We start from the raw sequence: 72,089 nt of genomic DNA on the forward strand, positions 1-72,089 counted from the left end.
ATTTCTGATTCTCACTGTTCTTATGTGGCACATTTTCGTGCCGACCTTTATTGGCTCTGTGCCTGAAGTCAACAATGCTCCTCTATTGACCGCACTCCAGGCGTGGGCAGTGGATACCACTGCCCCTGCTCCGATGGATGCTTTTTCACTGTTAACATGTGGATATGCCTGCTTGGGGATTGATGGGCATGGGGAAAGTTTTTTTATTATTATTATTTTTTTTTTTTTTTAATAGACATTAAATAACAGAGATAAAGAGGAAGACAGACACAGGGTTTCTTAGAGTGATGAGGAGCTCTCGATACACACGATCCTGGCAGCTGTTAAGCAGAGTGCTATGAGATGTCTTATTCTAACGTTAACTATCTAATTAACTAACCCTTCATTACCCCTTAAATGAGTTTCATAACCGCCCCACCCTCTATCGCAGGCTCGTCCCCAAGTCTCACCTCATGCTGGGGGAAGGACATAATGAAAATGACTTCACTGACAACTATTCTGCCCTACTGTTATCTTGAAACATTGTGTTTTGCTGTCTTGTTCCTTTCTTATCTACCATGATCCTACATTCTCATACATATCCTTTCCGATGCACAATACTTCACATTTCTATCAAAAGTGGCTCTGAGGGTGAGCATTCACTTACAAAGGAACACGATACAATAAATGAGTCACTGGAGGAGGGGGTCACAATTGTTCATGAAGGCAGTAGTTCAAGGCCGCATGCACCTCAGTCCATGGCTGCATTGCAATAAAATACGGGGTTATTGGCCGTGGGGCATGGTTAAAAAAAACATTTCAGAGACCATGGCAGCATAGTTTATTATGGTAGACGGGCAATGGTGATGTGCTGCGCAGGTAGGCAGCAGAAATGTTAATGGCTGGCTGCAGATAGCAGCGGTCTTTATAATGGGGGAAGGCAAGCTCTAAATCTACCACTTCACTGGCAGGAAGCGATGGTACACCAAGAAACTCAAAGGGCTGACGTGGTGGATCCAACACGTGTCTCACTGTTAGTGTGACTGAGCGAGACACCTATTCCTATTTAACAATTTGGGACTCAACCCATACAATGCCAATTACTCTGTTAGTAACCTAGTCTGTCGTGTACAATGTAACCTAGTCTGTAACCTTGGACCTCAGCCTACAAGGGGTCTGTGTTCCTGCAGTCATTTTCTGTGACTGACGGTCATTGGTTGGCATATTTTTGTAACAGCCAGTCATTCAGATTTCCCTGAGGCCGTAATGCCTAAGCTGCTTGATAGGGGTCACTGATGGCACTCAGAGGAATTGTGCCAAGAAGGTGTATACAATAAGGTTTTCACCCATATCTGTCTGTGAGCAGGACATCTCAAAAGGTTATGGATGGATTCAGACAAAACTTGGTGGACAGGTTGAGTGTGTGACAACTATCTGTGAGCAGGATATTTCAAAGTTATGGATAGATTCGGATGAAATTTGGTGTGCAATAAGGATGAATTAGTTAGGTTTTGGTAAGGATTTGGATAATATAATTTTTTAAGTGATTCTTCAGAAAGATAAATAATGCCAAATAATAATGTTTATTGTCCACAGATAAATAACGGAAAATTGCAGTCAAACAAGGCTCAATTAAAACAATATATAACATTTCAAAAATGTGAATGGATTCGGACAAAACTTTGTGGATGATTGGGATTGTTGACAAGAACAAGCTGATTAGATTTGGGTGAAGGTCCAGATGCAGATCCAGCCTATCGGTGGAATACAAAACGTAAACTGTTCAGCCTGGAAGTCAATTCAGTAATTCTTCAAAATTCAGCTAATTGGTTTTAATTGGGTGACTTGTCGGATCGGTGACTTTCCTCCTCACTTTTCGTGCTCTGGTGGGATTTGGAATGAGTGGAGAGGGTGTGGAAAGTGTGCTGATGTGGAATTTGAAGGAAAGTACCAAATTTTAGATGTTGAGTGTGTGAGGAGTTTGTTGTGGAAAGTTTGGAGAACAGTACTTCCTACTGGAGGGAATCTTCAGTTCGTGGTCGACAAGGTAGAGGGATTAGAAGATTTAGAATGGAGGTGCAAGGCTTTTGTTCAGTTGGGAATGGCAAATTGATAGTGGGAATCAGTAGCTGGGATTGCAAATGTGGAGTTTGTGGGCTGGGAGTGTGGCCCGAAAGTTGACAGTGGGGGTTATTGAACGCTGTGAACCTTGTGACCTTATGAGAGATGCCAGGAGGGCGTGCTAGTTTGGAGTTGAGAAAACCCGCAGTATGTGAATGCCATGCGGACACAATTAGTTTGGGAGCACCCACGTCTCGGGTGCTCCAGATCCCAGAGAAAGATAGAGAGCCAAGCATGCAGACCTGAGTTGGGGCCATACTGCCCAGCCAGCTGATTCTGCTGAATCACAGAGATGGAGGATTTGAGAATTCCATTCCCAAATTCATAGGATGTTGCGAGCATGCTGCCCAATGAGGTAAATTGGTTGAGAACCACAGCAGTGGGTGGGGTTAAAAGTAATTTTACAAAAATGTATTGTTGCCATCCTCTCCTCAAAGTAATTGGCATTTAGTGGGGCAGATAACAGCAATTTTTGAGAGGAATCGTGCAAATGATGATACAAGCATCAAATTTGGCACATTTGTTCTCCAGGGGATTCTAATCAAATCTGCCTGATTGGCCATTTGAAAATCCACATTTTTTAAAATTTGGATTTTCAAATGGCCAATCGGGCAGATTTGATCAGAAAGCCCTGCAGAACAGAAATGCCAAATTTGATGCTTGTATCATAATTTGCACGATTTTTCTATTATCTACTACACTATACATCTCAAAAAGTTGTGGACGAGTTATGACAAAACAGGTGCATGAGTTGAATAGGTGACAAGAACAAGCGGATTAGATTTTGGTTCGGATCCAGCCCATCAGTGGGATACAAATCATAAACTGTTCCTCCTGGCAGGGGTATGCGCTCTACCGAGTGCCCTTCTAGTTTTTGATTACCTTCACCACCAAAGATTGATGGAGTTTATGTTTTCACATCGGTTTTTTGTCTGTAAGCAGGATATCTCAAGAAGTTATTGACGCAATCGGCTGAAACATTGTGGACAGGTTGGGTGTGTGACAAGAATGAATTGATTCGATTTTGGTGTGGATCCATATCTGGAACCAGAAACTCGAACTCCTTGAGCGATCGAGCCAAAACCGATATGTAGCATGATATTCCAAAAAGTTGTGGACGGATTCTGGCAAAACTTGGATAAGTTGGGTCGGTGATAAGAAGAAGCAGATTATAATTTGGTTCAGTTCCGGTGCAGATCCGGCCTATTAGTGGTATACAAAACTTAAACTGTTCAGCCTGGCAGAGGTATATGCGCACCACTGAGTGCTATTCTAGTTACTTCCATCACCAAAGGTGGACGGCCGGTGAACAGAGGTTATGTTTTCACCCCTGTATGTTTGTCTGTCTGCAAGAAAGATATCTCAAAAAGTTATTGACAGATTTGGACGAAACTTTGTGGACAGGGTGGGTGTGTGAGAAGGACGAATTGATTAAAGTTTGGTGAAGATCTTGATCCAAATCCGAAATTTTTTTTTTCATCCGTATGACAAATTACAGCTCACAGATCTAAGTCCAAATTGAATGGCCAAGCCACAGCACTGTCTGCTGTTGAGCGGATTGCCCCAAATCCTTCATCAAATTTCTTTAGGTGACACTCATTGAACAATGTGATGAATAGTCTGATCTGGGTGACCAGTCACATGCTGGGTTGTCTTTGAAATTCCATTTGTGGAGGTGGTGTGATGTTCTTGCACGGAGAGTACTGATCCTGTTGAGTGCAGATCAGTTTCCAAGTGAGGAAGTAACTCAAAGGATCTTATCTCGATCACTCACCAGTTCTCTTTTTTTTTTTGAGCAATGTTGTTGTCTGTCCAGATTGCACCACTTCTCCTTTGTGTTAAACCCCCAATCACTGAAAACATCAGCAGAGCCTCAGAAAGGTTTGCATGACTTGAGTCGCACATTTGGTAGATTGTGCAGGTCTTCATGGATTAGAAGCTCTGGGTTGGCTTTGATGCAGTCAAACTCAGCATTCTTACCTTCTGGCACACATCATGGGGTGGGATGTGAGACAGGACTGGGAGCCACTGCACAGGTGTTGATGTCGGTGTACCACTGATTATCCACATCAGTGTTTTTAGGATAGTGTCCAAATATTTTGGGTGGCTGCTCTCTGCCCAACCAGAAGAACAGTATTCTGTTGAAGTTAAAACAAGAGCAAGGCTTGCAATGTGAAGAGTGCACGCACTTGATACCCGGCTTGTGCCCTCGAGATGTTTACCTCTGTCTTGATCTTTTCTGTGACCCGTTTAAGTTTTCATGGAATGAGATTCTGTGATCAAGGATGACTGTAAGGTATTTGGGGAATGGTTCCTCCTTGACTGGTTTGCTACAAAAGGTAACCTGTAGTTTGCTGTTAACCAGTTGGTTGCTGAGATGTAAAGCGGTAACTGTAGTCTTCGTTGGGTTTGGGTGGAGGTGCCAGTAAATGATGTATTGCTCCATTACCTTCAAGTCCTGGGATAAGGTTACTGCTGAGATCTTCAAGGTTGATTGCTTGGGTAGCAAGGGTAAGATCATCTGCATAGGCAAACTTTCTGGAGGTGGTACGAGTACAATGCATGTCGCTCACATAAATGTTGAAGAGGATTAGAGCTAAGACAGACCCTTGAGGGAGAAAATCATTCAAAGTCCTTATGGAGCTTGTTTGCTCTCTGAGTGAAACCCTATATCTTTGATTGCTTGGCATCCAAGAAAGGGCATGCATCGTGGCTTGGCACTGGAAAAATCTGGAAGCTTTCAGCATAACACCGTGGTCACCACATACGCTGATGAAAAGTCAATTAGTGCAACACCCGCCTTGAACACATTGGTAGCCAATCTCAATGTGGGTGGAAATGCAAATACTTGATCAACACAACTTCTTACAGGTCTGAAGCCAGCTTGTTCCTTGGGAAGGTTGGGTTCCACTAGTGGAGAAAGCCTAGCCAGACGGATATGCTCAAACAACTTGTGTGTCGTACATAGCAGAGACATGGGCCGACAGCGAGATGGATCAGCAGCAGGTTTCCCTGGCTAAAGGATGGCAATGACTTTAGCCTCTCTCCAGCTTGGTGGTATGACTCCAGTTGCATGGATGTCAGTGAAAAGAGAAGCCAGCCAACCACATCCATGAGGTCCCAAGTTCTTCAAAAATTCAGGGCAGATGCAATCAATTCCTGCTGCTTTCCTTGCTTTGGTGGAGGAAAGGCTAGTGTCAATGTCAGCCCTGGTGTAGGGGGAAGGAGATGATGCAGGGATGTAGGAGGAGATGATGAAATATTATTGGAGAGTTCCTCACAGACTTCATGGTGAGCCTCCTCACTTGAGGAAACTTTAGAGTTGAGGAGCAGATTAGAAGCAACATGATTGGCCGATACTTTGGGAGGTTGATGTTGAGCAGGTGAGACAGCTCCAGTATGCCTTAGTAGGTTCCTTGCCATTGTACTTGAAGGAGTGAAATTAAGCTGCTCAAGTCTCCTGCCACCTGTGTTGTCTGGACATGTCCAGAGATCCCAAGAGCTCGGAAGCAACGTTTGGATCCCCAGAAGCTTCATACTGGAGGAGTTGGTCAGTTTCTGGCAACCAATATGGCATGCAGCATTTGCGAAAACCACGTGGGATGTTGTTACCTCCGCCATCAAAGTGGTCGGAGGGTATGTTTTCACTCCTGTGTATCTGTCTGTCTGTCTGTGAGCAGGATATCTCAAAAAGTTATGTACAGATTCTGACGAAATTTGGTAGACAAGTTGGGTGTGTGACATTGACAAATTGATTCATTTTTGGTGATGATCCAGATCTGAGAATTTTAAAGTGATTCTTCACCATTGAGATAGGCCAAAACGATATAGAGCACAATATCTCAAAAAGATATGGATCGATTCAGACGAAACTTCGTCGACAGGTTGGGTATCTGACAATTACACATTTATTCGATTTTGGTGAGGATCCGGACCCAGATTTGGATACGAGAACTTTTAAATTTTTACCTCCATCACCAAAGGTAGACAGAGCTCATATTTGCACCAGTTGGTTATCTCCATTTGTGGGATTCAAAAGGTGGAAGGAAGTTCTCCCACAGCTCAAAAGGATGTCCCACAACTCGCAGCTTTTCCGGTAAAGGATCATTATTCGTGAACCAAATCGTCTGGAATCTTTCTCCTTGACAGTTAGTCCCCCGTGCTTCATGCGCAGAATACGCTTTGCAGTGGAGGATGATTTCCTTCTCCTCTAAGCTCCAGCTCTGTTAATTTAATCTTCTCCAATTCGTCTGTAACCTCGTCGTGTAACCTTACCAATGCCAATTACTTCTGTAACCGAGTCGTGTAACCTTACCAATGAGTGTAGTAGATCGTATAAAAATGATGCAAGCATCAAATTTGGCATTTCTGTTCTGCAGGGCTTTCTGATCAAATCTGCCCAATTGGGCATCTGAAAATACAAATTTTTCAAATGGCCAATCAGTCAGATTTGATTGGAATCCCCTGGAGAACAAATGTGCCAAATTTGATGCTTGTATCATAATTTGCATGATTCCTCTCAAATCTTGCTGTTTTCTGCCCCACTAGTAGTGATATGTTGAGTTTTTTTTTTGGCCTTATCTCTCAATTTTACAAATTAGGCCTGTGTTGACCTTAAAAATTAATTGGTAGTTGAATTCAGTGACTCGACATGAAAATGCTCTTCAAATTTCATGTCAATCGGATGAAAATTGAGGATTTCAGAAAAATTGGCCTTTGTTGACCTTTTCGCCTATGGTGACCACAAAAATAATAGGTGGTTGAATACAGTGACCTGACATGTAAATCATTTCAAATTTCAAGTCGATCAGATGAAAATTGAGGATTTTCGAAAATTTCAAAATTTGGCCTATTTTGGATTGACCTTATGCCCTATGTTGACGTTTTGACCGATGAGAAGCTCAAAAGTAATAGACGATTGAATTCAGCGACGTGATATGCAAATCCTATTAAAATTTCAAGTCAATCGGATTAAATTTCATGATTTTAGAAAATTTGGCTCAAATTGGCCCATTGGTCTCTGAAGACCTTTTCGGTCGACCAAATATTACAAAACTTCAATGCGGGACCGTTGCAGGGTCGGTGGCATTAATCTCCAAAAAATTTCAGAATGATCGGTTTAGCGGTTTGGGCTGGAGGTGAGCGCATGGACAAACAAGCAGACAAATGAAATTTCTCGTTGAGCAAGGAATTGCCGGAATAACTTTGTCATATCTCAATGATCTCTGAAAAAACATAAACCTGGAAATCAATTTGGTTCTTATAAGTCGATTGTGAAGCCTGGTGTTGGCTCAGTGGTTAGGGTGTTGGCTTGGGATCCGAGGGTCCTGAATTCAAGCCCCGTTGGACCGCTGAATTAATACACCAGGAGGTTGACTCAGCCTGTCATCCTTCCGAGGTTGGCGAAATGAGTACCAGTGTACTGGTAAGGGGGACACTGCATCAGCAGCAGAGCCGTGTCCCAACCAATGATGCAACCAGCAGCCACAGGCTGCACTAGACAGAGGGAGAGTCGATAGTGCTACTGTTTAATGAGTTATAGCACTCGGTTTGGTCATGATCAAAACTTGGAAGTCAATCGGACTTGAAATGGCTATTTAATCGCAATTTGAAAGTTTTGACCTGACCCCCCTGACATTCAACCCCCGACCGCTAAGAAGGATGTTGGTGTGACACCCCAATGAGACATATGGTTGGATGCAGAATTGGAAGTTGCACATTTTGGATTTGGTTTGAAGTCGATACGACCATTTTATCGGACGTTATTGCGAAAATAAGAATTTCGTTTTTTTGGTGACCTTGACCTTTGACCTAGATTCACCAAAAACGACAAGTGTCTAAGTTGGACCATGGCCGACGTCTGTACCCAGTTTGGTCATGATCGCTGAAACGGTGTGGCTGCTACAGGGTAAACAGACAGACAGACAGACAGAATGACCCACACAACCGACCAACATAATTGCCAAAATCTGAAGGATTCCAGCAATTAACAAATGCACAAACAAATGGAGGCGATCAATGTACTTGTCAAAAAATGCTTTTTTTTTGCCAAGTCACAAACGGACCTAAATGCAATACCCTCTCTGAATCCTTCCCTGAGGGTAAATATCATTATATATATATATATATATATATATATATATATATATATATATATATATATATATATATATATATATATATATATATATATATATATATATGTATGTATGTATATAGTTTTTGCCCCAATCTCTCAATGGTTACGAATCACTTTTTTAAAAAATTAAATAATTCTCGCATCCAGATCCGGATCATCAGCAAAATCGAATCAATTCGTCCTCGTCACACATCCAACCTGTCCACGAAATTTCAACCGAATCCGTGCCCAACTTTTTGAGATATCCTGTACACGAACAAACAGAAAAGGATGAAAACATAACCTCCTTCACCTTTGGTGGCGGAGGTAACAAATGGAGGGATGTTAAGGGGAACAAACCAGACAGAAGCCTTTTCGGGTGGTTTGCATCTTTCTATACCCAATCCTGGCAGCTGCTCAGCAGGGAGTTACGAGACGTCTTATTCCAACAACGTTAACTTATGAAATAACTATCTCATTCACATCTTCATTACCCACCAAGTAATTTTTGTAACAATATCTTCCCTCCTTTTTCAGTCTTCTGTAATTGCCCCCCCCCCCTTTCCCATCCAATTATCTCATCTCAATTCTCCTTGCAGATCTTTAACAATCTTCTGGTTATATGAGGCAGGTGATGCATTGGATTGAAAATGTATCCAACGTGCCACGTCTTGTGACAACAAAAGTGATTGAAGCCATCACCACTTCGTCTCCAAGGTGAGTTGGTACCATCAGATGTAAATGTTGACCTCTTCAGCATGCCCATTCTAGACTTGTATCACTTGAGAATTGAAGCTGCATTTGGTTGATAATTGCTAATGCGGTTACCCTTAGGAATAACTAGGCTCGTGTGAAGGAGGCGGGATCGAACTGTTTGTTGCTGAGCGACCAGTCTTATTAAACACTCGAGTTTATTCACAGCCAACACCATAGTAACGCCAGCTGGACGTGTTGAGTTGGAGTGTGTGGAGCGGTTGGACAATCTTCGTCGGACCTTGCTCTGAGTCGGATTCTGGCCACAGCACATTTTAGAAACGGTAACAGGTGAGGTCTTTGCTTCTCATGTCTCGTCGCTTCACGGTCGTTTTGTTTTTGATCTTGACCCGTTGGGATTGTCACCGTCAGGATGAGATCGTGGTTTGATCAGGTTGTTATTGAGGTTGTTGTGGAAGGTTTTAAAAAATGATTTCTTGGATTTATGTGTTACATTGTCACCTGATCTCACCTGCTTTTATGCGTCATTGTTTCACTTGGTCTTATCTGGTTTTCTACTTCATGGTCTGACCTCGTTTTATGTGTCACAGTCGCAACTTGTCTCACTCGGAATCATGCATGACAACCTCACTTGGTTTGATCTGGTTATTTAAACCACAATCCCACCTGGCTATATACATCACAATCTCACCTGGCTATATACATCACAATCTCACCTGGCTATAAACATCACAATCTCACCTGGCTATACACATCACAATCTCACCTGGCTATACACATCACAATCCCACCTGGCAAGATGCAACATAATCTCATCTGGCTGTACGCACCAAACCCTATCTGGCTGTACGCACCAAACCCTATCTGGCTGTACGCACCAAACCCTATCTGGCTGTACGCACCAAACCCTATCTGGCTGTACGCACCAAACCCTATCTGGCTGTACGCACCAAACCCTATCTGGCTGTACGCACCAAACCCTATCTGGCTGTACGCACCAAACCCTATCTGGCTGTACGCACCAAACCCTATCTGGCTGTACGCACCAAACCCTATCTGGCTGTACGCACCAAACCCTATCTGGCTGTACGCACCAAACCCTATCTGGCTGTACGCACCAAACCCTATCTGGCTGTACGCACCAAACCCTATCTGGCTGTACGCACCAAACCCTATCTGGCTGTACGCACCAAACCCTATCTGGCTGTACGCACCAAACCCTATCTGGCTGTACGCACCAAACCCTATCTGGCTGTACGCACCAAACCCTATCTGGCTGTACGCACCAAACCCTATCTGGCTGTACGCACCAAACCCTATCTGGCTGTACGCACCAAACCCTATCTGGCTGTACGCACCAAACCCTATCTGGCTGTACGCACCAAACCCTATCTGGCTGTACGCACCAAACCCTATCTGGCTGTACGCACCAAACCCTATCTGGCTGTACGCACCAAACCCTATCTGGCTGTACGCACCAAACCCTATCTGGCTGTACGCACCAAACCCTATCTGGCTGTACGCACCAAACCCTATCTGGCTGTACGCACCAAACCCTATCTGGCTGTACGCACCAAACCCTATCTGGCTGTACGCACCAAACCCTATCTGGCTGTACGCACCAAACGCTATCTGGCTGTACGCACCAAACGCTATCTGGCTGTACGCACCAAACGCTATCTGGCTGTACGCACCAAACGCTATCTGGCTGTACGCACCAAACGCTATCTGGCTGTACGCACCAAACGCTATCTGGCTGTACGCACCAAACGCTATCTGGCTGTACGCACCAAACGCTATCTGGCTGTACGCACCAAACGCTATCTGGCTGTACGCACCAAACGCTATCTGGCTGTACGCACCAAACGCTATCTGGCTGTACGCACCAAACGCTATCTGGCTGTACGCACCAAACGCTATCTGGCTGTACGCACCAAACGCTATCTGGCTGTACGCACACCCCAATCTAATTTGGCTTTATGCATTGGGTCTCGAACGTGTAGTCACTCCACACGCCATCTGGTTAAGCCAATAATCTGCTCGTGTGATGCACTTTGCAAGCTTCGCAGCCTTCTGGGTGTTTGGCTTCAGAAATACAAACGTCAAAATCACTGGAATATTTATATATATATAATGGAGTTAGATGTAGTTAGATATTGATTTAGATATAGATATATATTACGATTTGTTATTTACCTTCAAGACGGGGGAAATATACACCCTGGGGGGGGGGGGGGATTGAGTTTAAGGGGAATTCAGAGCGAAGTGGTGTTGTAGCATGTGCAGTGCCTAAAAGATATGCCATGTAATCCCACCACAAACCACTATATTTCGATCACATCTCATCTCATCATAATGGTCTATTCCCCACTTCGCCGCCATGGTCCAGTGCACCAACATCAGGAAGTCCGCCAACTTTGACCTTTCTCGTTTGCTGTGTCAGCATCTGCAGCTTCGATCCGGCAGAATTTACGTGAAATCTCATCTTGCTGGACATTGCCTGTATTTTCGTACTTGAAGTCCTCCACCTCCTCCATTTTATTAGTGGCAATGGTCCATACTTAATAATTTTGAGTGTGAACAATTGCAATGTTGGCAAAGAGCTATTGATGGTAAGATTGCATATTCGTCCTTTCCAGCATTGCTTGTAATCTCCGTCCGTAGGTGACCTTTTTATTGGCGTACGTCATTACGAGGACGAAGTATCGGCAGTGAGAGATAAGCTGCGGCTCCGTCCTTGTTTGCTGCAGGAATAGAAAAAACAATTAATCTCCGTATTCAGATAAAGTGGGACGTCCATGCGTTCAAGATCACCAGGATCACTGCTCACCTGCCCTCATTTGTTCCTCTTTATTCCCACCTGTGGAATCAACTTTCACATTCTCTTCATTCAAATTCTTCCCTACAGGTCTTCAAGACTGCTGTTCATCACCTTCGCAGATCATCCCCAATCCAAAGCCATGATCTTTTCTACCCTCGTAGACCCCCCCTCTCAAAAAACCCCCCTTCTCCATCCAAATTTCCAGTTTTCCCTCCTAAGAGTTTCCTTCTTTATCTATCTTGTCCACCCCATGCACCCTCTCCTGCCCTCCGTTCCTCCCCACACCCATTGTTTGCCCAAGTCTCCCTCTATCTTGATCTTCATCTCCGCTCTCCATGATTCCCCCCTCTCTCCACTGTTCCTTTGTTCCTGTTGCGTCCTGTTGCGTCCTGATGCGTTCAGTGTACCAACTCTTCCACGAGCCTCGACCATGAAAAGGAAATATTCCAGATAGGTGATCAGCTTCTTCTTTTTCTCAAGATGAGGAGTGAGGGGTGCTTCCACAACTAGCCTGTTGAAAGGGTCAGGAGCGGTGAGCGTTGCATACAGTTGAGTTGTCCACAAATTGATCGTGTATTTTGCAGCGATGAAGAGAGTCGTTGTTGATAATAATTTGTCCATATGTAGAACTGGTGTCATTTTCTTTATACTTTGTGAGCAGACGAAGTAGAGCAGGGAAGAAGACGTGGGGTCGATCATTGTAGCTTGTCGCTACAACACCGCAATCAGGATCTCGTGTTGTCATTGATCTTGAGTAGTTCCTCAGGAGTGCAGGATGTTGATAGGGTAAACCAGGTGAGGATGTGTACAAGTCTTTAGTGTGTTTGGGTGTCCATAGTCACGTCTGGGGTCGTTTGTCAACCTCGACTTGGTTGTACTATTACCAGACTTTGTCACTCCATCTCTCGCTCGATTTAGAGAGTGGATACAGAACTAGAAAATGTGTGACAGAAGGATCTCCTTAGTATAACGATCAATGGTCCACCACCCAAAAGGATAGTCACATGGGTAAGTTTGTTGAAGTTCACATTACCACCAGGACCAGAAAGCTGGACCATTGGGAGGGAAAATCACCTGGGGGTCTGCACAAGATGTCACCTATTTATTATGTAGATAAATATGGCGGAACGTTTGGCCTTCTGTGCATGCTATCCCCGCTCCTCACTCCCACAATATATTTCCATGTGTGCTATGCTCCCTCCCCCACCCTTTACAACATCCCTCCTTTCCACTTCCTATACTCTTTCCCGACTTCCTTTTACTCCTTTACCCCAGCCCTGGCCTATTCGATGTGGTTGCGGTCTATGGCAGGGGCCACGCGTAGTCATCAGCGGCCTCTTGAGCCCTGTACAACGATGCTGATGGCTGAGCTGGTGGCCCAGATACGTGAAGCTTCACGACAAGCCTGGCGCCGGAGCCGCGTCCTCTGCCTCCAGGCTCCACCAGGTTGTGCGGACTACACCTGGCTCATAAGTCTGCCGCAAGCACCGCCATCATTTGACATTTCTTCTGGTGTCTGCTTGGAGCTTGAAGACCTGTGTGGCCAGCTAAGACCAAGAGATTGCGGCCCAGCTATCCTAAGGTGGGGTCGAAGGGTTGGTTGACCAAAATGAACTTTAAAAGTCCCATCTTGTGGAATTCCTTAAATATAAATCATGCATGGATCTTCACATCAATAAAAATTCAGTCATAGGATAGTTTTGGTGGTAAAAGTATTCATATGTGAGCTGTTTGGTAAAATATTCCTGGTCACATCGGATCCAACTCCAACTGTCAACTGCTTTGGTCCCAACGGCGGCGTTCGATCACACAGCAAGCCAGGCTGAGATGTTAAGTCTACCGTCCTATACGCAATAGGATAGTTCCTGATCTATAACTGCTGCGGCAGTTCCACTGGCCTCCAATTGGGTTGTGTGTCTGTAAATAATTTGCTGACAATTTGCACTCAAATTCTTCAACAATGAAAAGCTACCACCTTTACACAAAACCACTTAACCACAGTTAAGTACAACCACCCCGATAAAAGGTTATTGGTTTAATCCTCCACTCTCAAAAACCGCAGTATAAAATTGTTCTCCGATGGTCCCTGCAGAGCTTAGTGAGGCTTTACTATGGCCATTGGGTTGTCCACAAATGATAATCCAAACTAAAGGCTGCGGTCAAAGCGACCAATGCTGTAATGATGATCTCCATCCCTTGTTGCCCTTTGTGGTGGAAAAGTACAGAGCGATTCGGCTTGCATGTCCTTGCATCTCAAGAAACGGAACACCTAGGTAATTTCGGTAACTCGAGCACGGCTTAAGTTGTGATTTGTAAATCCATGAGGTTCTCAAACTTAACACCTCGCTTGATCTACCACTTAGGTTCCGCCAGCTCATCGAGTCCCACGAGCCAGAACCTTCAGAAGTTCCAATGCTTTTCCGAAGCACCCTTCGCGAGTTTGCGGAATGCCCTCCACGCACGACCCGGGCCCGTGATGGAGGCTCGGGGGCAGCCCCGAGGCGAACGCACAGTCTACTGTGGAATTTAGTCCCTGGTGGAAGGAGCATTGGCTGGTTTAGCACCGCCCGTATCCGGCCGACACCGGCCGTGTCCACCATCTCTGCGGACGTGGAATGGAGTCTTCCTAGTCCGGCGGTGAGAACGGAGAGCGAACCGAACGTGCAGTTCATGCACGAAGATGATGTACATCATTCTGACGGGTGATGCGCTCTCGAGATCCACCGGTTGAGGGCAAGGGATGAACTTAGGGATTTGTAATTCCAACCATGTTGCCTAACCCATAATACACGCAGCGATTTACCCTACCCCATTCTAAAAAAAATGGTCTCTAACTTTTGGTGAATGACAAAGCCATTGTGAGCTGCTGATTGGTGTGTGGTTCGTGCTTACAGGGATAATTTAACCACAGGAAACAAAAAGGATCCGCAAGACATCTGAAAGCAAAGTATAATTAATGTCCTCCCTGCGATTTGTTTCCCCTGTGAGAAATAAACGAGTAATAGGCATTCACAGCCATCCTTGACCATGTTGTGGAATGTCGGCCGAGGCCCTCACCTTGTCTGTTTTTTCTCCCGCCCTCACTTTTTCACCTTTATTCACTTTTAAATTCGTTTTCTCTGCAACTTATTGAGCGACTGACAAACTTTAATCGTAGGAGCTCCTCGCCATGGATAATATTGTAAAGCAAAGTTACATGATGACTTGATGGAAAATGTGGCCAGCATTCCAAAAAGTCTATTTACTGCAGGAATGGGTCGCAGCATGTTCCACTTATCAGGAATCGGAACAAAAATTGGAATTTATTAGCAACAAGTTGTGTCACCTGCTCAAGGTGGGGGTTATTTCAACATTAGTCAAAGATCAAGAATATTGTTGTTTAAAGCTGTAGAAATTTTTTTTTTTTAACTCGGGAGTGCGACACGGCAATGGTGGGCCAAATGCCCTTATCAGGTCCTCGTTTATAAAGGTCATACAGAAGCCTGTGACGACTCCTTACACTAAGTGTAGTTCCGTGGAGATTGTGGAACCTTTGTTTATTAGTTTCCATTCTGCGTTTGTAATAAAAAAATATTTCAATGCAAATGGAACGTGAACACAACACGGACGTGCCGACGCTCTGCCCATCGGCCAAAGCACCTTTACTTCTTGTGACTTGCAAAATCGAAGATTTTTCAACTATATCGGTCAGTAGATTTTGTTATTCTGTCTGTTTGTTACTTGGCGGAAATTTTTTTTTTTGCCAGTATGTTGGTCTGTCGCATTTGCCTGTCTGTCTGTCTGTCTGTCTGTCTTTGTCACACGATTTTTGGCCACAGTTTTCAAGCAATCGTTCTGAATTTTTTTGTGTGTGTAGGTGACCAGCCAAGGACAGCAACGCTTAATTTTTGTGAACATACGAATCCGGATCTGGATCTGAGAATTTTTAAGTGATTCTTCACCATTGAGAGATAGGGCCAAAAACGATATACGGCACAATATCTCAAAAATGTTATTGATGGATTCACACGAAACTTGGTGGACAGTTTCGGAGTGCCACGAGGAAGAATTGATTCAATTTTGGTGAAGAGCCGAATCCAGATCTGGATACGATAATTATTAAATTTTCAGTGATTCTTCACCTTTGAGGGATTGGGCTAAAAACTTTTGCATGATATCTCAAAAAGTGGGATACAAAATGTAAACTATTCAGTCTGGCGGAGGTAATGTGCTCCGCCGAGTGCATTCCGTTTCACCAAGTTGTCACTCTGCGAGTGATTTTTTTTTTCTTTTTATTTTGTTTGTTTGTCAATCGCCTACGGGTCACAATTCTAAACCAATTGTCATGAAACTTTATCAAGTTGTCGAGGTAGTCTCAACTGAGAAGTCTATTGATTTTGAGGTCAAACGTCATCTTGAGGTTAAAGCATAAAATATTGACTTGAAAGTTGACCAGGATTTACATATTGCGCCACTGAATTTGGAAACCAACTATTTGAGGTCAAAAGGTCAAAGGTCAACTCAAGGTCAAACTTTTTAAATCATCAATTTCAATGTGAAAAATAGTCAATTTTCATCCGATTGACCTGAGCTTTGATCAAGATTGTCAATTTTAATCTTGATTAAATGGGAAATTTCATGTATCCATGGCAACCTTTGGAGAGGGTGGTGGATTTTACAAGTATCGTGCTCTGCACGACGTCTTTTTCTTGTTTTTACATTGATTTGATGACTGCGGATCATATGCGAGGTCTAACAATAATGTTCCAGAATTAATGCAATATAATTTTTTATTGTAAACGTACCAATTATGATTGGCGGTCGCCTTCAAAGCAATCTCCCTGGGAGTCTATACATGCTTGTCAACGTCACTGCTATGCTTCAAAGTACACTTGGAAGTCGTTGTCTGATAAGCCATTTGGCTCACTGGCCACGGCTCTCTGGATCTCTCATATTGATCCAAAACGAGTTCCTCTCATTGGAGTTTCGGACCAACATTCTCACCCTTTCAACATTTCCGTCCGTTTTGTCAATCGATGGGCGTCCTCTCCGCACGTCATCATTCACGTCCATTCTCCAATGTGTAAACCTCTTGGCCCATTCAAACGCACATTCTCTTCATCCATTGTTGGGTGAGCAGAAGCAGCATGTCTAAGTGACCAGGTAAGACAAGTCTGCATACCTATAGGCCATCCAACAAGCCTTTACCATATAGTACTATGTGGACACAGTGTGTGTTTGTTTATTTGTGTGTTCGTGTATTTAAAACATAGTGTTTGTTTTTATGTGTTTGTGTATATTTCTGTATTTGTTGTATATTTCTGTATATAAAACACAGTGTATATTTGTGTATTTGTCTGTCCCCCTTCATAAGGACGATTTAAGGAGGGTTTTCAAGGCCAATCTTTTAACATGACTGTGTGTTCACTGGTCTTTTTTTCAGGATAAAAACAAAAAATCGAAAAACATTTTTCATAAAAGAGTAATTGCGTCTCTTCCATTGAAAATGTACGGTGACTTGCAACCAGGCCTCTCGGGCGGTTTACAGAAGCGCTCCAAAAATAACAATAAATACAAGGCAGTGGAAGGTGAAATTCGCTGCACGTGATGAGCAACATGCACATAGCAAAATGTGTGTTCATTTACGTATGTAGGATGTCTAATAAATAAAGAAGATATCGGCACACCTGACGCAAGGCCGAGGCTTCAGACGTCCCAGAAGATAAAGGAAGTAGGATCACATTTGTACTTGCAGTGTTTTTTGATGGGCTTTTATACGAACATATATCTAAACTAGTGTGTGTGTGTGTGTGTGTGTGTGTGTGTGTGTGTGTGTGTGTGTGTGTGTGTGTGTGTGTGTGTGTGTGTGTGTGTGTGTGTGTGTGTGTGTGTGTGTGTGTGTGTGTGTGTGTGTGTTTCTCCTCCCTAACTCCATAACTCCATAACTCCATAAAACTGAGCAGCCTGAAACTTTGCGTACATACTAAGAAAACTCCAAGGAAGTGCACGAATGAAAATTAGATGTTTGTGTTAATTAAAACATCCCTTTTGAAGATAATTAACGGCCTTATTTAATTATATCCTTCTTCAGGCGATCCTCAGCCACCTCACTCTATATAGGTTCTTAAGGCGTTTCCTGGGTTACCTCGCTGGGGTATTAAGCCACCATGTTTTTTGGCCTGCTCAACCATGCCTTGAACAGGCCGCAATGATTTCTTAACGATAAAGTTTTTTTTTCACTTTCCTCACTCATGTTATCGAATGCCTGGTCATCATGGCTACAAATCGCTTGGTACATTGCAATGCTTATAAACGCCTGGAGACGCAAGCGTTCGTGGCTTTATTTCATTTCCGCATATGAATAACCTCAAAAATCTCTTAAACTAAGCTGAATTACAAAATTTGAGCTCCAGATTTGAACTCTGCAGCAGTTTCAACTGCAAAAATGTGTTAATTTGTCTAATTCGGACATAGTTTAGACATTCGAACATTGCTATTACTTGCCAACCATTTCATTGGTGTGCTTGCTCGAGTGCTTAAGCCACTTTCCGAGTGCCCTACAGTGGACCGTGGTCCAGTTCCTGTCCCAATTGGGATATACCGTTGGCAGTTGCTACAACGTAGAGCATGTTCTGATAATGCATTTTCGCAACAGTGTAGATTTAATTGAACAACAACAACCGCGCTACGTCATTCTGAGCGAATCATTCACTCACTGCCGACACTTTTGCCGCACCACATCATTCTGAATGAGTGGTTCGTGCTCCATCGTTCTTAACAAGTGGTTCATGCTCTGTCGTTCTGAGTGAGTGGTTCGTGTTCCATCGTTCTTAACGAGTGGTTCGTGCTCCATCATTCTTAACAAGTGGTTTGTGCTCCATCATTCGGAGTTAGTGGTCCGTGCTCCATCATTCTGAGCAAGTTGTTCGTGAAGAGCATGATCCCGACTGCATGAGAAGTTCCAAGGTGCTATGGGAGATGGAGAATGTCCTGAAATGTTACAAGGAGGTCTCCGAACAGAAAATGAAGGTAGCCACTCAAGTCTCTAATTTGAAGTTCTTCAAAAAAAATCCAAAGCAAATCAGCCTCCATTCCATCTTCTGAGTCTTCAATCTCAACTGGACAGCCGGTTACACCTGAATATGCCTGCCACAAGCAATATGTACTGTATTCAACTCCAATCATGACAACACTTATTAAAAAGTAATTCATTTTCATGTTTTTATTTGTTATACGTTTTATTTACACATTGTTTTCTGCTTTTTTTTGGCCCCCCTCGCAAACCCCTGCTTCCTCGCTCCTCCACCCTTCCTCTCCCCTCCCCTCCTCTTTTTCTCCCCACCCTTAATATACCCATTGTCCAGACGGTGGTCATGTCCAGATGGACCCTCCCCTCATGCTGCCTTCCCTTTCTGCAGACCTCCTCACTCCCCTCCTCACTCCCCCCTCCTTCTTCACTCCCCCACCCACCTCGATATCCCTCCCTCCTCCCTGCTCTCTCCCTCCTCTCCTCTCTTTCTTACTCCCCCCTCCCCCCCCCCCCTTTAATATTCCCGTGAGTGAAGCAACGGGTTGTATTTGCTAATCTATACTAATAAATGGCGGTGTGTGTGTGTGTGTGTGTGTGTGTGTGTGTGTGTGTGTGTGTGTGTGTGTGTGTGTGTGTGTGTGTGTGTGTGTGTGTGTGTGTGTGTGTGTGTGTGTGTGTGTGTGTTCGTTCATAAAGCATAACATATTCTCTCTGATAACTCCCCTACCCTCACCCCGTTCTCCATTTGTCCCATCCTCCCTCCACCCCTCCTAATACAGTGCAGCACCATCTTCCCGCACTTCTCCCTTTCCTTCCCTCCCCCCACCCCCTCTCTCTCTCCCCCTCTCTCGTTCTCTCTGTCTCTGAGCCTATCCGGACGGTGGTTTACTCCATACGTGTCTGGACGGTGGTTATTTCTGGTAGGGGTTTGTTTGCAGACGTGTCCGGATGGTATTTATCTCCGGATGGTATTTATCTTCGGGTGTGTCCGGATGGTATTTATCTCCTGATGTGTCCGGATGGTATTTATCTCCAGATGTGTCCGGATGGTATTTATCTCCGTATGTGTCCGGATGGTATTTATCTCCTGGTGTGTCCGGATGGTATTTATCTCCGTATGTGTCCGGATGGTATTTATCTCCGTATGTGTCCGGATGGTATTTATCTCCGTATGTGTCCGGATGGTATTTATCTCCGTATGTGTCCGGATGGTATTTATCTCCGGGTGTGTCCGGATGGTATTTATCTCCAGATGTGTCCGGATGGTATTTATCTCCGTATGTGTCCGGATGGTATTTATCTCCAGATGTGTCCGGATGGTATTTATCTCCAGATGTGTCCGGATGGTATTTATCTCCAGATGTGTCCGGATGGTATTTATCTCCTGGTGTGTCCGGATGGTATTTATCTCCGTATGTGTCCGGATGGTATTTATCTCCGGATGTGTCCGGATGGTATTTATCTCCGGGTGTGTCCGGATGGTATTTATCTCCGTATGTGTCCGGATGGTATTTATCTCCAGATGTGTCCGGATGGTATTTATCTCCAGATGTGTCCGGATGGTATTTATCTCCAGATGTGTCCGGATGGTATTTATCTCCTGATGTGTCCGGATGGTATTTATCTCCAGATGTTTCCGGATGGTATTTATCTCCGTGTGTGTCCGGATGGTATTTATCTCCTGATGTGTCCGGATGGTATTTATCTCCGGGTGTGTCCGGATGGTATTTATCTCCAGATGTGTCCGGATGGTATTTATCTCCTGGTGTGTCCGGATGGTATTTATCTCCTGGTGTGTCCGGATGGTATTTATCTCCTGGTGTGTCCGGATGGTATTTATCTCCGGATCTGTCCGGATGGTATTTATCTCCGGGTGTGTCCGGATGGTATTTATCTCCTGGTGTGTCCGGATGGTATTTATCTCCGTATGTGTCCGGATGGTATTTATCTCCGTATGTGTCCGGATGGTATTTATCTCCGTATGTGTCCGGATGGTATTTATCTCCGTATGTGTCCGGATGGTATTTATCTCCGGGTGTGTCCGGATGGTATTTATCTCCGTATGTGTCCGGATGGTATTTATCTCCAGATGTGTCCGGATGGTATTTATCTCCAGATGTGTCCGGATGGTATTTATCTCCTGGTGTGTCCGGATGGTATTTATCTCCTGATGTGTCCGGATGGTATTTATCTCCAGATGTGTCCGGATGGTATTTATCTCCGTGTGTGTCCGGATGGTATTTATCTCCTGATGTGTCCGGATGGTATTTATCTCCGGATCTGTCCGGATGGTATTTATCTCCGGGTGTGTCCGGATGGTATTTATCTCCGTATGTGTCCGGATGGTATTTATCTCCGTATGTGTCTGGATGGTATTTATCTCCTGGTGTGTCCGGATGGTATTTATCTCCGTATGTGTCCGGATGGTATTTATCTCCGGATGTGTCCGGATGGTATTTATCTCCAGATGTGTCCGGATGGTATTTATCTCCGTATGTGTCCGGATGGTATTTATCTCCAGATGTGTCCGGATGGTATTTATCTCCAGATGTGTCCGGATGGTATTTATCTCCAGATGTGTCCGGATGGTATTTATCTCCTGGTGTGTCCGGATGGTATTTATCTCCGTATGTGTCCGGATGGTATTTATCTCCGGATGTGTCCGGATGGTATTTATCTCCGGATGTGTCCGGATGGTATTTATCTCCGGGTGTGTCCGGATGGTATTTATCTCCGTATGTGTCCGGATGGTATTTATCTCCAGATGTGTCCGGATGGTATTTATCTCCAGATGTGTCCGGATGGTATTTATCTCCAGATGTGTCCGGATGGTATTTATCTCCTGATGTGTCCGGATGGTATTTATCTCCAGATGTGTCCGGATGGTATTTATCTCCGTGTGTGTCCGGATGGTATTTATCTCCTGATGTGTCCGGATGGTATTTATCTCCGGGTGTGTCCGGATGGTATTTATCTCCAGATGTGTCCGGGTGGTATTTATCTCCTGGTGTGTCCGGATGGTATTTATCTCCTGGTGTGTCCGGATGGTATTTATCTCCTGGTGTGTCCGGATGGTATTTATCTCCGGATCTGTCCGGATGGTATTTATCTCCGGGTGTGTCCGGATGGTATTTATCTCCTGGTGTGTCCGGATGGTATTTATCTCCGTATGTGTCCGGATGGTATTTATCTCCGTATGTGTCCGGATGGTATTTATCTCCGTATGTGTCCGGATGGTATTTATCTCCGTATGTGTCCGGATGGTATTTATCTCCGGGTGTGTCCGGATGGTATTTATCTCCAGATGTGTCCGGATGGTATTTATCTCCAGATGTGTCCGGATGGTATTTATCTCCAGATGTGTCCGGATGGTATTTATCTCCTGGTGTGTCCGGATGGTATTTATCTCCTGATGTGTCCGGATGGTATTTATCTCCAGATGTGTCCGGATGGTATTTATCTCCGTGTGTGTCCGGATGGTATTTATCTCCTGATGTGTCCGGATGGTATTTATCTCCGGATCTGTCCGGTTGGTATTTATCTCCGGGTGTGTCCGGATGGTATTTATCTCCTGGTGTGTCCGGATGGTATTTATCTCCGTATGTGTCCGGATGGTATTTATCTCCGTATGTGTCTGGATGGTATTTATCTCCTGGTGTGTCCGGATGGTATTTATCTCCGTATGTGTCCGGATGGTATTTATCTCCGGATGTGTCCGGATGGTATTTATCTCCAGATGTGTCCGGATGGTATTTATCTCCGTATGTGTCCGGATGGTATTTATCTCCGGGTGTGTCCGGATGGTATTTATCTCCGGGTGTGTCCGGATGGTATTTATCTCCGGGTGTGTCTGGTCGGTGTTTGTGTCCATATGGGCGTTTGTCTCCAGACAGGTCCGGGCGGTGTATATCGTGGGACCGGTAGAAAATGGATTTCAGACATTATTTTGTTTCCATCTTCACTGTGATTTGATGCAGAATAATTTTGATGAGGTGGTATAAATCGTAATTAACGCTCCACCGCACGTCTGCCTTCCCTTCCTCTCACCTCACATTGTCTTCCCTTCCCTCACCCCTCACCCCTCCTCTCTCCCCCACCCCTCGCTCTCTCTCTCCCCCGTATTATCCTCTCCCCACCCAGTATTCCCATCAGTGAAGCGATGGGTGGTATTTGCTGGTAAAGTAATATTCAAAGGCTCCACAGTCTTCACGGGACTCCACTGAGTGTAAGGAGTGGTTGTGAGCTATTACACAAACCTTAGACACGGAGCTGAAGGTGCCACTTGGCCCATCATCGCCGTGTTGCACTCTTTTTTTTCTTTTTTTTTGCTCCTGCTTCAAATACCGATCTTGACGTTTTTACCAAAGTCTAAATAACTTGTTGTTGATCAGGTGAGCCAACTTGTATATAGATATGACAACATCATGGTTTAACTATCTAATTTAAACAATAAACCTGTGTCTGTTTGTATAACAGTGTTGTCTTGTTTCCAACCACTTGGATACCTGTCAACGTCTTCCTTTACCACATTATGGCTTACATGTGTTATCTATCGTGAGCCATTTACCATGGTGTCGCTTACAACTATTACAGTGAGTCGTTTACCACGGTATGGCATGCATGTGTTTGTGAGATGGTTATGACGGAGCTTACAGGTTAGTTATAGCGACCCGTTTACCATGGGATGGCTTACAGGTGAGTTATATATTGAGTCGTTTACCACAGTTAACCTCACAGGTATGTTATAATGAGCCATTTACTATGGTATGGTGAACAGGTGTGTAATTATAGTGAGCTGTTAACCTTTTGTTGTCGATATTGTGATCGTGCGTTCATCATGGCTTAATTGTCCTCTCCTGGTTGGAAAGAGTTGATGCCACATCCAAATTGTTCCCATTGCGTCGTCGCTGGTGGGCACACCTTACCTGGATGGTGGGTTTGGTGAAATTTTGCCTGAATATGCCACCTTTGCAGAGATTAAAGGAGAAGGCGCCCTGATTCTGCCAGCCCCGAGATGATTCCGATGAAAGTTGTCGAAATGTTCCGACCAAGTGACATACTTTTGGAGTTCTTACGTAAGAGCGGTTCGTGGACAGATCTAGGTAGCCAGGCCATGTGTTTGTCTGGATTCATTTTCATGCCAGATGTGTCGTGAGCTCACTGGCTCATTCGGGCTTTCTACTTGGCCAGCGTGCCGTGATCTCTACTCAGGATTTTATTCGTCATAACCCTTGTATAGAAAATCCCCTTGCAAATGCCTCCTAATTCAGTTTTTTTCTCTTCGGGCTACTGACAACATTGTGGATATGTGAGGGCATGTACAATGCCTAACCATAACCATAACCCTCACCGCCTAACCCTAACCCTAACAGCTGAATGTACATATTTGTTATGGCAGGAGTCACCATAGTAAAACGAAGGGAAATTGAAAAGAAAATAAATAAGGGAGGTGAAAAAGTTTGTTTGTTATTTCTTTACAGGAGTGAGGCGCAAGGTATGGAGGTGGAACAAACATCAAGGGAGTGAACGAACGGGAAACGAGGAGGGGAGGAAACACTGAAATTAGCAAGTGAGATGGTTGGGTTCGGAAAGATTGATGGGGAGGAAATGAAGATCATGGGTCAGAATAGGGGATGACAAGATATGGTGTTGTATTGTTTCCTTGAAGCCCTGAAGGGAGGAGTGAGACAGAACAACCTCTGGAAGATGGTTCCATAGATTGGACAAACAAAGAATGAGAGTTGAGGTGTGCAGTCAGCCTGGATTTTGGAGGTTGAACCAGAAGGGTGTTGACGGAAGAACGCGTGCATCCTGGAGTTGCTGTGCAGGGTTGGAGGTCAGAGATAGAGATTAGAGAGATATATGTTGGAGAAAACAGAGACCACTGACCTGCCTGCAATGTGAGAGCAATTCTGAACCTATGCTTCGACCTCGACACATGAGGTTCCAATAATGATGAGAGCTTTAGATTGCACAGTATCCAGGAGAGACGGTTGTGATGCTCAGGTACTAGCCCATAGCGCAGAGCTGTACTCCAATGAGCTACGGACTAAGGCCTTGTAGACTGAGAGGCACTCCAACGTTTCAAGGAAAGACTTGGATCGGCGGACGATGCCCAGTCCGTGGCTGACTGTGGAGGTCAACTTTGCTATGTGATTGGTCCAGGGAACGTCATGGCGGATGGGAAGGTCTGGAAATTCAAGAGACAGAACCTCTTCTCATGGGTGATGAAAGAATTTGCTAAATAGGTTCCTTTAATGATCATTCTGGAGCAATTCCAATGAGCCTCGCTCCTCTAAAGAAAAATACATTGGATGAGACTGCTAGATTTTCCATGATTAAAGAACATGTTCCATTTATCAGAGGCCAGAGTCTAATCATTTCCAAATAATCAGAAAGTGACGGAGCTGCTCTCTGCCTAGCAGAGGGATGGTCAGGTATGGGAGCATGTGCCAGAACAGCACGTCGCTGCGTCCACTTTCCACCGGTACTCCAGGGGCCTCCGTCTGGCCCATCCCCATCTCCTTGAGATGCCGGTCAACCTGTTGCAACCACAAGGCACGTGGTCAGCGCATTGGCCTCCTCCACTCACGAGACTCCCTCGCTGAGAGAATCTGGTGAGTAGATCATCAAGGGAGTGAACGAAGAGGGATGGTCATAGCAGAGGGATGGTCATACATTTGACAAATTGTGGAAACATCAGCACAAAGGAAGGGAGAGTTTTTTTTCTATAGCATCAGAGATGTTGCGTTAATATAGGTGAGGGACACGACTGGGCCCAAAACACTGCCTTGGGGAACTCCAGCCTCCACAGTAGAGGTTTCCATTGATGGCAACACGTTGACTGCGAGTGTGGAGGAAGGTGGCCTTCGATGCCACAGGTAGAGAGATTGATAACAAAGGCAAGCACAATAAATAATGATTGGAAGGGTTATGAGAAAGCTTGTTCTTGCCAAATGCATATTGGATTGTGGATCAATTTTGATTTGAGGCACCTAGTTGCGTCATAACTTCGGCGCGCCTGTGCCCCTGCGCGGTCGGGCAGGATTTTGGAATTTATTCAAGATGCCAGTACGTTAAAGGCAACGTCCATCGACGACCAGTGTTGGCATCGGTGGACGTGTCCATTGCCTCAATATCCTTCTGATCAACGGCACACACGTTGATGCCTCGCCCTGCGTGACAATTGAAAACTGGGACGAGATTCAAACCCGGGATAGACATCTCGGAGGTGAGTGCACACGTCTCCCAGCTAGCGACCTTGGCAGCCCACGAGAAAGGTGAAGAGAGAGAAGGTACACGTATGCGGAGCATATCAGGGGTAGGTGCCGATGTAAAAATTTGGCCACTTTGCGTACAGAACATGTAGATAGTCGCAATTAGCAACTACGTTGGCAATGCTTCAAATGTAATCAACAACTTGTTTTGTTCCATCGTCCGTGAGATTGATGACATATTGAAACGATGAATAAATATCACGGATGTTAGGAGGTGACGCAAGATTGTTCAGGGATCAATAAAGGTCCGTACAGGTTTGTCGCAACACCCGGGCAACACCCGTTTCACCAAAATTACAACGAGTTCATCGGTTCATTATTTTTAACGGCGGTATCAAGGGATCGCTCTGCTCACAGGAGCTGCCACGTGCGACGCAAGTTGGACCCCAGCAAGGTAGCAGTCCATGATATTCATGGAGTTTAAAAACAAACTTGTTGTTGTAAAACTTTTGGATGTAATTGACGAACTAGCCCGGAGCTCCTGGATTAAGATCACAGAGGGACAACACAACAGTAGAGCGGGCGACGGTGATTATCCGCGCAATTGGTTGGGTGGAGTCGATCACACAGTTTGCTTACTGCTGAGAGCCCCTCGTGATGTCTACCTCGGTTAGTGCTGATGGTCGGGCTACCTGCCATGGTGTCGTACATCGTACCACACGAAGTTGTGCAAAAAGAGGTGGGTGAATGATTTGCCCCATAAATTTCAACATTCGAGGGTCCAACGGTCTTTGCAGCCCCTCACGACGGTGGAAGGCCAGCAGCGATGGAAAACGAAGACACCACCCATTGCCACCCCAACTGGGACGGTCCACGGCCAAGCCATTAGAGCCATCATTAGCAGAACCTTTTGAAAACGGGCGACGCAGGTGGAAATTGTTTCACTGTCGCCACGACACAACGATCGTTGATACAAGTTCCTGAAAACTTCCAGCAAGTTGCTCTGTCGGTCAACGGAACACCTGCCGGATCGAATGCACCTGTAAAAAAGGTGTGCTTTGATCCCGTGATGCGGGAAGCGGGTTCTGCCGGTTCATCTCGGTCGAATCGCAGGTAGGGGCAGGTGTTGTGACCTCCGGAATGAGGATTGCACGGAGATCGGAAAAGATGTTGAATTTGTCAGGAGTCGTCTCGTCGAACTTGTGAAGTTTTCAAGCACAAGAAGAAAGTGGGATCGGAGAGAAGCTGGGGGGGTCCGTCGAGGATTGCGTGAAACACGGTTTCAAGAAAGTATTTCATGCAAACTTTCAGTTGTTTATTGCAACGACAAATATACCAGGGTTTGCAATTGTAAGTTTTTTTTTTTTTTAAACTCCCAACTCCAGGTGTCAGCAGAACAAGAGCTGTCACTAACAAAACAACCAACTCAGAGGAAGATTGTGCTATCGGTGATCTGGTAGAGATAGGTAGAGATCGGTAGAGATCGGTCGACCTGGGAGACACCATGAAGACGAGTGGAAAGCTGCGTCGCCTCATCTGCATGCTCGGTCTCACGTTCTCCTTCTTCGTGGTTGAGATGGTCGTGAGTCACGTCACCGAGTCCTTGGCGATGCTGTCGGACGCGTTCCACATGCTTTCGGACGTCCTCGCCCTCTCCGTTGGTCTGGTCGCCGTGTTGGTGTCTGCCCGGTCGGGCCCTTCGCAGCGCAACACCTTCGGGTGGGTCCGAGCCGAGGTGTTGGGTGCGGTGGTCAATGCCGTGTTTCTGGTGGCCCTTTGTCTCAGTATATCCCTCGAAGCTGTGCAGCGGTTGGTGGCGCCTCGTCCCGTCGAGCATCCGCTTCTGGTCGTCATCGTTGGTGCTGCCGGTCTACTCATCAACCTCGTCGGACTGTGTCTTTTCCAGGGTCAGGGGCACGGCCACGATGGTCTCGGTCAGGGTGAGCATCCATAGCGTTGTGAACACGTCCATTTCTCATCGATATTTACCTCTTCAACGATATATTAATTTACTTCCCCCCCCCCGCCCCCACAAACGACCCCCGAAGGAGGGTTCGAGGCTCTCGCTTTGTTACGAGTATCTGAGAAAAGAGTTTCTGTGACTCCGAAGGAAAAAGTGCGACCCCAAAACATGTCTGAACCGAGGACGACAGGTGTTGTTTTGCGTACGTAATAAACAGATACCGCGATCACAATGAGTTTGGAACATTTGAGAATTTCAACTTCATTGCGATCATTTAAATGTGATGCAACCAAAGGGTGGGGGTAGGGGTGGGGCGGGGTGGGGCGGTGTGGGAGTAGGGGTGGGGTGTTTCAAAATGTCCTCTCGGTCGGAATTCTCCTCCATTTTCAAAAATTAAATTATTACACAAACACGATTCACCAAACGGCTTTGCTCAATTCATAAATACCACGACTACTCCCGATGATACCACTGCGACTACTACCACGACGACTACTACCACGACGACTACTACCACGACGACTACTACCACGACGACTACTACCACTACGACTACCACCACGACGACTACTACCACGACGACTACTACCACTACGACTACTACCACCACGAAGACTACCACTGATACCACTACGACTAAAACCACGACGACTAATACCACCACAATGACTAATGAAGATATAATGTTTGGCAATAGTGGGAAAAGCCATCTATTTATTACATACGTGGGGTCTCAAATGGGAGATGAGGTTGATAAAACGAACATGGATGTTGTAATGGTTCGATATGAGGAAAGGGAGGAGGGGGAGGGGCAGAAGGAAGGTGAGGAGCACCTATGGAGCATGGATGGTGCATGGCTGGAGGTAATATCGGTGGAACATCGATGGAGCATGGGTGGAGTATGGATGGGGCATGGAAGGAGGATGGATGGGGGATGGGTGGAGCATGGATGGAGGATGGAAAGAGGATGGATGGAGCATGAGTGGAGTATGGATGGGGCATGGAAGGAGGATGGATGGAGTATGGATGGGGGATGGGTGGAGCATGGATGGAGGATGGAAGGAGGATGGAAGGAGGATGGATGGAGCATGAGTGGAGTATGGATGGGGCATGGAAGGAGGATGGATGGAGGGTGGAAGGAGCATGGGTGGAACATCGATGGAGCATGGGTGGGGCATGGAAGGAGGATGGATGGGGTAGGGATGGAGAATGGGTGGAGCATCGATGGAGTATGGATGGGGGATGGATGGAGGATGAAAGGAGGATGGATGGAGCATGAGTGGAGTATGGATGGGGCATGGAAGGAGGATGGATGGAGCATCATTACACGTAAGAAGAGGTGGTGGGGGAGATCCCCGCCATTTTGTGTCATTAACAACCAGATTACAGAAAAGCCAAAAAACGGATGAGTAAGCTTATAATAATCTGCAATCCGGTTTTTCCACCCAAAGTAAACCAATTATCAAAGAAAGCAACAGGTGACAACTGACATTAGAAAGCGACTTAAGGTCTCATCACGAGGTTTGTTTAAATAACACGTTTCGTTAATGTTTTGTTCTTAATTGTCGAAAAACAAAATCAACATTTAATGACTGATTATGAAATTAATATTAAAGAAAAACGATTTCTTGATAACTTCCACGGATTGTTCATTAAGAACCTGAATCTGTTATTTCGTGTTAATTCTTCTTAAATATTTACTTTATTCCTCAACAACATGGGCTGGGAGGAGGCCGATGGTCTCGGCCCTCGTCTCTAATGCCTAAAGGCCCGAGGCCCCCGAGGCCCCCCCGAGCCCCCCAAGCCTCTCATGCCAATAGGCCTGAGGTCCCCATAGCCCCCAATGCCTAAAGGCCCGAGGCCCCCCCAAGCCCCCCTAGCCTCTCGTGCCAATAGGCCTGAGGTCCCCATAGCCCCCAATGCCTAAAGGCCCGAGGCCCCCCTAGGCCCCCCGAGCCTCTTATGCCAATAGGCCTGAGGTCCCCATATCCCCCAATGCCTAAAGGCCCAAGGCCCCCTAGGCCCCCCGCGCCTCTTATGCCAATAGGCCTGAGGTCCCCCATATCCCCCAATGCCTAAAGGCCCAAGGCCCCCCTAGGCCCCCCGAGCCTCTTATGCCAATAGGCCTGAGGTCCCCATATCCCCCAATGCCTAAAGGCCCAAGGCCCAGCTTGGAGGTTTTGTATACTCAGACTCGTCTCGAAGTTGTCGAGCCCAGGTTAGAATCTCGACCCATAAACTTCCACCCCGGTGTGTCGCAGGTGACAGGTGATTCATCAATTTGTGTGCCTTGTCCCGTCTGCCCACATTAGTTGGTGGACGTTAAAGATCCCACGGTGTCCTTCACGAAGAGGAGGCGAGCTATCGCCGGCACGCTGGCCAGATTACAAATTCCTGGTCTGACTTGCTGTGTCGGAATGGTGACCCATCCTGAATTGTAACCCCAGCAATAAAAAAAAACTACTTCGGCACCACGACGCTCTGTGTAGACCATGGTTGATGATCTCTCTCAACAACATGTCTCTAACGCTCGACGGGGGCACACAGGATGGATGTTCTGCTCGGTGGGGTTGTGAGTGGGGGAGTCTGATGGGGGCCCATAAAGGCTGGTTTGGGTTTTCATCCCATGAACTTGTATGTTGTATCCATCCCATCCCTGTCGCCCTAGAAGTAACGGAAAACGAGAATGTGGAGGCCAAGGGAAACTCCACCATGAACATGCAAGCTGTGTTCCTGCACGTCATGGGTGATGCTCTCGGTTCACTCGCGGTGATCATCAATGCACTCGTCTACATGCACTTCAGGCGGACCTGCCGGCATGGGGACACCTGTTGGGTTTTGTACCTCGACCCATTGCTCAGTCTTGCAATCGTGGCCATTCTGCTGTCCACCGCACTACCCCTGCTCCGCAAGGCCGCGTTGGTGCTTCTGCAGGCTGTAAGTGTGACGACTGATCTGTACGATCCACATTATTACGTCTCAAGTTTTTTTTTTTTTTTCCATTGTGACGTTTTATCATCATTGTTAAGCATCCGTCTACATATTACGTACGGAGACCAGATACATTGTTGACCTCATCATCCCCTTCATTCCCGAAAGGTACCCAAACATGTGAGTGTTGATAGCTTGCGGAAGGACCTCGCAGCACTGCCAGGAGTATCAGCGGTGCACGAGCTGCACGTCTGGGAGCTCTCGGGTCCACTGCTCGTGGCCACGGCCCACGTCGCGGTCCATCCGGGACAGGGAGCCAACTTGTCGACAGTTGTGCATGAAGCGTGTAGTGTGCTGCGCAGCAAGGGAATATGTTTCCGCACCGTGCAGCCCGAGTGGGAACATGCACCAGTGCCTGCCGTGGATGGACACGGCAAAAGATCCAGGCACCATGACGGCAAACTTGGTGATGGATAACTTCATTGGATATCGGGAGGATGTTAATGGATTAAACGAAGCAAGAGAAATTGACAGCAGAAAGCAATGCTCCAAATGCTGTGAAAGCAAACACAAAAATTTACGGAAAATACAGGTTGGTGTAATAAATGATGGAGATCATCGCGCACACACCTGTGTAAACATCGAGAATACACCTGGCTTCATTACGTCCGCACAGTACTTGGGAGAAGGCAAGCAACACCCTTCAAACATGACCTCCACTCCACTCATCTGCCAATCTGGTACAAGGCTAAAAACTACCATTCCGTTCATCAGCCCATCTCGTTTTGACTGAGAAACCACCACTCCACTCATCTGCCAGCCCATTAATCACCATTCCACTCATCTGCCAGTCGATAAACCACCACTCCACTCATCTGCCAGCCCATTAATCACCACTCCACTCATCTGCCAATCTGGTACAAGGCTAAAAACTACCATTCCGTTCATCAGCCCATCTCGTTTTGACTGAGAAACCACCACTCCACTCATCTGCCAGCCCATTAATCACCACTCCACTCATCTGCCAACCTATAAACCACCACTCCACTCATCTGCCAGCCCATTAACCACCACTCCACTCATCTGCCAATCTGGTACAAGGCTAAAAACTACCATTCCGTTCATCAGCCCATCTCGTTTTGACTGAGAAACCACCACTCCACTCATCTGCCAGCCGAGAAACCACCACTCCACTCATCTGCCAGCCGAGAAACCACCACTCCACTCATCTGCCAGCCCATAAACCACCACTCCACTCATCTGCCAGCCCATAAATCACTACTCCACTCATCTGCCAGCCCATAAACCACCACTCCACTCATCTGCCAGCCCATAAACCACCACTCCACTCATCTGCCAGCCGATAAACCACCACTCCACTCATCTGCCAGCCCATAAATCACCACTCCACTCATCTGCCAGTTGATAAACCACCACTCCACTCATCTGCCAGCCCATAAACCACCACTCCACTCATCTGCCAGCCCATAAATCACCACTCCACTCATCTGACAGCCGAGAAACCACCACTCCACTTATCTGCCAGCCTATAAATCACCACTCCACTCATCTGCCAGCCGAGAAACCACCACTCCACTCATCTGCCAGCCCATAAATCACCACTCCACTCATCTGCCAGTTGATAAACCACCACTCCACTCATCTGCCAGCCCATAAATCACCACTCCACTCATCTGACAGCCGAGAAACCACCACTCCACTCATCTGCCAGCCTATAAATCACCACTCCACTCATCTGCCAGCCGAGAAACCACCACTCCACTCATCTGCCAGCCTATAAATCACCACTCCACTCATCTGCCAGCCTATAAACCACCATTCCTCATCTGCCAGCCTATACATCACCACTCCACTCATCTGCCAGCCTATAAACCACCATTCCTCATCTGCCAGCCTATAAATCACCACTCCACTCATCTGCCAGCCTATAAATCACCATTCCACTCATCTGCCAGCCTATAAACCACCATTCTTCATCTGCCAGCCTATAAATCACCACTCCACTCATCTGCCAGCCTATAAATCACCATTCCACTCATCTGCCAGCCTATAAACCACCATTCCTCATCTGCCAGCCTATAAATCACCACTCCACTCATCTGCCAGCCTATAAATCACCACTCCACTCATGTGCCAGCCTATAAATCACCATTCCACTCATCTGCCAGCCTATAAATCACCATTCCACTCATCTGCCAGCCTATAAACCACCATTCTTCATCTGCCAGCCTATAAATCACCACTCCACTCATCTGCCAGCCTATAAATCACCATTCCACTCATCTGCCAGCCTATAAACCACCATTCCTCATCTGCCAGCCTATAAATCACCACTCCACTCATCTGCCAGCCTATAAATCACCACTCCACTCATCTGCCAGCCTATAAATCACCACTCCACTCATGTGCCAGCCTATAAACCACCACTCCACTCATCTGCCAGCCTATAAATCACCATTCCACTCATCTGCCAGCCTATAAACCACCATTCCTCATCTGCCAGCCTATAAATCACCACTCCACTCATCTGCCAGTTGATAAACCACCAGTCTGCTCATCTGCCACTCGATAAACCAATACTCCGCTCATCTGCCAGCCTGTAAATCACCACTCCGCTCATCGGCCAATCTGGTATTAAGCCATTTCGCCAACATGACATAAATATACATGGCAAGTTGGAGGTGACAAAAAACGGGTTGGTGGGAATTAAAACCGGGTTATTTATTTATTAGACTCGATCGGAAGTGATTACTACGTGTGCAATCCCAGAGGATTGTGACGTGTCTTTCAGTGAGAGAAAGCTCATGACGCCACAAAGCCAATTGAATCGAGGGGGACATTGCGTGTTGGCTGCAGGTCGCTCCAGGGGTGTGTATGTTCCATTACCAATCAACTTGTAGAGCGCTTGCCAAGTGCTTAAGCAATCAAGCAAGCACCCCAACGAAACGCTGGCTTCTTGGTAAACCGAACAGACCTCGGCTGTGCTCTATTATCAATAAGCTTGCTATCGCTTGGGGTGGAATGCTTGCTTGAGTGCTTAAGCCACTAATCTTAGTAAATGAACGCATCCCAGGTCTAACAGTCTGTGTGTCTGTCAATCCTTGCGAATGGAATCGAAACGAAACATTGCGTTTTTAAAATGGATCAAACTTTCCATCCATTACGGGTTTTGATGATACGAGAACGGGTCAAACCCGTGAAATCCGGTTCACTTATCATCGATGCATCGATCAAATTTTATAATACTCGTGCGTGGCCGTACGTGCAAAAAAAATTTTTTTTTTAAATTAAAAAAAAACTTTCAAACAACACACAGGCCGTTCTGTTGCCAGAAACAAACACACAGGCCGTTCCTTCGCTCTCGCGTGCCCGTACGTGCGTGGCCGTACATGCAAAAAAACTAAAATAAAACTCAAACAACCACACAGGCCGTTCCTTCGCTCTCATAAACGACGACTGGATTGGGGCATTGTGTTTATCTATAGTGTGCATAAGAAATCGAGAAATTATTAGAATACATCAAGTCATCACTATCCGGAAGTCCGTACGTTGTAACCCGTAATGGGGAATGCGGCTGAAGATCTCTTCCCCAATGGCCACGCCTATGCAGCAACGTGTCCTGTCATTGGTAACTAAATGGCGCCCTTTACCCATCGGCCACGCCTACGCAGCACCGTGTCCTGTCATTGGTTGGTAAATAAATGGCCATAACTTGGGAACCACTTGTCCGATTAATATCAAACCTCGAAAAGGCACATCCTCAGGTCCCCAGCAATATACCTGGCAAGTTTCAATTAGATCGGACCAGTGGTTGTCGAGAAACAGCGGTCACAGACACACACACACACACACACACACACACACACACACACACACACACACACACACACACATTGCTGGAATTATAGATAGATAATCAGACACACACACACACACACACACACACACACACACACACACACACACACACACACACACACACACACACACGTCTGGGGCTTTCTGAATTAAAATGTTAATTTCTTTCTTGTACCGTTTTACTAATAAAGAATCGAAATGTTGATATTTGAGATAACGAAGAACTTGTGTCATGATTGCAGTCACAGGTTGTTATTCCTGAATTTCTGAATAACAACCCTGAGTTGATAATTATGTGTTTGGATTTTTGATATCGGACCTAAAACAATGGAGTTAAGTGTAGGAAGGTGTTTTATACCCAGTCAATACTGCTCAAAGAAAGGGTGGTGTATAAAAATATTGTCAGTATCACCGATATGATTACATATCGATATGGTTGCTGACTGTGAATGCAAATTAACCAAAACAAAATCTGCAGTGAAGAATAATATCAAATCTGAACTCAACAGTGCCGTAGGAGATTCATATTTATGTAAATTAAAAACATCCGCAGCCTGGTGGGGGATAGTGCGGTCGGTGCCCCCTTTTTGGGGGGCCAATGACCTGACCCTGGGTACTGCCAACATGAATGCAATGCCAAGTGCTGCCAAGTGGAGATTGGCCCAGGGGTGTGGAATTGTATAGAAATCAGAGGCTTCGCAGACACAAACATACACACACAAACAAACACACACACACACACAAACACACACAGTCACAAACACACACACACACACACACACACACACACACACACACACACACAATCCTTATTGAATACTGCACCAGCAAATACTACCTGTCACTTTGCTGACGGGAATATTAAGAGGGGAGGATGAGTAACAAGGAAGGGAAAGGAGGGAGTGAGGGTGAGGTACTGCCTATCTATAGCGTCTGCCAGATCTGTGTCTATATTTTCAGAGGTTTCATGAGGTGTTCGACAAAGAATCAAAGGAAATCTGGTAAAAAAAAACAGACTTTAAAAAAAAAAAAGCTACAACGTTTGCGTGGACCCTGAACCGATGTACCACGTGACGTGCACACAGACGAGCAGGCAATATGGCGGATTTTCTGCAATGTTTATTTCACGGGCGATTGAACTTTGCGATATCTCCAGGTTTGTTCTGCATTAAGCTGCAACTCTTTTGTAGATTAAGGCATTTTATTTAATTAATTCATTTTATTTAATTAACTGCTGTGTGCACGGTGAAGATGGGCTTTAAAGTTAAAGGGATCCTTTATGGTATGCAGTGACAACCTGGCCAACCATTCCTTATCAACCATTTAATTGAAGTGCTTGTATGAATGCTTAAACCACTTGCTGAGCACTCATTGTCGATAGCGGTACCGCGCTACTTCATTTGGAGTGAATTGTTCACTCTCTGCGGACACTTTTGTCACACCACGTCATTCAGAGCGAGTGGTTCGTGCTCCGTCACACTGAGCAAGTGGTTCGTGCTCTGTCACCCTGAGCAAGTGGTTCGTGCTCTGTCACCCTGAGCAAGTGGTCCGTGCTCTGTCACCCTGAGCAAGTGGTTCGTGCTCTGTCACCCTGAGCAAGTGTTTCGTGCTCTGTCACCCTGAGCAAGTGGTTCGTGCTCTGTCACCCTGAGCAAGTGGTTCGTGCTCTGTCACCCTGAGCAAGTGGTTCGTGCTCTGTCACCCTGAGCAAGTGGTTCGTGCTCTGTCACCCTGAGCAAGTGGTTCGTGCTCCGTTACCCTGAGCGAGTGGTTCGTGCTCTGTCACCCTGAGCAAGTGGTTCGTGCTCCGTTACCCTGAGCGAGTGGTTTGTGCTCTGTCACCCTGAGCGAGTTGTTCATGCTCCGTTACCCTGAGTGAGTGGTTCGTGCTCCGTAACCCTGAGGGAGTGGTTCGTGCTCCGTCACTATGAGTGAGTGATTCGTGTTCCATCACCCTGAGCGAGTTATTCATGCTCCTTCACCCTGAGTGAGTGGTTCGTGCTCCGTCACCCTGAGTGAGTGGTTGGTGCTTCGTCACCCTGAGCGAGTGCTTCGTGCTCCATTACCCTGAGCGAGTTATTCATGCTCGGTCACCCTGAGCGAGTGGTTCGTGCTCTGTCACCCTGAGCGAGTGGTTCGTGCTCTGTCACCCTGAGCAAGTGGTTCGTGCTCTGTCACCCTGAGCGAGTGGTTCGTGCTCTGTCACCCTGAGCGAGTGGTTCGTGCTCTGTCACCCTGAGCGAGTGGTTCGTGCTCTGTCACCCTGAGCAAGTGGTTCGTGCTCTGTCACCCTGAGCAAGTGGTTCGTGCTCTGTCACCCTGAGCAAGTGGTTCGTGCTCTGTCACCCTGAGCAAGTGGTTCGTGCTCTGTCACCCTGAGCAAGTGGTTCATGCTCTGTCACCCTGAGCAAGTGGTTCGTGCTCCGTTACCCTGAGCGAGTGGTTCGTGCTCCGTTACCCTGAGCGAGTGGTTCGTGCTCTGTCACCCTGAGCGAGTTGTTCATGCTCCGTTACCCTGAGTGAGTGGTTCGTGCTCCGTAACCCTGAGGGAGTGGTTCGTGCTCCGTCACTATGAGTGAGTGCTTCGTGCTCTATCACCATGAGTGAGTGATTCGTGTTCCATCACCCTGAGCGAGTTATTCATGCTCCTTCACCCTGAGTGAGTGGTTCGTGCTCCGTCACCCTGAGTGAGTGGTTGGTGCTTCGTCACCCTGAGCGAGTGCTTCGTGCTCCATCACCATGAGTGAGTGGTTCGTGCTCCATTACCCTGAGCGAGTTATTCATGCTCGGTCACCCTGAGCAAGTGGTTCATGCTCCGTTACCCTGAGTGAGTGGTTCGTGCTCCGTCACCCTGAGTGAGTGGTTGGTGCTTCGTCACCCTGAGCGAGTGCTTCGTGCTCCATCACCATGAGTGAGTGGTTGGTGCTCCATCACCCTGAGCGAGTGGTTCGTGCTCTGTCACCCTGAGCAAGTGGTTCATGCTCCGTTACCCTGAGTGAGTGGTTCGTGCTCCGTAACCCTGAGGGAGTGGTTCGTGCTCCGTCACCATGAGTGAGTGCTTCGTGCTCCATCACCCTGAGCTAGTTATTCATGCTCCATCACCCTGAGTGAGTGGTTCGTGCTCCGTAACCCTGAGGGAGTGGTTCGTGCTCCGTCACTATGAGTGAGTGCTTCGTGCTCCATCACCATGAGTGAGTGATTCGTGTTCCATCACCCTGAGCGAGTTATTCATGCTCCTTCACCCTGAGTGAGTGCTTCGTGCTCCATCACCATGAGTGAGTGGTTCGTGCTCCATTACCCTGAGCGAGTTATTCATGCTCGGTCACCCTGAGTGAGTGGTTGGTACTCCATCACCCTGAGCGAGTGGTTCGTGCTATATATACTGTATATTGTTGCGGTTCTCGGAACCGTATGCATACAACAGATAGGTGTCCCGAGACAGTTATGCCAGTAATATACATGCAGATAGACCCCTTCCTTTTGTTTAGTGGTAAGACAAGGGAGTGTGTTGCGATGGTCTAATCGTTTGTTTATTAAATCATTTTTCCCTTTTTATTTCATCCTCACTCTTTTTCTTTTCTGAGGAAAAATCCGCGACGTGCGCCTTGGGCTGGACTAGCGCTTTGAGCATCCACTGTCTACCCAAAACCAGACATGTGCGGCGAGTCACGTATGCTTTAGCACCCAAGTGGGCGGGCTGGACCGGCGTCTGCCTGAAACCTGGCCCAGGCTGGCAGACCACGTGAGGGGTCGGGGTCAGTCAGAATGCCAACTCAGGCGATGACGTCGGATTCGGCATGGCCCCTCCCCCGAGCTCCTGGCTCTATAAAGCACGGAGAAGTCCTCCGTGAAAGTGTGAGTTGTGTTCGGTGTGGGTGTTCTTCATGCGGAGTGTTCCTGCTACTTCACTCTGCCCACGTCTCGCCTCGACGAACCGCCTCCTGCCTGGTCACACCTACTGCTCCACCCTCGCCCTCTGCACTCCGCCCTTCTCCACTCAAGAACACGATCTCCACACATGCGGCTGTGGCCAGAACAACGCGACTATTGTCGGGTACCGCACCACGGAGCATCCCTCCCCCGAAACGCCCAGGTACCAAAAGCTATAACCTCAACTCCCCTCCCTCACTGGCTACAAAAGTCCCTTTTCATTGGGGTTTCCTTTTCTGTGTGTGTGTCTGAATGTGCTGGCGCCTGTCCGTTAAGTAAGCCTGTAGAAGATCCTGATTGATTTTGCTGTTAATAATCTCATGGCAAGTCTGCACTGTCTGCTTTAGTAAGTTGCTTGTATTATTGTCGCAACCCCCATACCTCTCTCCTCTTTCCCTGCATTACATACCCAATAAATCTTGTCGTACCACATATTTTTCCTTGCTTGCTGTTAATAAATAATTGTCATTGGGAATGTTCCCAGTTCACCTTTATCTTTTCTCTCATCGGTCCAGCAATGGTTCGAGTCTAAGTTTAGCCGGGTCTTTATTCACAACGATCCATTCCTTCTAGCCGGTACGTCCTTGGCAGTGTCGCTCGGCTGCATCCAATCCGGAAAAGTGATCCGGTTCGGACAAGGCGTACCGAGGGCGTGGTTCCCCGGTAATTAAACCACGTGGTTAATTAGGTAACCCAATTCCATAGACGGGAGGACCCTAGGTCACGCGGTTGAGTTATTAGCGTCCACAGTCGGTTAAGCGACCCGCCGCGTCACGGAGTTTTCCGTGTACGACGGCCTCCAATTCCGGGGAGTCTTGTGGGAATCGACGTGGCTTCCCCGCCTAGTGGTCTTCTTACCCGACCCCGCCGGCCCGCAACAATATATATATATATATATATATATATATATATATATATATATATATATATATATATATATATATATATATACATACATACATATACATTGTTGCGGTGACAATATATATATATATATATATATATATATATATATATATATATATATATATATATATATATATATATATATATATATATATATATATATATATATATACAGCCTGGTGTTGGCGCAGTGGTTGGGGCAGCGGCTTGGGATCCAAAAGGTCCTGAGTTCAAGCCCTGTTGAGCCACTGAATTAATACACCAGGGGGTTGACTCAGCCTGTCATCCTTCCGAGGTTGGCAAAATGAGAACCAGTATACTGGGCCGGTATATATCCCGGTTAAAATAGGTGTACCATATCCCTGTCTCGTAAGAGGCGACCAGGGTTGCGTCAGGAAGGGCATCCGGCGTAAAACATGTGCCAAATCACTATGCGGATCATACGGATGACCGCTGTGGCGACCCCTTACGGGAGCAGCCGAAAGAAGAAGAAGAAGATACAGATATATATATATATATATATATATATATATATATATATATATATATATATATATATATATATGTATATGTATGTATATAATATATATATATATATATATATATATATATATATATATATATATATATATATATATATATATATATATATAGTTACGAATTTGGAATTTGATTGTACAGAACATACAGGTTCCTTTAGTCAGCTATGTCGATAAGTGCTTGTTCCCAAGATAGCTCACCTTCCATTGTTTAAATGTTCAGAAATCGATTGGATGCGCTGCGGATCGATTTAATAGTTAGGGAACGAACAATGGAGACATCCCTCCCCCTCTTCTGCGAAGAGCAAGAATAACCCTGCCGTCCTGTGACTCATGATGTCAACAACTCCCTCCCACCCGTGGATAAGCGGGGGATGGAGCACGAGGGCATGAGTCATGAGTCACGCTGGGAGCGGGGGAAGGGCGGGAGAAGGATAAGAGGAGATCTTCTCTTTGTTCGTGTTGGGAAGTGGATGAGTAAGCTTTTTGCTTCGGCAGAGAGTAACCGTTCAGCAGACCTTCGGGTCCTGTTTGGCTTGGGTTAGGGTTGAGGCCTTCCCAAGCTTTTTGCTTCGGCTGGCTTTGTGAGCTTCGGCTGAGAAAGTTAAGCCGGTCGCTCGGCTCGAGCTGTGAGTGGTGGCTTCGTCTTCTTGGTTTGTGGAGCTCTTTGTTCTCCATTTTGGTTCCCGGCTTGGTGCGACTCTTCGACCTCTTCGTGGAGGTGGTTCCTCGGGGAAGCGACGCATCAACGGGAAGGATTGGCGCCTCGTCTCACCAGCACATGTTGAGAAGCGCGGGAGGATTCGCGGGAGCTCGGGAAGGATCGCAGCTCACGGCGATTGGATCCAGCTTGCTCTCGCTGGAGCCCGGGTCCGAACAACTTCAAGACTACATGAGGTGGAGAGGTTCGAGATAGGTTCTGGGTTTCAGCTCACCTGTCCTCCGAGCTGAAGTCCGTTATTAAAGGCCTCTGCCACCATTTCTTGGGTGTGTGTGTGTGCGTACGTGTCTCAGTGGGCCCGTCTAATAAGTAGGAAATTATTAAGTGCTTTGTGTGCTGTAAATGTTTGCATTGCATTTCGTATAAACGGTCGTAGTTCTTTTGTCGTGCTTTTGTTGCTTGTATAATTGCATACGTGTTTTGCCTTGTTCAATTGCATACGTGCTTTATTATAATAAATGTCCTTGTGTGAATGTAAACCTGTTCATTGCGTCCATTCACTCATTGAACTGCCCCATCTTGCACTCGGAATATAGTTGGTTTTTAAATAGCCGGTAAAGTGATCGGGTCCAAAAGGACTGCGCGATAATACCCCGCTCGGTTATCCCAAAAGGAAGCGAGCTGCTTAAGCCGCTCGTTTCCAAGCGGTCCCGTTGAGGTACAATCTCTCGGTAACCTACCCGCGCGAATAATTAGGTAAATCGAAGATTTGGCGATCGGACCCTGTAGCGCGGGTAGAGTGTGGACAAGGTTGTGGTGTGGTGAAAAACACACCTGTGGCTGGTTTCCAGCGTTGATCCGGAAAGCCGCGACTGGATTGTCCGTCCGGTAGGCGAAGCGACCGCTATTGGTTAGACGCGGTCGTTCGCACGCCGACGGGCGGGAAATCTACAACACTGGTGTCAGGACGTGGGGTACAGATTCATTCCCTCCACACTAAATTAACGGAACCGGATCAAGGGTTTGCAAGGCGACCCTCCGGTTCCGTTAAATTCCGAGTTTAAATTATTTCCGATACGCAAGATGGCAGTTCAAGGCGAACGGCAGCAGGGGGTAATGAATTTAGAAATGTTAGAAATCATGGCTCAGGGCGAAATAACCATGCAGGACACTCCCATTATGCAGGTTGACTATTCCCCACAAATAAATGCAGAATCCGCAATGAGCGCAGCGGTGGTGGCCGCGGTGTATGACACCCTCCCCTCCTCCGTTAAAATCCCTCCCCGGCCCCCAGTGAAACCGTGACCGACCGAGGCGATTCGGCTTCGTCGGGTTCGGCTGAGATCAGCCAAGTGGGGGAATTGTTAATGCGGATGATGCTGTCTATAAAAGAGATGAAGGATAACATGGCCACAAAAGATGGCATGAAAACGAATGTGCAACAAATGGGAAACGATATGAAAGAGGAAATGAAAGAAATGCGGGGTGAAATGCAGCGCATGGGGCTGAATCATTGAGCTGGGCAAAAGGCAATAATGGCGGTTGCGAGGAGCGAAACGCGGGCAGTGGAGCTCAAAATGGCGGTGCCACGTGCTGGAGCTAGCGAGCTGAGGGGGAGTGTGGACTGTGTCGGTTCCGCAGTGGAGGACAAAATAATACGGGAGACGTGTTGGACGAGGCTCGTAATGGCAGAGAGAGAGTGACGGTGACGGAGAGAGAAAAATTAAAAAGGGAGACCGAAACGTGTAAGACGAGACACGAGGTGACGACGGCAGAAATAATAGTGGAAACGAAGGAAACGAACAAGGTGACGGAAACGCAAATAGTCACGGAAACTAAGAGACGGGAGATAGAGGATGAATTGGACGCGGTGGAAGAAACTAAAGACGACCACACACATGTTGAGTTAGCGAGGGATCATGGGCGAGCTGGCGGACGGTGTCGTGACCCGGTGCAAGCACCCGGATAGCCTCCTTCAGGAATGAGGGGAGGGAATATGCCCCCTTGAGGCGGATCTCGACCAGGTGGGTCCGGTCGTGCCGAGCGAGTAAGGAGGGGCGAGTGCTGTGAACGGGTGCACGCGGAGCTTGGGGGTTATGGAAACCCCGGGACCCCTTGTGGTGGTGCTAATTCCCAGCGTGGTTGTTCCGGTGTGTGTGTTGTCGAAATGTGTGTTTGCGAGTGTGCCGAAATGCGTGCTTTCCAGCACGCGTGGTGTGTATGAAGCACCGTGTGTGGATGAAACACCGCGTGTGGATGAAGCACCGCGTGTGGATGAAGCACCGCGTGTGGATGAAGCACCGCGTGTGGATGAAGCACCGTGTGTGGATGAAACACCGTGTGTGGATGAAGCACCGCATGTGGATGAAACACCGTGTGTGACAGGAACCGCGTGTGTGAGTAGTATGGTGTGTGTGAGTGAGAGAGACCGCGTGTGTGAGGTGGCGGTATAAGAGGGAGATGGCGGTTAGCATGCGGGAGACTGCAACCGCATGTCCTAGTGTAATGGTGAGGTGTGTGAGCGTCGTGGCACGCAGGAGTGTGCGCGTTGAATGGCAACGACGACTGCGACAGATGAGGGACAAAGCCGGGTAGCGGCCGTAGCTGTTTTGAGGACCGTGCCGGATTGGCACAGCAGCGAGCGTGGGGTCCTGGCACGTGCAACGCACAAGGCCGCCACGTGCGCGCCTGCGGGAGTGAAACCCGGTCCGGAAACGCACCCGGTGGATGTTAGCCGATCCCGCGGACGGACAGAAGGTAGGCTGGACAATGGATTTTGACCGGACGGGTTCTCCATGCGAGCGTGATTGTAAAGCTCCGACGAGCAGAGCACATGTGTTCGTGTGGGAAACCCCTCGAACGTGGGGCTTGCTTTGGGATGCGCAGTGACGTCGTGGCTGCATGGTTGAAATCCAGCAGAAGGGAATCCCTGCCGGATGTTACCATCCGAGGAGGGATGAGGTGAGCGAAGCGCGAGCAGCTGCCATGACGTCACGGGGAAAGAGCGCAGGCTGCGAGTTTCCGCGCTGGTGGGCGTAAAGAAAAAAAAAGAAGTAAAGCGAGCCTCGCCACTTCGAGTGGACATGAGCCCCAGGCAGGGGGTGGAAGACCCCCTTGCTTGGGGGCACAGGAACTACTAGTTAGGGAGATGGGTTAGAGTTAGTTAGACCAGCTTCATGGGGACGTGAATTGTTCCTCATGGAGCCCGTGGAATGGATTAGTTAGAGGGATTTTAGTTTAGATTTAGGAAATGGGAATTTTTAGATTTTTGGAGACACGGACAGACTGGAAATGTGTAGTGGAGACGTAGCTTAGCTACGTAGAGTAAATGGAACGTGCATGAGTTTTAAGGGATGACGAGGGAGCATGAGTTAGTCAGGGGATTTAGTTAGAGGATGGCAGTATAGAGTGTTGGTGTGAGTTGCAAAATGGAAAGTGCGTGAGGAATGAGTGTGGGACAGCAGGCCCAAGTGTGTGAGTGGAGCTAATGTGGTACGCATGGTGCGATGACTGATTGGGGGGAGGAGTGATTCCCACCCAAGTGACCCTGGGGTCAGTTTAATGTTAGTTGGTGGGTAGTTAAATATACTAACAGGAGGTCGTTTTGTTGGTGTAGAGAGAAGGCACGAAACCTGTTTGGAGGGGTGCAGGAGTTCATGGACCGGCTGGGAGCGTGGCTGTGGAAAGTTGAGTTTTGTTTTGTGGGCACCCCAGGCACCGGACTAGTCGACCAGAGTAGGCCAAGGGCCCAAGAGGGGCTGGGATAGTGTAGTGGGCACGGGCGACCCGTCGGAAACGGGACCCGTAGCGCCAGAATGCCACGGGGGCAGTGTCGTGGGCAAGGGCGACCCTCAGAAAGGGACCCGGGGCATCAACACGCCACGTGGGCATCTGAGGGGGGCAATGCCAGAGAGGGCAACCCCCCACGTTTATAGGGAGCAGCTAGGCTTGGAGGCAGCCTGCGGGCCTGGGGGTGCCATGGTTAGAGTTCAGAAGAGGGGGGGGGGGGTTCCTGCCTGTTGAGCCACGCTGCCCAGCCAGGAAATTGTGCGATGGCACGAATGAAAATTAGAGGGCAAGGCCCAAATTTATAATGGACACCAACACAGGCGACGGGAATCATGGTTTTTAGAACCGATAGTTTTAAAATGTGGGGTGTTTTTGGAAAGCCCCGGGGTAGTTTCAGGTTAATGAATGCTAGGAAAGTTAGATGTACTCCTTCGCACCATCCATCCCTTCGCTTGTTGTAGGCCACTGGACCCACCTTGGTAGATCGCTGAACTCTGAGGAGGCCATTCTGAGGCTTTGTTGGGCCTCGAGACAGGACGCTAGTCTCTCCCTATTCCCTCCAGAGAGTGAACGTAGGGGTTGGGAGTAGGCTAGGTTGACAGGATAGGTTATAAGGACAGAGACAATAAAGGGGGTTAGGGAGACGATTATAAAAGGGAAATAAAAATAATAAAAATAAAGAGGGGCTAAATTTTGTTTTGTGACAAATTAAGGGAGTGGGTATGGACAGAGATAGCCAAAGGCGATAGAGTGGGGGGAGACAGTAGGCTAGGTCCGAGCCCGCCTTCAGAGCGGCCTAACCACCGTACTCCCTCCAGACCTGATGGAACCACACCAGAGGCTGGCCAGCTTCACCTGCCGGCCTGTTGTGCTGCAGCCGCCTGTTCTGCATGGGCTTGCATTGCCATGCCTAGTTTGCCTGCCTCTGCCATGACCCCATGCCTGCTAGCCCTTGTTTGCGTTTGCCCCTGTCCATCCATCACCATGTGCGCCAGGAACATCCAGTTTTGCAAGGACTGCCCTGCAGGCAGCCCGTGCATCCATCATGCTCATTTGTGTTTTTCGACCATCTCCATTCATTCCCCTGCATCAATGAACTTTGAAATGACTTTTACCTTCTCCCCTTTCACAGATCACAAGTCCTGGGCCATGGTTAAGTAATGGATAAGTTGAGTGAAAACTGTAAATACGTGGAACCCCACCGGCATGTTTGTTTTAGCGCTGGCAATTTTAGTTAAGTTGTACAAATGAGTCTGTGAGAGTTTGTTTAGGTAATTACGCAGCGCATTAGGTTATTTATTTTTGGGACACATATAAAGAAATCTCGCACTCAGGGATCCGAAGGTAGAATGTATTAGGGGAAAACTTACACATGCTGCTCACACGAAAATTTGACGACTTGGGACGATTATGTAAAAAGGGGAGGGGGTAGTGTTACGAATTTGGAATTCGATTGCACACAACATCCAGGTTCCTTTAGTCAGCTGTGTCGATAAGTGCTTCTTCCCGAGATAGCTCACCTTCCATTGTTTAAACGTTCAGAAATCGATTAGATACGCTGCGGATCTATTTAATAGTGAGGGAACGAACAATGGAGACATCCCTTCCCCTCTTCTGCGAAGAGCAAGAAGAACCCTGCCGTCCCGTGAATCATGATGTCAACAACTCCCCCCACCCGTGGCTGAGCAGGGGATGGAGCACGAGGGCATGAGTTATGAGTCATGAGTCATGCTGGGAGCGGGGGAAGAGCGGGAGAAGGATAAGAGGAGATCTTCGCTTTGTTCGTGTTGGGAAGTGGATGAGTAAGCTTTTTGGTTCGGCAGAGAGTAGCCGTTCAGCAGACCTTCGGGTCCTGGTTGGCTTGGGTTAGGGTTGAGGCCTTCGGAAGCTTTTTGCTTCGGCTGGCTTAGTGAGCTTCGGCTGAGGCCTGGCTCGGGAGGAGGCTTTTTGGAGGCTTTTTCCTGTGATGGTTCCATGAGCTTCGGCTTCTGCTTGGCTCAGGAGGGCTTTTTGCTTCAAGCTGCCCTGTTTGGAAGAAAGTTAAGCCGGTCGCTCGGCTCGAGCTGCGAGTGGTGGCTTCTTTTTCTTGGTTCGTGGAGCTCTTTGTTCTCCATTTTTGGTTCCCGGCTTGGTGTGACTCATCGACCTCTCCGTGGAGGTGGTTCCTTGGGGGAAGCGGTGCATCGACAGGAAGGATCGGCGCCTCGTCTCACCAGCACATGTTGAGAAGCGCGGGAGGATTCACGTGAGCTCGGGCGTGATCGCGGCTCACGGCGATTGGATCCAGCTCGCTCTCGCTGGAGCCCGGGTCGAAACAACTTGAAGACCACACGAGGTGGAGAGGTTCGAGATAGGTTCTGGGTTTCAGCTCACCTGTCCTCCGAGCATACGTGTTTTGCCTTGTTTAATTGCATACGTGCTTTATTATAATAAATGTCCTTGTGTGAATGTAAACCTGTTCGTTGCTTCCATTCCCTCATTGAACTGCCCAATCTTGCACTCGGAATATAGTTGGTTTTTAAATAGCCGGTAAAGTTATCGGGTCCAACGGGACTGCGCGATAATACCCCGCTCGGTTATACCAAAAGGAAGCGAGCTGCTTAAGCGGCTCGTTTCCAAGCGGTCCTGTTGAGGTACAATCTCTCGGTAACCTACCCGCGCGAATAATTAGGTAAATCGAATATTTGGCGATCGGACCCTGTAGCACGGGTAGAGTGCGAACAAGGTTGTGGTGTGCTTAAAAACACACCCGTGGCTGGTTTCCGGCGTTGATCCAGAAATCCACGACTGGATTGTCCGTTCGGTGGGCGAAGCGACCGCTATTGGTTAGACGCGGTCGTTCGCAAGCCGACAGGTGGGAAATCTACAACAATATATATACATACATATATATATCTATATATATACACATATATCTATATATATATATATATATATATATATATATACACATATATATATATATATATATATATATATATATATATATATATATATATATCACTCAATTTTATATTAAAATTTGAATGGACGTGTGTGTGTGTGTGTGTGTGTGTGTGTGTGTGTGTGTGTGTGTGTGTGTGTGTGTGTGTGTGTGTATATGTGTCGGACCTCAATCACCAACACAGTGTCCCTATCTCTACATGGACTACGTACTTTATTTTTAGAATTCCCATTCAGTTATACACGGCTATCTAATATATGACACAAGATGACGCAATAGTTGTTGCTTATTAGCATAACTAATGAATGTGCAACTTTTTGCCCTGATGAGTTATGAATTCTCTATAAATGATTTTTAAACTAAATATATGCAAAATTTCAGCTCAACACAAGAGGTGGGACATGAAAGTTAAAAACTAGACACATTTTGTTTGTTCAGTCCATGATATAATTCCAAATTCCTGCCCGAACCTTAGTCAAACGTCAGGCCTGACCAGTCGATTCGTGAAAGACTTGGGCTAAGTTTTCTAACTTTCCCCAGCCAACCCCACAAGAACATAGGAATAATTGTGGCCATTAAAGAATAATAATAAGAATATTAACACACCGCCCTCAGCACATGGTGTGCATGTGCACAAACACATGAATCCCCTTTTGTCACTCCCAAAGGGAGCGGGTGCTTTTAACAAGTTGAAATTTGGTGGTTGTACTTGGGGTGTGCCCGAGAAGGTTTTAGCTTTTCAAAAAATTCAGTCGAGGGGGTTCAATTCACGACACAAATTGTCAATGTAAATGTGTACGGTGTAGCACCACCAGACTGTTCAGATAACCGACCATTGTCTTGATTTCACAAACGAGCAAAATATTACTCAAGGTCATCAACACAGAACAGAAGACTTCGTGAAGCGAGAAATGCTCGTTGGGCAAGCAGGTTTCAGAAGAGGAAGAGGTACTCGGGATGAAATCGCCAATCTGAGGTGCATCATGGAAAAAAGGAAAGGGAATATCAAAGGAAGGTGATTCTCTGTTTTATCGACTTTTACAAAATCTTCGATGATGTTGATCATGAATTGATGTGGATTATGCCAAGAGCAATGGGGATCTCGGAGCACCTGATATGTCTGACACACTAAACAAGAAGCTACATTAAGAACAGAATATGGAGAGAGAGAGACAGAGAGACAGAGAGACAGAGAGACAGAGAGACAGAGAGACAGAGAGAGAGAGAGAGAGAGAGAGAGAGAGAGAGAGAGGGAGACAGGGAGACAGGGAGACGGACGGAGACGGACGGAGACGGAGAGACGGAATGGTTTGGAATTGGAAAACGGGTCAGACAGCTCGGGTGCATGAAACTTGGATGAAACAGCTCAGACAAATGAAACTTGGATGAAACAGCTCAGACAAATGAAACTTGGATGAAACAGCTCAGACAAATGAAACAGCTCAGACAAATGAAACTTGGGTGAAACAGCTCAGACAAATGAAACTTGGATGACATGGAGGTTCGAGTCAGGATTTGAGGAAGATGTATCAACAACATGAGATATGCTGATGATACCACTCTGTTGACAGAAAGTAAAGAGGTCTTGAGGAAACTGGTGCAGACAGTGAAGAAGGAAAATGAGAAAGACTGGTCTTTATTTAAACCGAAAAATATTAAAATCTTGTCAACTGAGAAGATCGACATGTTCACATTGGGAGACGATCTGGTGCAACTAGTGCAAGGTTTCATCTTCCTGGGTTCTAAGATTGAAATGAGTGGGGAATGTGGAGAAAACAGCATTGTCAGGATTGAGAAACATCTGGAAAGACAAACATGTGACAAAACAAACCAAGAGGAGGCTGGGGAATGATCTGGTATTTCTCGTTGCAATATATGGATGTGAGTTGTGGACAGTGATAATGAAAGAAAGGATGAAGATTGACTATTTTGAAATATGATGTTGGAGACGAATGTTAAAAATTCCATGGACTGCAAGAAAAACAAAGAAATCAGTGCTTGAAGAAATTAAACCACCATCACCATCACTATCACCATGTACATAAAGTAGGTGCTGATGCAAAAACAAAAACTGTCATACTTTGGACACAACATGTGTGGTGGGGATGGGGAGAGGGGGAGGGAGATTGTGTGTCAGCTAAGTAGGGGGGGGGGAGATTGTGTGCCCATGACTTCACCCTGTGTACCACAAACGCATTTGAAAAACTTAATGGAGATTGGCCCAGGGGTATGGAATTGTATAGAGGTCAAAGAAGATTCTTCACACACACAAACATACACACACACATACACACAAAGTCACACACACACACACATAAACATACACACACATGCACATACACACACATACACACAATCACACACACACAAACATACACACACAATCACACACAAACAAGCACAATCTCAAACACAAACATACACAAACATACACACATACACATACACAATTTCACACACACAAACATATATATATACACACACAATCACACACAAACATACATGCACACAAACATACACACACATACACAATCTCGCACACAAACATACACACACATACACAAACACAATTTCACACACACACACACACACACACACAAACACAATTTCACATACACACAAACATACACGCACACACATGTACACACACACATACACACAGACACACACACAAACATACACACACAGACACACACACAAACACACACACAGACACACACACACAAACACAATCTCACACACAAACATACACACATACACAATCACACACACAACACACAAACATACATGCACACACACACACACAATCTCACACACATACACACACACAAACACACACACACACACACACACAATCTCACACACATACACACACACAAACACACACACAGTAAAAGAGTATTTATAGCAGAAGATTGCACAAAACTATTTCAAGATAAACCTAAATTCAAGTTCAAACAAAATACTAACAACTCATAACAATGGAAACAGAAGTTTAAGAGTCAAAAATAATTCCTGTTAAAAATAAATAAATAGCATACGTTATCTATACCAAACGAATTTGGACCACAGTACAGCACTGGTGATGAGTTTTGAGCCCGGGGTAAAAGGGACCGCTCGGTTTAGTCTTGGCAGGAGATATACAGTGAGGGTTAGATTTGCACCTTGCACAAACTTCAAAACATAAACAGATGAAGATACCCTGGTTTTGTAAGACAGCCAAACTGAAAATGGTTCCCGTTTACTAATTACTATGGGATTGGCAGTAAGACATTGACATTTGTCAGGCTCGATATCTTGAGTACAAACGGCTGATGTAACAAGCTTTCATCAAGGGCAGCATTGTGACGTCACGACACACCCCCAGCCACCACCAACCCTCACAGCTGAAAAACAAGGCCAGCATGCTTTACAATCCATGGAAGGCACAATAAATACTTGAGTATTCACCGAGCCCTCCTCCATCCTCCGCTGATTTAATGCCAGGATCTTGCTGTGACAGCCTGATTCCTGAGCACAGGCATTTATTCGTCTGATGTTTTTATATCAACTATTTGATATTCTAACAGGTGAAATGAAGGACGACGTGTTGTCATGCATGATGCACAGCTAGCACACTTACATTTGAGCTGTGTAGTCTTTGTTCGATTCCTGACCCCACTATAAACTGTCGCAAACTGGTGTTCCACAAGCAGGGTGTTACATCAAGTGTCTCTCGAATGGGCATGCCTGGTGTCCCGTCTGTTAGCATTGCGTTCAGTGGTGGTGATCACGGACGTTAAAGATCCCACGGTTTTATTTTGCAAAGAGGAGGTGAGTGACCTTTCGTCAGCACCCTGAAATGGAATATTACTAGCTATCAGAGGTGCCCGGTGTGGGCAACACCAGGTCCTTCCTCCCTTCCCCTCCCTCCTCATTCCCCACGCCCTCCCTCTGGACTCTCATCCCTCCCATTCCCCTCCTTCTGGAGTCCCACTCCCCCCTTCCACTCCCTCCCATGATAGTGCAGGTTGGCTTTGGGGCTTCCCACTATCTGGGGACGTGTGCAGTGCAAAAATGCAAGTTATCTCCACAGCTGACTTGTAATACCCTCTGACACCACCAACGGGTGGAGCTACATGATACACATTTACAAAGAGAATATTTGTTGACCTTCCTTTCTGAACTCCCATGCCAACAGATGAAACCAAGTAGCCCGTGTTCACCACGAGGTCGAACTTCATCGATGTGCCAAGTTTGGTTGCAATTGGCCAGGTAGTTTTGGCATGATTGGTGTTACACACATACAGACACATATTTATTTAAAGATTCCTGCTCAAACCCCATTCCATTGAACGTCAACCCTGACGAGCCAGTTGGGCCAATTCGCTCCCCCACCACCCCCACTACAAGCTGCAGGAATCATTTATGTCATTAAAGAAGTCATAGTAGAGTAAAGTGATCAAGGCTGATCAAGGCACCATTAACAAAGATCTGCAATCTGGTCTACACTGAACTCCATTCTATTGGGACCATACTCTGTGCAGATCATCAGTGCTGCCCAAGCAGTCTCCTGGGCTATTGAGCACAATCCTGGACGGGTCACCACTCCAACCCTGGATACTCAAATGGCTCATTCATCCCAGCAAGCTGGTACTCATTTTGCCAACCTCAGAAGGGTGACAGGCTGAGTCAACCCCACCTGGTATTAATTCAACAGCCAAGCAGGATTTGAACTCAGAACCCTGGGATCCCAAGTCTACCACCATCACCATTAAGCCAACACTAGGCATACTCATTGTACTCATTGACATGAAAATGAAGTTTGCGCACAAAGTTGGATATTTCCAAATAAGTTTAAAGGTTTTCAATGCAAATATCACCAATGCAAAAAATAATAAGCTCGGTTTAGTCCTATAAAAACCTCAAGGTGACCATACCTGAGCGATGACCTCAACCACAACACACGTTAAATTGGCTCCAATGATGCAGCTCAAACTCAGTGCCGGGTTGAGCCTTGCCAAGAGCGGGACCGAAGTGTTTTCGGGCCGGTCTCAACATGAGTGCCACCCCCGGAGACACAGGTTATCTGAGGTTGAGTAAAGAATCTCCAGTCTGTCTCACTTATTTACATGTAGACTTGAAGCAGTTATATTAATAAAATACATTATTTCATTTTCCCTCATTTAACTGATTTATACCCGCACACATATAAAAAAAATATTAAACTTAAATATAATCATGAACAATTTTCGAAAAAAAACCAAAACATCAAACAAAACTCATGACTAACAATAATACTGAAACAAAATATAATGGACAATAAGACAAACAATATGATGGAACATAACCAATGGCATCAAGTGGTGCTTACATACCCACGCGATGTGGGGGATGTACGCACGGGGATACACATACCGTGTACGTACCGTACGAAGCACAACTTAAAATGACTTTGTGCGAACTTTCAATGACGCAAAGTCAGACATCATTTCATCCATCAATCCAGCATTCTGAGTCCGAGGCAGCCAGTCAGCGAGTTCAGCATTCCGTGTTCATTGCTGCGAAGTCAGAGGCTTGACATTCGTTGCTGTCCCCATGGTTGAACGCAGATCGTTTTTGACATGCCTGAGGATGCTGAGTGACCGTTCGCCGTGACGGTCTGTCATCATCAGCGAAAGCAAGATGCACAGCATGTTGATGACATTGAGGATCAAATTGCAAAGGGAGCCATTCCCCATGACGACACGGTACATCCACCGCTCTGGAGCTTCTTTTTGACTGGTGGTAAAGATTGGCACCTTCAGATGCAAAATGAGATCATAAAGTTGAAGTCAGGAAGTTCAGCTCACCGGAAAGATCGGGCTCAAGATCTGCAGTGCTGTTCATGTTTCCACCAATGCTTTTTGTGAAGATGTCGATTTCTTACACTCATTGAGGCATCCAAAGGTCCGTTGAGATGTTGGCAAGTTGAGGAACCCTTAGCAATGCAGAAACGGCATGATTTTTCTTTGATGTCTTCCCGGACACAGTGTCCAAGATCGTCTCCTGGTGTGCCCGGAGTACGGGCATGGATGGTTCTGGCTCCAGGTCTGCTACCTCCATCTCATTCTCATCAGCATCAGCAAGTTCAGTTTCCTGGAGTTGGAGTTCCACTTTTGCATGGTCATCTTCTTCAGCAGCAGCAGCGACGGTGACAGCAGCAGTAGGAGGAGGCTGGGCAGCAGCATCATCACCTCCCGCATTAGTGTGTGAAGCACCTTTTGTGGTCGAGAAGAAACTGGGTGAGAATTAACTGTCTATCTTTGATGTTTTGGCGAGTTCAGCTTCAACTCGATTCTGCTTGTGTCGTTTTTCTCTCGATTCCTGTGCGCCTCCTTTGGACCTTTTTCATTTTCTCAGTTTTTTTCTGAAACAAAAATTCAAAGTAATCATCATTATAGTTATTTTATGATACAGAACAGACCAGAATCCCAAGTTTGGACATTGTCCAGACAGCTATTTTCGGTTGCATAACGAGAAACTGCATAAAAACATTTTGTTCACTCAATTTTTTGGGCCGGTCAAGATCTGGGGCCGGGAGCAAATGCCCCATTTTCCTCTGCTGTAACCTGCCTCAGCTCGAACTGTGATTGGTGAGGCCAAATTGTATTTGGAACCCACAACAAGTTCCCTTTGTCCTGTTGCATCCTGATTCGTTCAGTGTACCAGTACTAGCTCTTCCATGAGCCTCGACTATGGATTCATACGTACAAAAGAGTGCCTTTGGCACATGAACACATTGCATTTCGCCCACTAATCACTACAAGGAAGCATCACCATTGTTTTGCAGCACTCCGGACTTGGACGAATGGGATTGTTGAAATTCTCTGACCTGGACATCTGCTTGGTGAGAGCATTTGATTTTGGTATTCTTGCACTGCTGGAGGTCCGTGTTCTCATGTTGTTTTAGGGGGAAAAAACATTTTTTTGAAAAATTTGAAAAAAACAAGTTTGATTTTGTTTGGATTTTGTTTTTTCATCGCTCTATATAGTGCCCAAGCCTTTGTAGCGATAAGGTAATATTAAATATTAAATGATTCCCGACCCCGTTCCTTAATGGGTGTCGGGAAGTGTTTTTGGCACCAACAAAAAATAGAAAAAATAAGAAATAGATTTCTTCAAAATGCCATCAGGGTTAGAAGAGTACCGGGCAACGTCGGGTACCCACCGAGCAATGTCGGGTACCCACCGGGCAATGTCGGGTACCCACTGAGCAATGCCGGATACCCACCGGGCAACATCGGTTCCCCACCGAGAAATGGTGGATACCCACTGGGCAATGTCGGGTACCCACCGAGCAATGTCGGGTACCCACCGAGCAATGTCGGGTACCCACCGGGCAATGTCGGGTACCCACCGAGCAATTCCAGATACCTACCGGGAAACGTCGGGTACCCACCGAGCAATGCCAGATACCTCTGCTAGTTCCATATATGTAAGAGGTATGTTTTGGATTTGTGTTGTTCGTGGTGTGGTTTGCGGAATTAATGTTGTTCGTGCTTTGAGTCGATAAAGCGTTGAGAAGTGTTTGAGAATGAATTTTAAGAATGAGGGAAGAGAACAATGGGATAACTCGAAGGGACGTGTACTCACAATGTATATTTCCCTTACACTGATATGAGGATTGAGGAGAGGTAATTTAGCTCCACAAAATATTACAGATATAACTATGTTAGGGATCCTTCATGTGTTGGTGTCTCTCCCTGAAACCTCCAAAACATATGTCTCTGTCTCTCTGTCTCTCTGTCTCTCTGTCTCTCTGTCTCTCTGTCTCTCTGTCTCTCTGTCTCTCTCTCTCTCTCTCTCTCTCTCTCTCTCTCTCTCTCTCTCTCTCTCTCTCTCTCTGTCTCTCTGTCTCTCTGTCTCTCTGTCTCTCTCTCTCTCTCTCTCTCTCTCTCTCTCTCTCTCTCTCTCTCTCTCTCTCTCTCTCTCTCTCTCTCTCTCTCTCTCTCTCTCTCTCTCTCTCTCTCTCTCTCTCTCTCTCTCTCTCTCTCTCTCTCTCTCTCTCTCTCTCTCTCTCTCTCTCTCTCTCTCTCTCTCTCTCTCTCTCGCCCCCTGCTGGTCGTTTGTTTTCTGGGCATGGTGTCATGGCCGCCATGGGCTGCTGCTCTGTGTTGTGGTGAGTTTTCAGTGTCGTTTTCGTCCCTTCCCTCCCCCTCCCTCTTCCCCTTTTCCTTCCTGTTGTGTTCTGTGGTGGTTTTATTCGTGGTTTTTCTCCTCTGTTATCGTTGAGAGAGAGAGAGAAAGAGTGAGAGCTGGCCCTCCCTTTGGGCACGGCCTACCCATTTAGGTTAAGGATAGATTTTGCTTTGAGGTTTTGCTCTCTGCTTTAAACCTGTTTTATTTTAATTTATTTTGTTATCTTCTTTTTAGTTCGTTTTTGTTAACTCCCTCTTTCCCAAAGTCAGAGGAAGTAGGAGTGCCTTGTTGACTTCCTTTTTCCGAGGTAGGGAGGAGGTTGGGCCCCGTGTACTTAAACATGGCGGCTGCTCATACACAGCAATATGCTGCATTCGAGCATTTATCACATAAAAACGGTATAGCTTGCTCTCCACCGGAAGGTGTTACGGTGGAAGCGATTGTCATGGTAATCGGGAACATAATTGGTTTCGAAAAGGTACGTGCTGCTTCACGTATGAACAAGCGTGTGATCATTTTTGTATCTGATGAAGCGTTCGTTGCTCCAATTGTTGAACAAGGCTTGGCCCTTGATTCTGGGACATTTGTAATGGCATACCCCCTTGACTCTTGTGCACAAAGGGTAGTAATTAGTAATCTCCCACCATTCCTAAAGAATGACTTAATACTTTCAGCCTTGCAGCGCTATGGTGATTGTGTCTCTCCATTAATAATGCTCCCTGTCGGCTTTAAAGACAAACAGGTAAGCCATGTCATGAGCTTCCGCAGCCAAGTATTTATGGTACTTAAAAAAGAATATGCTTCACTTAACGTTATTATGAAGTTCACTTCAAATGGTCATAACTATCAAGTATATGTCTCTACTGACACTGTAAAGTGTTTTGGTTGTGGAGCGATTGGACATATGAAACAGTTCTGTCCACTCAGTCAGAAACATCCTCCCCTCAATGCTCCTAATAATGATTTTCAGACTAATACTATCACTTTCACCCGAAATGATTATCCTCCCCCCAATGTTACTGACTCCGTCGGTAACGATCCCCTCCCCAGCATTACTGACACTGCTCGTAAGGTCTCTGCCTCCAATGTCACTGACTGTGCTCATAAGGATCCTCTTCCCAACGTTACTGATTCTGTTGGTGACGATCCTTGCCTTAATATTAATATCACCAACTCGGTAGATAACGTTGAGCTTCAGTCGAATGTTGCAGCTTCCCTTTCAACAAATAAACAAGATAGGCCTTTAGTTATTGAACGAGTTGACACAAGCACTTGTAATGAATAGATGGATACCACAAACGAGGGGTTCGTTACTGTTTCTAAAGTTAAAAAACGCAAGTCTGTTGTCAGAAACATATCACCCTCCGGAAAACGACCAACCAACACGAGCATAAATGGTACTGGAATCTCACTTTCCAACCAATTTGCCTTGTTAGAAGAAGAGGAAAAATCGGATGTTTTACTCAATAATAATATTAATGATGATGGAGTAGATACCAAATCATTAATATCGAAAGACTGTATTCCTGACCCCTAGAATGTACCGCTTCACAAAAGGGGGCCTCTCCCCATAATGTAGAGCAGTGTTACGAATGTCATGATAATGCTAAAACACCTACCCGAACTAACAAAACTGGTACTCCCACCGTGCCTGACGAATCTGAGGTCCCCGGTCAAATTGATGGAACCTCCCTCCCATGTACAGTTACCCCAGTCAAAATCAACACACCGGATGTACAGATTGATTGTAATTTGGAGGCAGCCGTGCCTGTGACATCTAATCAAGTCACTGCTGAAGAACAGCAGGGTATTGCCGCAGATAGTATGGGGGTTTACGAGTCTGACGGGACATCTTCTTCTGTCTCTGTTTCAAGTGATGCGGGTAGCGATACTTCTTCTCTAAAGCTCGAAGACGCTTCTTCAATTTCCCCAGATACTATTCACACCTTCATGAACAAAAGTTTTCGAAAAAAGAATGTCAAAATTAAAGACAATTTTCCAGTTCTAGAAGACTTTATTCAAATGACCCGAATAATGATTTCCAGACCTGACCGGTACAATCTTACTGACCCTCAACGTCATTGTTTCAGGAAATTTTTAAGTCGTGCTCGGAACGAACTCAAAAATAATGGTTGATGCTGTTCTACCTGATGACCTCTGTCCCTTCCCCTCTTCAAACCTTCAATGAAAATATCCATTGCAAGCTTAAATATCAATGGTGGTCTTAATTCTCTCCGTAAAGTGCAAGTTAAACAACTAATCGAGTGCAACAAGTTTGATATCTTATTACTACAAGAAACTCATTCCACTGACTCTTCTTCAGCTGAATGGGAATTATTTCTTAAAGGACATTGGTTCTTTAGCAGTCTTTCAAGTCTGATTGCTGGGATAGCCATCTACTTTCAGCAAACTCTTCCTTTAACTTTAGTCTCCTTCAAAGAAATTGTAAAAGGACATTTAGCTTCCCTGACCTTTTCCATTCGTCCGCAGCTTTTCACCATTGTCAATCTATATGCTCCGAGCACAAATCCTGAAAGATCTTCTTTTTTTGATTGTCTTCAATCATTTCTTGCTAATATCCTCCCCGACCACTTTCAATGTCTCGGAGGTGATTTTAATTGTACACTAAACCCCCCTCTTGATAGGAATGGCCCTGAGCCACATGCAGCCAGTACGAGAGCTCTTGCTCGCTCCATTTCAAAATTCAAGTTGACTGACATTTGGCGACTGCAACATCTGACGCAACAACAATTTACTTGGTGTCGCTGTTCTAACAATCGAGTGTCTTCAGCTCGACTTGATAAATTCTATGTTTCCAATCATTTTCTTAACCTTGTCTTAAACACCTCAATTCTCCCATCTGGGTTCTCTGATCACCATGTTGTTGTTATGCGGTTTCAATTGCCACTAGTTAAGAAGGGGAGCCCTTATTGGAAGTTTAACACAGCACTTCTTCAAAATGATTTATTTGTTACTTACTTTAAAACATTTTGGGCACACTACATCACGAACGATCAGAAGTTCTCTTGTCAACGTCAGTGGTGGGACAATACCAAAGTTCAAATTGGAGTTTTCTGTCAAAACTTCTCACGACACACGGTTCTCTGAATCGCAACATTGACATAGAATTAGCGAAGACACAAATTCTAAACTTGCAAAATGCAGTGTCCTCCTCTAATGACAATAGACAGCAGCAAATGTTGCATGAAAAGAAAGCTCTTCTGAACGAGTTATTGGTCGAGAAGGCAAAAGGTGCACTCATTCGAATGAGAATGATTCACCTACAGCAACTAAACACTCCCAGCAGTTTCTTCTTCAAGTTGGAAACAACTTCCAAAAATCAGAAACAAATATTATCCTTGCTTTCTGCTGATGGAAAGACGCTGACTGATCCGAGTGATATTAAACTCACTGTTAAAAATTATTTTTCAAACCTCTATTCTGCCAAGCATATTTCGTTAAACCACACACATCATTTTACTACTTCCTTACCTGCACTTACTGAAACACAGAAATTGACTGTTGAAGGTGAAATAACCTTGGATGAACTTACAAGTGTTGTAAAAACCTTGCCCACCAGCAAAGCACCTGGGTTCGACGGGTTGCCAGTAGAATTCTACAGCGCTTTCTGGGATCTGCTGGGACCATGTCTATTAACAGTCTTGCAAGAAAGCATACAAGCTGGTGAACTTCCTCTGAGCTGCAGACGTGCTTTCCTCTTACTTATCCCCAAAAAGGTGACCTTCAACTTGTTGACAACTGGCGCCCTATCTCTCTACTTTCTGCTGATTATAAAATCCTGTCCAAATTACTCGCCAATTGTTTAAAAGTTATAATAGGACACATTGTAACTCCTGAACAGTCCCATTGCATTCCTGGTCGATCAATATTTAACAATATATTTTCTGTTCGCGATTTGATTTCGATTTGCCATTGTCAGAACGTCAATACTGGGCTGATCTTTCTCAATCAAGAAAAAGCTTTCGATAACGTTGACCATTTATATTTATTTGAAGTTTTAAAAGGGTTTGGGTTTAGATCTTTCTTTATTTCCTGCATTAAGTTGCTGTATCATAACAATTCCAGTCTACTAAACATTAATAACAGTTTGTGTTCACCTTTTTCCAGTTCAGCGAGGAATTAGACAAGGTTGCCCTCTTTCTGGGTACCTGTACTCCCTTTCCATTGAACCCTTGCTCATTCATTTACACCACAAGCTCTCTGGTTTTTCAGTGGTACCTTCAATTAAGGTTCTTGCATATGCTGACGATCTGTGTGTAATTGTCAACACTCAATCTGACATTGCTGCTCTTACAAATGTTCTACAAAATTTTAATCTTGCATCTTCTGCTACTGTTAACTGGAGAAAGAGTAGAGCGTTGTGCCTTGGTCCTTCAGAGTTATTTATCCCACCTCCGCTGCCTAATGCCTTGCAGTGGAGGCATGATGGTGTTCAACATCTGGGTGTTTTTCTTGGGAACGTGACCTTTTCTTTAAAAAAATTGGGACCAGATGGTGGATCAAATCTTTCACACCCTTAATTGCTGGAAAAGTTTATCCAGCTTACTATCCTACAGAGGCAGAGTGCTAATAATCAATAATTTAGCTGCTTCCAAACTCTGGCATCGGATGATTGCCTTACAACCCCCCAAATCACGAATCCTGAATTTGCAACGAATCCTTGTTAACTTTTTCTGGAACGGCATGCACCGGCTCCGAGCAGATCTTCTGAGTGTCCCGCTAGAAAAAGGCGGTCAAGGACTCGTGGACATTACCAGCAAAATACTGTCCTTTCGACTGACTACCTTGCGTCAACTTCTATACAAGGAGGTCCTGTCCTGGCGGCTGATGCCTTCCTGTTTGCTCCTGCAAGCTGGTAAGCTCAAGTGTGGACCTAAACTTGTTCTGCTTGATCTGCAGCGAGTTGACACCTCCTTACTGCCCTCCTTCTATCAAAGTCTCCTTCTAGTACGAAACAAGGATTCGTATAAATTTAGTAATTTCATGCGTGAACCTGTTTTTTTACAACAGCCTCTTTCACCATGACTTTCAAAGCAGGTCCCTCATTCAATCCTTCATTGAATCTGGCTTCTTCCTTGTGGAAGACTTTGTCAATCACACATATTCTGAATGGCAGACTCCGAACCAGATATTGGAAGCTTGCAATGTTAAATCAACACGAATAATTGAACTAATTCTACGTTCAATTGTTAAAGTTTTCAACCTTTTTAATTTATCGTGGCCTCCATCACATGATGTTCAAGGTGCAAGTACAACACAACCTGACTTCCCTGATTTCGTTTTTTCTAACGCTCCTTCCATCAAGCCTCTACAAACATGTACAAAGACTGCCATGTATGTGCAATGTCTCAATGTTATTACCTCTGCCAACCCCAATAATGCACTAACTACCCACTGGAAAGAGCTTCTGCCCGCAGGGGTTCCATCATCTCCCACCTGGTCTTCCATGTACACATCACCTGTATCTAAACGTGCCGGAGACGTACAGTGGAGACTCGCACACTATTCCTTGACTTCAAACGTATTCCTCAAAAGATTGAACCTTGTTTCGTCCGATGAATGTCCTTTTTGCCATCAATCCGAGGATGTTTTCCATGCTTATGTTGGTTGTCAAAGGTTGATCCCACTGTTTTTAAACTCTTGAAATTTTTTTTCCAAAAATTAGGCTTTTGCTTTTCATTCCACTATTTTATTTTCTGTATACCGGTATCCAACAGGAATGTCGGAATTGAAGTTGCTAATTTCCTGCTCGCTGAAGCGAAACTCGCAATATACATCACTCACCAGAAGATGATTTCTGGTGTTAATTCACAGGAATGCAGCGCTCTGCTTGCCTTTAAAGGAAGGCTCTGTGTGTGCCCGTCTCAAAATGGAATTCCTGTTTTATCGAGAGAGTTCGCGAATTCATGGCTTCATTGACAAATGGTGTAAAATTGAAGTATTGTGCAGAGTGGAAGGAGAAAATTTATTCCTTTTGTATTAATTTAACATCCTGAGTTATTCCTGTTCCTGATTCATGTTTTGATTGAATCTGCACATGTTGCATCACTTGTTTCTTTTGTACATTTTATAATAAAAGGACATAAAAGTCAAAGTCTGTCTCTGTCTCTGTCTCTGTCTCTGTCTCTGTCTCTGTCTCTGTCTCTGTCTCTGTCTCTGTCTCTGTCTCTGTCTCTGCCTCTGTCTCTGCCTCTGTCTCTCTCTCTCACATTAGCTTTTCATGCACCTCGACCGAGCTGTTATACTTACAAACTAGAAGGGCACTCGGTGGAGCACATACCTCGAGCAGGCTTGAACAGGTCACGTTTTGTATCCCACTGTTGGGCCCGATCTGGATTCGGACCTGAAACAACATCTAATCTGCTTGTTCTTGTCACCTCCCCAACTCATCCACCAAGTTTTGTCATAACTTGTCTACAACTTTTAGATATCATGTAGACAGACAGACAGACAGACAGATATAACCTCTGTTAACCTTCGGTGGAGAGGTTAATGCAACACACTACGTTACCCCCACCCCAGGTGTGTAAACAGGTATGTCTTTCGGCTGCTCCCGTTAGGGGTCGCCACAGCGGATCATCCGTTATGATACAGATACTGATTTGGCATAGGTTTTACGCCGGATGCCCTTCCTGACGCAACCCTGGTCGCCTCTTACGACACAGGGATAAGGATTGGGTTTCGCCATGATTCTGGGCTGCCCTACACCCTCTCATATCGCGGCCCAGTGCAGAGCTCCCGTCCTCGAGCGATCCTCCAACCCAACCCTCCGAGTAGCCGGATTACAGGCGCACGCCACTACGCCCGGCAGTCATTTACGAGTATTTCTTTAAATTTGTTACCGAAATAGGTTGGAATACCCCCCCCCCCCAAAAAAAAAAAGAACGTCTCACTGGAAAGAAATTAGAAAATGAAAGGAGAAACTAAAATGAATAAATTATAATTTATGCAGTACATAATTATGAATGCAGTACAGGTGAAGAGGAAGAAGAGGCCGCGCAGCGATTTGTTAGGGCTGAGGCAGTGGTTGTGGTTGCGGGGCACGTCCGCGCAGCGATGCCTCATACAGAGGTTGTGGTTGCGGGGCACGTCTGCGCAGCGATTCCTCATACAGAGGTTGTGGTTGCAGGCCAAGGCCACGCAGTGATGCCTCAGACAGAGGTTGTTGTTGCGGGCCACGTCCGTGCAGCGATTCCTCAGACAGAGGTTGTGGTTGCGGGCCACGTCCGCGCAGCGATTCCTCAGACAGAGGTTGTGGTTGCGGGCCACGTCCGCGCAGCGATGCCTCATACAGAGGTTGTGGTTGCGGACCACGTCTGCGCAGCGATTCCTCAGACAGAGGTTGTGGTTGCGGGCCACGTCCGCGCAGCGATTCCTCAGACAGAGGTTGTGGTTGCGGGCCACGTCCGCGCAGCGATGCCTCAGACAGAGGTGGTTGCGGGCCACGTCCGCGCAGCGATGCCTCAGACAGAGGTTGTGGTTGCGGGCCACGTCCGCGCCTCCCATTCATAACGACAGCAGGAGACGAATTCCCATTTGTGTGAATGTGATCTGCGCCTGACGATCTCCTGCGCCTGACGATCTCCGTCCTTCGTCTCATCTTCCTGCTTGTCGTTAAACCTCTGAAGTAATGGCCGATGGAGACTCTTCTTTCAGAATCTCTCCCAGCGCCTCGAGTTCCTGTTCCTCGGGGTGCCGGAGGAGCCGCCGATGGAGTCAGGTCTCCCGTTCCTGGAGCGAGAGCGAGCGAGAGGCTCGGGTGTTGGTCATTAACACTGGGGGAACCATCGGGATGGTGTACGAGGACAACGGTGCGTTCGTACCCCTTTACGTGCCGACCGTGCGGGTAGCACCATGTGGGTGGACGGTGTGAACCATGTACGCTAATCGCTTCGGTCGTATATGAGCTGCGCTGACCATTTGGACCTTGTGGCCACGTCTATGTAATATATGTTAACTGTGCTCGCCATGTGTGCTGTGCTCGCCAGCAAGGTCATACCATGTATGGCCGTGCTGCTGTGCTGACCATTAAAGATACTCCAGCGGCCCAGATATGGATTGGCTGCTCGCTAGAGCACCCTTATTCTGGCCATTTCCATCTGTCTGTCTGTCCGCGAAACTTTGGTCAAGCCGAGGGGCTAAACCACTCAACCGATTCCAATGAAATTTGGGAGGTAGGACCAATATTTCTGGGAATCGTGTGCTTTCGAATATGGGACACCGGGCCCTAGCAACGGCGTAGCAACGGCTCTTTACAGTGGTCAAAAAATCGAAAATAAAAAATCGAAAAATCGAAAAATCGAAGCTTAGAGTTCTGTGCGCAATCTATCTAGCTCCCTTCATGCCAATTTGCAGCCCGAACAAAAAATATTTGTAGGAGGAGAGAGGTTTTGGGCGAGTACATGTCGAACATTTCAGAAACGGTTAATTGCGAATATCTCGAAGAGAAAGAGTCTGATTTTGATGAAACTTGGGTGAAATGTGTACAATGTGGCTCGCATGTACACAAAAAATGAATGGTTGCTATGCACACCTCTGTTACTTAAGGCCCAGTCACACCTTGACGTTTTAGCCAGCTTATGCCGATTTTTGGAAAATTTGTCTAAAACGCTGGTACACGTCGAATACGTTATGGGTATGTTTTGATAACATTGAGAGCACGCTGAAAAACACTGCCATACGTCGTTGTACGCTGGCTTTGAACGTTGTACTTTTCGGTTGTCCTCAAATTTTCCATGCTTGAAATTTTAAGACTTATGCCAGTGTATGACTCACACGTTCTGCATAACGCTGGCCATAAGTTGTAGGCACGTCACGCGATCGTTGACACACGTCGACACACGTTACTTGTAAGTTACTCATAAGTCGAAACGCATCAAGGTAATGGTTAGCGTCAGTGTTCCAGACTCTCTGGTTTTTTTTTTTCCTTCCTTCCTTCGGTATGATGGTGATTTTGACACTTAGATTTCTAGTGCGGTTATAATATAATATAATATAATTAATAGGCTGCCGCTCAACGATTTAAATCATAACCGCACTGTACACTGAACACCGTCATACCAAATTAAAAAAAAACCGGGAGTCTGGAACACTGACGCTAACCATTACCTTGACGTGTTTCGACTTGTGAGCACCTTTCAAGTAACGTGTGTCGACGTGTGTCAATGATCGCATATCGTGCCTAAAACTTATTCCCATCGCATGCGGAGCGTGTGTCATACGGCAAGTACTTCGTAAAAATTTCAACATGTTTAAAATTACAAGACGTACTCCACTTACTACGACGTATGATCGCGTACTTTAGCGTTCTATTCACGCATACCAAACTTACCCATACCGTATTTGACGTGCGCCAGCGTTTTAGATGCATTTTTCAGAGGTCGGCATACACTGGCAAGATCGCCAAGGTGTGACTGCGATGTTGACACTTCCATTTCTGTGGCAGTTATGATTTGAATCGTTGTGCGGCAGCCTTTTCATAACCTACGCCACGTCATCATCGGCGATGCGTGCAGCGCGCTATGCCTAAGTTAGACTATCGTTGGGCATAGGTTGTGAAGGCCGACAACAGGTTCAGCATTCGTTGGTATAAGTTATCTATAACACAACGAAACGTTCTGTGTCCGTTACTAATACGTTATGCATAAGACCAAGTCGTTATGAATACGGCCGAATCTTTAAAAAAAAAACATCAAAAGTTGAGCGTAAGCCAGCGTTTTACATACATTTTAATGCGTTGCCATTGCTGGCTAAAACGTCAAGGTGTGACAGGGCCTTAAGAGGGCTGTGATAATCATATTTATTGTGCTAATTTGATTGATAGCTGTTAGTACAGCTAGATTGATCCTTTAATGTACACTGCAAGAAGGAATACAATGTTAAACTGAAAACAGGCTGTTTATCTATCGAAAATCCAGCAATCTCTGTGTGTGTGTGTGTGTGTGTGTCTGCGACCGCTGTTTCTCAACAACCACTGGTCCGATCTCATTGAAACTTGCCAGGTATATTGCTGGGGACCCGAGGATGTGCCTTTTCAAGGTTTGATATTAATCGGACAAGTGCTTCCCAAGTTATGGCCATTTATTTACCAACCAATGACATGACACGTTGCTGCACCATTTATCTACAAACCAATGACATGACACATTGCTGCATAGGCATGGCTGCGTAGGCTAGAGTCCCTTTATAGAGAGAGTAGCGACATAGAGGGTCCGGAAAAATCTAGTCACGTGATTGCATGGAGCCATTTTGAGTCCATCGCGGACAGGATCGGATGCATATCGGTCAGCGTTTTAACTTTCCCACTGTACGCAGCGTTCTCATTCGTGTTTTACATCGATTTTACGACAAAATGACAGGTTGTTGCGCCTTTGGGTGCACAAATAGAACGGAGAAGGGATTCAAGATGTATAGATTTCCATCAGATGTTAAAAGACGGAAAATCTGGGAGAACAGAGTCAGTCGTGTTGGATGGAAAGCAACTTCTTCGTCAGTTCTCTGCCAGGTCAGTGTGATGGTGGTCATGGTCCCATATGCGTATATTTTTGTGCTGCGAGTGAGACTGGCCTTTGCTTTGGCTTTCCAGGCTTGTTATCCATTGCTCGTGGATTAATTAGCACTTCAAGGGGAAGGCATCTTTATTTAAAATTAAGTTTGAGTTGGAGTCTTCGAGCTAGATCAATTAATATAGGGTCTAGATCATGTCTCCAAAGTCAGACTCAGACTCAAAGTCAAACTAAAGTCAAAACAAAGACGAATGAACGGAGAACCGATACGGGCAAACACGGCCCACTCTTCAAAGGCAGGGTTCGGGTCAACACTAACCCTAATTCTGACCCTAACCCTAAACCTGACCCTAAACCTAAATCTAACCCGAACCCTAACTTTTAAGAGTAGGTTATACCAAAGATTTAAAATCTATTGGTGTGGGTGTAGACTGCCAGATCTCAGGATACTAAACAGGTCGACACCCCATAGAAGCATAGAAGGGAGCCCATCTAACTTCTGAGTGTAGAATGGTCGGGACTGGCTTTTACCTTCAGGGAATGAGAAAAACATGAGGGGCCGGGTGGGGTGGGCTACTCTATTTTTGGTGGGATTAATATATGATTGGCAACATGCAGCAAAGTTTAGATTAATAATTTAAATATGAAAATTAAACAAACACAAACATATACCCACACATGATAAACAAGGTCAAACAACTGCAGAAATACAAAGATAACTCTTAACATTGTATTGTACATGTGCATGTATAAGCAGGGAGGTGAGAGTTCGAGTCTCACTCTCGCCTCCCTGAAATTAAAATGAGGCTGAAATAAGCAGCATGTGTACTTGTCTCGTTCATTCCTTCTTTGTCATGGTTCTAAATGTCTGTGACTGTTAAATCACAACGAGCTCTGTGAATTTCTTCTTTATCATATGGCTCTTAGTTGTCATAAATCTTCTATTTTGTCATCTTCACATAATTTGTCTATTATCAACATGGAAAAGACCATTCCCATCTCTCATACATAGAGAACATAATGGAATACACGGTTCAATGCACGAGTGTCATACGGCGGCTCCGCACGCGCACCCCACTAAATGGACTCAAAATGGTGTCAAATCATTAGTTGTCGCTACTCTCTCTATAAAGGGACTCTAGCGTAGGCCGGTGCGCAGCCGTGCCGGTTACATGGCAGCGAATGTCATGACAAGCAAAGAGAGAGGTAAACTTGATTTTTATTTGGATTTGAATTAACTCTGTGTGTGGAAGTTGGGTTCTCGCGAGAACGTGAGAGCGAAGGAACGGCCTGTGTGGTTGTTGTTTCTGGCATGGTTTGAAAGTTTTTTTTTTTTTTTTGCACGTACGGCCATGCACGTACGGGCACGTACCTACGGGCATGCACTAGTATATATAATAATTATATTTATATATATATATATATATATATATATATATATATATAATTATATTTATATAAATAAATATATATATATATATATATAATTATATTTATTTATATATAATAATTTTACTTATTTATATATTTTATATGATAATAATATTTATTTATATATTATATTTATGTATATATATGCATGTCTCTTGGCCTGAATAAGCTGGCTGTGAAGTGGGTGAAACGTTGCCTGAGACCAGGTCTCCTCTTGCTTGTTGCTCAAATTTGCAGAAGAGATCGGGTGCACTTTTGGTCTTCTTCTTTAAAAATGTTTAATCTCAACTGCTCCAATCTTAATATATATATATATATATATATATATATATATATATATATATATATATATATATATATATACATTCACCGTGCAAGATGTCCATAAACAATTATATTGGTATTGTACCAGTTGTCTTACTGTGTCCACCAGATGTGAGAGTGGAGTGCCTTGAGTAGGTAAACCTTGCTGCAATTCCTTCACCATGTAGGATTGACTCCTGTCGTTGCTTCGCAGAAAAGTTGTCCATTCTTGCAATGTAACAGTGACTTGACTTGTCTAGCATTAAATCTATTGTTAGAGACGATCACGACTTGTGAACCCCTCATGTTCTGTCCTACGGTTGATGGGATCCCATCACCGCCTTGATCTGTGTTGGTCCATGTGAGCCGTGCTGCACGTTTGTAATCCGTAATGTGCTCATCCTTCCCACAGTGCTCACAACTGAACCTCACACGTTCGTGGGGCACCTGAAGAAGCTGCCAATGCTGCATGACCAGGCCTATGCCGAACGCACCCAGCTGTTCGCGTACCACAAAGATGCTGGCAGCACCCTCGTGCTGCCGTCAGTAGCGCCGGAAGCGAGCCATGACTTGTAAAACCATATGCAAGGGTTTGCGAGTGTGCACTGAGCATGCAAGTGTGCAACTGTGCATGCAAGTGTGCAACTGGGCATGCAAGTGTGCAACTGGGCATGCAAGCATACCAAGCAAGCAATGGCATCCAACCATAAGTCAACTAAATTATATTCGTTATACCTCAGAGTCTGTAGAGTGGGCATTTTACAAGGGGTGTTGTGTGGAGTGCACTTGTCCAAGTGTGTCCATCTCCATGTGGAAAATATGTTCCCTGGTGTATGTGGCAATGCTGCTCTGATTATTTTTGCCTGCAAGGGCTTTAACCGCAGCGATGGCATAATATCCAGCTCTCCACCCTGATGATTCCTTTCCAGGGTGTATCCTTGATTGTAGGGAGATAATTTGTTTTTTTTCCGACATGTATGCCTTTTTCACCCATGTACAGTATTGTAAGTTTCATCTCCTATCTCCAATCATACCCACCACATCTATGTCAGATTGCATGAATAAATTAATAATTAATTTTTACATTCCTCCAAGGCCCACGGAAGGGTTCGGATGAAACGTGCACGAAACAATGACGTGAACCAGTTTCGATACACGACTTTCGAAATGATGTACGGGTGCTAAATGAGGCCCTTTGCGTATGTGCTGTGTGTGCGTGCGTGCATGCGTGTTTAAAGTGACCCGGTTCTGCTCGCCGGGCACTTTTAATCTGCCGTTGCTGGCACAAAATCTGTTCTTCAAATCGTCTTTTAAACATAATTTTCAGCATTTGGATGAAAGAGTGACTATGTAAATACGGTTAGCCATAATTGTTCTGTTTCTGAATGCAAACCAGAATCACGGAAATGTAGGAGTACGTGAAATATCCATGGAAGAGAGGTGTCGGCTTTGTACCATTTCCTGTTAGTACCTTCTAGTGTCGGCCGTGGATACAACACACACCACACACATACACACACGCACACACACACACACACACACACACACACACACACACGTTTCAACTTTTAGCAATAAATGTAAAAATCTAGTTTAATTTAACTTGTGCCCCTGGAACTAAAAAAAACAACTATATATATATATATATATATATATATATATATATATATATATATATATATATATATATATATATATATATATATATATATATATATAGTAACGAATTCACGCCCGCCGGCGTGCGATCGGCCGCGTACCTCTAATCGCAACCGCGTGGCCCAACGGACGGAAAATTCAGTCGTGACTTTCCGGAGCTAACGCCGGAACCCTGTCACGGGTGGGTCTTCAACCCCACGACAGCTGTGCCAATTGTCTACCCGCGCAAGATAGGGTCACTTGCCGAATTCGATATACCTAAGTACCTGCGCGGGGAGCCGACCGGGCAGCCGTACCTCAACGCAGGTCGGCTTGGGACACGAACCGCTTAGGCAGTCCGTTCCGTTCTGCAGTGATAACCAAGCGGGTATTATCGCCGACCTTGCCGGATCTGATTATATTTAACGGGTGTTTGACACCCCACTATTTATTCCGCGATGCAAGATGGCATTTTCAATAAGGAAGGAGGACGCAACGAACAGGATACATTCAAACTAAGCACATTTATTTATACAACACGTAAGTAAGCAAATAGAAACAAAAGGCAAGCACGTATACAGGCAAATAGAAACAAAAGCAAAACACGCATGCAGTTCATTTATGAAGATTGCGGGACGTACGCATGCAACTATACAGCCAAACACAAGCCATAAAACAAAGCACTACGACCGAATATAATTAATAAATGTAGTCACTTAGGCAGTTTTACTTGACAGACGGCGCCACGACAACATTCATTCAAAAACCCAAAAGAAACACAAGAAAAGACCCCCTCACAGACAAGGGGGTCAGGCTGGACCACTTGGGTCTTCATGACACGGGACCTGGGAGACCGAACGGTCCCGTGAGACCGTAGCAGGTTACCTGCACCCTCGAGGTGCCTCGATGGTCGGCGAGCTCTCTGGCACTCTCCTCCCGACTGCACGGCAGAGCTGGTCCTCCGCACACAACCCTCGCGACTTGGCGTTATCAGCACCATGACGAAGACAAAGCTCCAGCTCGAAACCACGTCATTCCACGAAGCCACCAAAAGACTGAACCACCACGAAGACGTCCACCACAAGAAGGTCTCAACCTCCAGAAGGCTATGAACCATAGGACCAGAAGGCGATGAACCCCAAGACCAGAAGGCGATGAACCACAAGACCCCCAAAAAAGACAGACAAAGGCCACCCCCAAGACCAAGACCAAGACACGAAGCTCGCGTGCTGTCCGCCTTGTATCCCATGGGCCTCAGCGCTTCGCCCCTCCCCTTTTTCGGCTCCGCCTCCTTTCGAGCCTTTTCGAGAAGCTTCTCGAAAAGGGGTTTTCCTCAGCTCCTAGCGCCTCATTCCTCGTATCCACCAATCGCAATCGAGCTTCCTCGCCCTTCCACTCACACCAAACGCGGAGAAAAAAAAAGGCGGGAAAACCCGCGCACCATTGGAGGTTACTCGCGTTATCGGACGGTTTTCGACGCGGAAACGGTTGTAGCGTGGTTTTTGGAGGATGGTGTTTGATAGCTCGCGTAGCGGCGAAAATGGTTAGATGGTGGCGTACATGTTGTGGCGATTGTGGCGTGGTTGGTGGTGGTTGTTGTTGGCGTTGTGGCGTACATACATATATGCAGTATATATATATAGATATATATATATATATATATATATATATTTCAGTGGCCCAACGTGGATTGAACTCAGGACCTTTTGGATCCCAAGCCGCTGCCCTAACCACTGCGCCAACACCAGGCTTTACAGCCGTAACTATATATATATATATATATATATATATATATATATATATATATATATATATATATATATATATATATATATATATATATATATATATATATATATATATATATATATATATATATATATATACATACATACATACATACATACATACATACATACATACATACATACATACATACATACATACATACATACATACATACATACATACATACATACACACACACACACACAAGCCGGTAGGTGGACATGGGTAGTCGGCTGTTGCTAGGCAACAGGGGTCCATAGCAACGGTTCTTTCTCACACATAACTAGGACATACCATGAACCTACCATACCAGTTTCATGTATATCTGACTCATAGTCTCTGAGATATAACGAACTTCGTTTTTTTTTATTGTTTTCGACCAGGGTTCATTCGAAGTCGATCTTCTCCGACAGTTTTCATAGGATCTGTCTGGAAAATTTTGACAATATGGCTGAATGTACTGCCCACAGTCGCTCGTGGCCCGATTTTTTTATTTATTTATTTATTTATTTTTTTTTTTTTTTGATATTCGAAAAAATTAATTTCTTATGATTTTTCAAAAATTTCAAAGTCCCGTTACTCAGCAACGGTTGTGTCCAGAGCAAAGGTTCTCATTTGCACACAACTAGGTCATGGTATGAACCTACCAACCAAGTTTCATCGAAATCGCCATTGTATTAACGGAGCACTGGACCGAACAGACCTACATACATACATTCGGA

General features: G+C 45.8%; 3 protein-coding genes across 7 annotated transcripts in view; all 3 read left to right on the plus strand.

The window, feature by feature from the left end:
* The first annotated feature begins 8,400 nt into the window (after positions 1-8,400).
* RD3 (RD3 regulator of GUCY2D) lies at positions 8,401-17,649 on the plus strand. 2 transcript variants are annotated; one of them, XM_085851516.1, is made up of 4 exons: positions 8,401-8,935; positions 9,053-9,255; positions 13,029-13,335; positions 14,117-17,649. In XM_085851516.1, exons 3-4 carry the CDS (start codon positions 13,043-13,045, stop codon positions 14,457-14,459), a joined length of 636 nt encoding a protein of 211 aa, XP_085707642.1. In that variant the 5' UTR covers positions 8,401-8,935; positions 9,053-9,255; positions 13,029-13,042; the 3' UTR covers positions 14,460-17,649. The 2 variants fall into 2 exon arrangements, with proteins under 2 accessions (XP_085707642.1, XP_085707641.1); XM_085851515.1 differs by having other exon boundaries at positions 8,406-8,935; positions 9,053-9,262.
* Positions 17,650-26,787: 9,138 nt separating this feature from the next.
* SLC30A1 (solute carrier family 30 member 1) lies at positions 26,788-31,759 on the plus strand. The gene is made up of 3 exons (XM_085850710.1): positions 26,788-27,919; positions 30,611-30,879; positions 31,042-31,759. Exons 1-3 carry the CDS (start codon positions 27,484-27,486, stop codon positions 31,348-31,350), a joined length of 1,014 nt encoding a protein of 337 aa, XP_085706836.1. The 5' UTR covers positions 26,788-27,483; the 3' UTR covers positions 31,351-31,759.
* A 31,386-nt stretch (positions 31,760-63,145) lies between these two features.
* Positions 63,146-72,089, plus strand: part of ASPG (asparaginase) — a 96,106-nt gene continuing 87,162 nt past the window's right edge. The window contains exons 1-2 of one of the 4 annotated variants that reach the window (XM_085851520.1): positions 63,146-63,513; positions 68,354-68,513. In XM_085851520.1, the coding sequence (XP_085707646.1) occupies positions 63,333-63,513; positions 68,354-68,513 (341 nt within the window). In that variant the 5' untranslated portion in view covers positions 63,146-63,332. The remainder of the gene's footprint in view (positions 63,514-68,353; positions 68,514-72,089) is intronic. The other 3 variants (XM_085851518.1, XM_085851519.1, XM_085851521.1) reach the window with 3 other exon arrangements.

The sequence above is a fragment of the Eptatretus burgeri genome, chromosome 13, assembly GCF_056783735.1.
Source record: "Eptatretus burgeri isolate ZD-2024b chromosome 13, Ebu_testis_v1, whole genome shotgun sequence".
In the NCBI taxonomy this organism is placed as follows: Eukaryota; Metazoa; Chordata; class Myxini; order Myxiniformes; family Myxinidae; genus Eptatretus; species Eptatretus burgeri.

What these genes read in the sequence shown, in the direction of transcription:
- SLC30A1 (XM_085850710.1), top strand. Translation starts at nt 27,484, where the DNA reads ATGAAGACGAGTGGAAAGCTGCGTCGCCTCATCTGCATGCTCGGTCTC. An exon ending in CCACGATGGTCTCGGTCAGG is followed by an intron (nt 27,920 to 30,610) that starts GTGAGCATCCAT and finishes CTGTCGCCCTAG; the next exon opens with AAGTAACGGAAAACGAGAAT. An exon ending in CGTTGGTGCTTCTGCAGGCT is followed by an intron (nt 30,880 to 31,041) that starts GTAAGTGTGACG and finishes CATTCCCGAAAG; the next exon opens with GTACCCAAACATGTGAGTGT.
- RD3 (XM_085851516.1), top strand. Translation starts at nt 13,043, where the DNA reads ATGTGGTTGCGGTCTATGGCAGGGGCCACGCGTAGTCATCAGCGGCCT. An exon ending in TGCGGCCCAGCTATCCTAAG is followed by an intron (nt 13,336 to 14,116) that starts GTGGGGTCGAAG and finishes TCTACCACTTAG; the next exon opens with GTTCCGCCAGCTCATCGAGT.